At 40.6% G+C, this 72,089-nt stretch overlaps 3 protein-coding genes and 1 long non-coding RNA gene across 4 annotated transcripts; 2 read left to right on the top strand and 2 right to left on the bottom strand.

Annotated features, from left to right (window-relative positions):
- Positions 1-5,436: 5,436 nt before the first annotated feature.
- LOC114283475 (uncharacterized) lies at positions 5,437-10,352 on the bottom strand. Its single transcript, XM_028226287.2, has 10 exons — positions 10,100-10,352; positions 9,001-9,119; positions 8,796-8,916; positions 8,607-8,705; positions 8,179-8,472; positions 7,998-8,042; positions 6,417-6,488; positions 6,057-6,143; positions 5,831-5,902; positions 5,437-5,727 (listed from the first exon to the last, which is right to left on the bottom strand). Exons 1-10 carry the CDS (start codon positions 10,322-10,324, stop codon positions 5,689-5,691), a joined length of 1,173 nt encoding a protein of 390 aa, XP_028082088.2. The 5' UTR covers positions 10,325-10,352; the 3' UTR covers positions 5,437-5,688.
- Positions 10,353-11,321: 969 nt separating this feature from the next.
- Positions 11,322-14,217, bottom strand: LOC114283454 (LIM domain-containing protein WLIM2b). The gene is made up of 5 exons (XM_028226267.2): positions 13,948-14,217; positions 13,297-13,396; positions 12,534-12,556; positions 12,315-12,404; positions 11,322-11,695 (listed from the first exon to the last, which is right to left on the bottom strand). Exons 1-5 carry the CDS (start codon positions 14,080-14,082, stop codon positions 11,420-11,422), a joined length of 624 nt encoding a protein of 207 aa, XP_028082068.1. The 5' UTR covers positions 14,083-14,217; the 3' UTR covers positions 11,322-11,419.
- A 2,154-nt stretch (positions 14,218-16,371) lies between these two features.
- On the top strand, positions 16,372-17,145 carry LOC145802862 (uncharacterized). Its single transcript, XM_082895656.1, has 3 exons — positions 16,372-16,647; positions 16,756-16,989; positions 17,104-17,145. The coding sequence occupies exons 1-3, from the start codon at positions 16,372-16,374 to the stop codon at positions 17,143-17,145; spliced, it is 552 nt and encodes a 183-aa protein (XP_082751782.1).
- Positions 17,146-70,413: 53,268 nt separating this feature from the next.
- On the top strand, positions 70,414-71,801 carry LOC145803344 (uncharacterized). The gene is made up of 2 exons (XR_014345451.1): positions 70,414-71,278; positions 71,410-71,801. It is a non-coding gene; the product is annotated as an uncharacterized LOC145803344 (long non-coding RNA).
- Positions 71,802-72,089: the final 288 nt, after the last annotated feature.

Here is a 72,089-nt window from a genome sequence, read left to right on the forward strand (position 1 = left end):
AGTACAATTACATCTACTATGGAAATAAAAAAAAAACAAATCATGATTACATTATTAGCAGATTCATTCACAATATGAACAAAGTTGTATAGGTTTCTGAGACAAAAAAAATGAAAAAAAATTCAGCAAAGAATAACTGCTTCCCTTTTTGTTTCCTTCACTGAGATGTCTGTCAAGATCAAGGCTCCATCTCAAGGTAGCAACATAGATCACCATCCAACACGGCCAATTGGGAAAATGAAGACATATACACAAACCAAGAAGCAGTAGATAGCCAATCAAATCGATTCTTTTCTGGATCCACTTTAACTAAGAAATTTTTGTAAAAGCTAGAACCATGAAACACAAGAGACTTGAATTATATACTTGGAAACTACATTTGGTTGATATATTGATGCATTGTACCCACCCAAAAAAAATATATTGATGCATTGAATTTTATTTAAAGAATATTGAACGTATATAATCCTCATCAGCTATGTTTCATAGACTCAGGTATAGGTATCAGGTGTGTGAGTATGTCTGTCGGATTTACCTAGTTCTCATGTCCAAGACACAGGGACACAACAAAATATTTATATTTCTTAATTTACTTCTTTAATTTTCTTGGGTAAAATAGTGTATACAAAGTTTCATATAGCATCTAATGCATGGTATGAAGTTTTATAGAGAGTTATAACTTATATTTTAAACTCAAATTGCTAAACATGTTTGCCAAATGATTGTAGGACACATTCCACAATCTTAACCAAGTATTGAATGTCTGACATGATACTTCATACATTCAGAAGAGTCCGTGTAACATAACTCATCAGTTTGAGATTCAATAACACTTTCAAACTAGTTAAACGAATGAACATATGAAGAAAATGTAGATCATGATCAAGGATAAAGACACTGAAGTTTTTACTATGTAACAATGATAGAAAGTCAAGCCAAGTTTGGTAGGATTATGAGATTTTACCTATTGCACTCTGTTTCCTGATCGGGCAAGTAGCTTGTATTCATTCTCAAACATGGATGCCGTGTAAACCTGCCAAAAAATTGATTACCAGAAGTTAAAGTAGAGTCTGACAAGAAACAAGTTTCTTGGAAGCTAAACATAAGCATAAGATGAGCTATGTTATCTAGACTCGGATACAAAATGTCAAGTGCGGGTATGTGCATTGAATTCATCTCATTCTCACGGCAAGGGCACCACAAAAGGCTATTGTAGACATCCCCGAACGCTCCGGGAGGAACGAGCTCCCGTTCTGTTCATTTGGGGTCACTACAGCTCAGGACTATCAAATTGTCACGGTTCTTAATCTGAACCAAAGAGTCCAAATCTGGCAAATCGTTTTGAAAACAGATTTTTAGAAAGAAGTGCCAAACATGGACTGCTTTGCCAGATATAGAGTCGCCACCTAAATGTTTTTTTTAATGGGAAATTTAGGAAACCCTAACTCGGTGCCAAAGGCCACGTGTCCGTCATCACCAAAGTTGCCTCGGCTCGGGAGCTTGGGTACGATTGGGGAAGGTCACTTCGTGAGCACCCCCGCTCGCCCGATCAAAGATCGGTCTCTACTAACCATGATATCTATTTTTGAAAACTTTGTGTATCCTTATTCCGGTTATTAGCCTAGGTTACTATGTGATGCACACAGCATATAAGTATAAACTGGGTCGCCCGAATTGGAACAAAACATTTCATGCTTGTTTATTTGAAAGATGGTTTGCTACTCGCAAGTAGGCTTAAAATGCAGATTTTGCCACCCACAGGTGGGCTTAGAAAAGATGATTTTGCCACTATCTAGTGGGCTTAAAACAAACAGTTGATGATTTATTCCAATCCAAGTAACCCAACCTTCACCCACAGGCATTCAGGCAGTTATATCACATAAGCATATAGCCTCATGGTAAGCATGCTATTCATGACAGTCACTCACACGCATGCAAGGATGCTAAAGCATAAAACTTACCGAGTACTCCAAGCCAAAACAAAAACTCATTAGAAATCTATGCATGATCCTAATTATACAGAAGTGCCTAATGCAACACATGCAAGAATGCAAACTATAGCAGACTCGGCTATTCTAAACATAGCATATGGAATGCTACAACTAACATGTATTCAACTTGGAATTGAAATACAAATGCAGTTAGTATGATGCGCCGAGCCCGGTGCATGCAAAACAGATGAATGATGCAAACATGCTGTCATACTGTATGCTAATTTAAACATTCCCTAATCTAACCATCATAAGCAGGTAAATAAAAGGGAAGAAAGACATGGAGTTGGAAGACATACATCACACGCACGCACACTTATTACAATTATGCCCTCGCGCAGAGGGTCTGAATAAATATACAGTCCCGAATAAAAGAATAGTACAGTCCAAATAATACAGTCCAAATAATGTACAAATTCCTAATTAATTAACAAATTAACTAAGGAAAATAAATAAATTGGCATGCAAGCCAAAGACTGCCTTGATTCCATTCCGGATGATGAATGATGCATGCCCGGGTTGCCTTTGCACGGAAATCCATGACGATGCCCCAATTAGCCTCTGTTTACACCTTTTCTTGAAATACGTGCCAAGCTCCGAAAAGTTGTCGATTCTTCATTTTGCTGCAACAGAGAGCAGGAAAGGGGCATGGCAATGTATTTTCACAGATATATGCATGCCTCGATCCTCGTGCCACCAATCACGCATATCGATGCATGATGGCCGAGGGGTCGAAATGTGCAACTCAATATAGAATGAATGCACATGTAAACACAGCAAGAACCTAACTCCATCATGGATGATCTGGAGTGTCGGTGACTAGGAAATTGAGACACGTTCCGTCACTCGAAGTATGAAACGTGCCTCGTCTCCCGTGCCCGGGCTAACTTCTATCCCGAACACGATGCAATATGCATGACATGCATGAAATGCAACTAAGATACAATCCTAACATACACAATGTTATGGAATGGCATACACGCTGCACGAGGTAATACACAATTGAGCATGCACAATGCTATGGATGAAATGGCATACGCAATGCAATAATGGGCTTACACCAACATGAGAGAGCCTCAGCCACACTCACATAGGAGGCCATCAGATGAAAACAAGACAACTCGAAATGCGTGCACGCGTGCGTGCAAACCGAGGACCGATCCTCAGGCACCGAAATGCCACTCTAATGAGACATGGCAAAAACCAGAGGTAAAATGAGATGCAAAACAGCCCCGAAACCCGGTAAAATGAAACCCGATGCATGGAACGAGTCTCGAAACGTGAGTTTTGGCGCATGAAATGGCCTATAGCTATGCAATGCATGCATAATTTGAACATGAGATGAAAAGACAGAAGCAAGGCAGCCCCTAGACAAGCATTTTTACAGTTCAAAGAATGGACAAACAGCAAGCACAAATAGGGCAAAAATAGCACGCAAAAATGGCCCTAAATGCAAGATAAAGAGGCAACCCACAGCTGCCGACCCCAAACAGACTAGGGGCCTTCTACAATATTGAAGAGGGGCCAAACATATGATATTTTACAGTTGATGGCCAAGCCTAAATCAGTATACAAGTATGCTCAAAATGCCATGCAAGATAGGGCCCAAAAGAGGTCAAAACACAAAGTATACAAAACATTCATCAAACAGCCAAAGAGCCTCAATGAAACATGAATATGGGGTCAAAATAAGACTGTTTTCAGTTCTGTAAAATGACCAAAAACAGAAGCATAATAGGCTAATAGATCATGCAAAAATGGGGACCAAAGAGGGATATAATGACAAGTGGCACATGGAGGTCCCAAACAGTAATGAGCCCTTCTTCAATGTTGAAGAGGGGCTCAAAATAAGCCTATATACAGTTTACACCATGCTCCAAAACAGATCACACACAGGCCAAAAATACTATGCAAGATTACGGTATATAAGAAGGATAATGAAGCAAGTGTAAGATAGGGACCTCAAATGCCAAAATTCCCTTAATGAAACATGAAATAGAGCTCAAATAAAGGGTACTTTCAGTTTTGGTCGGAGCTCAAAACAGCAAGCAAAATAGCTAAACAAATGTTGCAAAATTAAGCTCAAAAAGAGGGAATTGGTACTCACCCTTGAAGACCAAACTTTGATAGCTTCTTGGCTTGAGTTTGTGGCTCCTTAGGCTTTGAAGAACAACCTCCAGCTGCTAGAATGAAGGAGGGAAGGGTGGGGCTTGGTGGTGTAGTGTAAAATGGTGTAGGGTTGGAAGTATGGAAGCTTGGAGATGGAGAGGGAGAGAGATCCAATGCAAAGGGCTTGAGGGAATTTTTTTCTAACCCTTTTTCCAGACCTGGCCAGCCAAGTTTATACACCAAAGAGGGGGAGAAATGGAGGGAAAAAGTGGGGGGAAAATAAGCCAAGTTTCCCCCCAAAAGGGTTGTCCCCCGAATACAGATTTTTAGGGGGAAAAAAGTGCATAGCTGTAATGTACATAACCTAAGGATTATGGCCGGCCACTTTTTGGAGCTTCAGGTGGCCGGCCGGCCACCTCCCCTAGCCGGCCGACCAAGGGTCAAAAGGGCCAAGTTGAATTAGTGGCCAGCCACTTCACATTGGTGTCCTCCCAGGTGCCCTTAACACAACCCTGTGGTTCAAAATTGTCAACTGTAAAACAGGAGAGAGAATAGACCACTTTTAGTAGGGGTTCAAAAGGGTCAAGCAACATTAATGGCCGGCCACCAACTTTTAGGGTCCTTCCATGTGTGTACATCACAAATATGTGATTAAAAGTTCAAGAAAATGGCCCAAGGGTGTTCAACATTGGCTTGGAAGCAAGAAAAACGGGCGTCGGAGGGCGCCAGAGGATATATAACTGGTTGCTGAAACAATTGCCGGCCTCCCACCCTTCTACGGCCTTCCCAGTGATGAAACAGAGGTACCTGCCAAAAATGAACGAAAACCGATGCAAAACGAATGTTCGGGGGCCAAAACGTGCAGTTCGGGGCCCCGAAAACTGCCTGTTAAGCACCGAAAGTGGCACTCGACCACGAAGTGGGTCTCTCAGACCTCAGTGTCCCTCAAAAGGGAGTAAATAAGATGCATGCTAAAAACCAAAACAAATGGAGGTGGTTTGGCGGTCCCGAACCGAGGCACATGGCCTGAGGGCTCCGAAAACCGGGAACCGGGCTCCGAATTTGGCAAAATGGCCTACAGCCACAAAATGTAGCCCACGGCCACTGAGAGATGGTCTACGGGACCTCTCCCTCCCCTCAGGAAAAAAAACAGAGAAAATCGAGTCTGGTTTGCAAACCGAGGCAAGGCACAGAAGAGGGTTCGGAAATCCGGAGGCAGGGCTCACGGCCGCGACTCTGAGACTTCTAAACGAGCATAATATGTAGTATCACCGAGTGCTCAACTGGTGACGTCTGAGTCTTAAGGTCGGTCAAAAATGGGGTGTCTACAGCTATATTTCATATTTCTTAAATATATCTTTTATTTTTTAAGAATAAAATGATGTTTACAAACTAAAATATACCATTTAATGTATGTACAAAATGAAAATTTTATGCATAGTTATATAATAAACTTGCCTATTTATACATACTTCTTGGGTGAATCTCCAACTAAGCATGTGAGATACATATCTTATACTCTTATCCAAACGTCAAGTGTCCAACATGGATACTATATAAATTTAGAAGAGTATCTAAGGAATCATGATCACCAAACAGCTTCCAAGGCCTCAATTAATGGATCTGGCTGCCACAGGAGAGGAAAAGCAAAATATTTAAAATAGTAAAAAAAAAACTTTCCCTAATCAGAAAATGATATTTAAGTGCAAACAAATTTTGGCATAGATTACCGTTGTTTCCTTTAATGACAGAAAAATGCGTTCAAGTGAAAAATCCAACCGGTGAACTTTTGCCTTCACAATCTGCAACCAAAAAGAGTTTCACAAGAACTTGAATATCATAGAACATAGCAATTAATATAGCGATATGATATATTATGATATAGAATTTCGATATATTTATCACAATTCTATTCTATATTATTCACAATTCTAATTGGTGAGTAAACTCAAATACCTTACCAACTCTGAAATATGATGCATGGTCCAGAGTGGCATCCCATGACACTTGTGTTGGGTGAATTAGTGCAGTTACCCCTTCTACCTACATTTGGGTATTTAGGTCAAATATTGAATCACAATAATCTGTTGACAGAGAGATAATCTCATGGTCTTGGCCCCATAACAAGGAGATATGGATCCATAAATAGAAAGATCATAACAGTCAAACAATCAGTACACCAATCCAAGAACCCCAATCATTTCCAAAATGTTTTGGGGTTCACAACTCATTTCGTGAAGTTGAGACCATGAAATCACAAGACTTCATTGGAAAGCATGTTTTTGAAGTAACATGGTCAGCAAGGTTTATGTTTACCTCAACAAAAATGCCAAAGTAAGTAATCTTCTTGATGTAACATTTCACGACGTCTCCAACACTAAGTTTAGCCTGCAATCACAGACAGCATGATAGCCTTAAGACTATAAATTAATTTGTCAATGGACATCTAGCTTCAACATACCCATGAATCAAATAATTGAAATACAAAAAGCCACCCTCATGCCAGAATTAAACAATACAATTTTAGAAAAGGCAATGCTTTAACATGATTTTTACACAAGGTTCTAAAAAGCGGTTGCGGTCGCCGTAACGGTAGCGGTGGCGCGATTGCGGTTGCTGGATGTAAAGGCCGTAGTGTAACGGTTGCGGTAACCAGAACTGCGAATTTTTTTATTTTTCGCACAATTTGAAAAAAACTTACCGATACACATATTTTTTTCCATGATCATATTTATTAGGTTCAAAATAGATATTGACAAATTTTTGTAAATTTTTAAGTATGATTCAATATATTTCATATTTTTAAATCACTATAAACTAAGTTTTTTTACATTTTATTTTAATAATCAATAACTTTATATTATACAAAAAATCAATCACTAAGTATTATACATAAGATAAACAATGACAAAAGTAAGAGAATAAATAAGAACCTAAATATATATATATATATACATATTTTAACCAAGCCAAATAGATAATGACCACACTTATTATTATTATTATTATTATTATCATTATTTTCAAACAATATTTAGATAGACACACACAAATAAAATGGTTGAGTGATAGCAGCTAAATAGAATAGCATAGGTCTTACAGTTTCAACAAATCAATAACATGTTTTTCATCTTCCCTCTTCTCTCTCTCTATCTGTTGCTCCTCCATCTTCTCACTTTATCTTCCCTCTTCTCTCCATCCCTCTTCCCCCATTTTCACCTTTTTTTGTGTGTGGTTTTTTTCGAAAGAAATAGTTCGGAACCGTTACGTAACAATGCGTAACAGGCCATTACAACTGTTACGGCACTATTACGACTTCTACGGTAGCCGTTACGGCCGACACACCTGTGAATCTCAATCACACTGCAAAAGTGGCCGTAACGGGTAGCGGTAACCACCACAACCGTTACGTAACGACGTTACGTAACGGTTGCAGCCGCTTTTTAAACCTTGTTTTTACATAAATCCAATCTATTTTAAATGACAAGACACACTTAATCCCAGGGCACAAAGAGTTCGACTAGTCATCCTGTAGGGACCATTCACATGATCCATCCCTGTAAACAAACTGCAAATAGTTCAAAAATCGATATGTTTAAATTGTATTTTAATAGGCATGCTATTTAGGAAGGTGAGATTCCATATTGATATTTCAACGCAAACAACATTCTTCCACGTAAAATCTTTAATTGTTTAGATAAAACTATTATAACTCTTGTTAATATTGTCCAATATATTGCTACCTGCCTAATTCTTTCTTCCATTCTTCACAAACAAACTTTAATCATTGTCCCATACCAAAACTATGCAATTAAGGCCTTGCCGTGATGGTATTTAAAGTGAAAGTAAGAGCCAGCAAGAAGCATCTATAAGTTTAAACTTTACAGAGTTTCTTACCATGACACTTTTCTTTTTCTCAACCATTTCTTCCTTTTCTTTTGGCTTCACAGAAAATATTAACCTTTTAGACTTTCTATCAGACGACGCAACATAAACTTTGATTTTCTGCAAACATAAGTGTTATCAACAACTTCATATAAAATCATAAAGATTCCAACATAAAATCAAGTCGTCAAACCTGACCAACAAAGGATGACAAGAATATGAGTTTCTCTTGGTCATAAATTTTAAGATCTTCCAGTTTCATATCAGGTAAAATGTCTACGTCGACTTTTAGATTAATTTCTGGGCCGAGGCTCGAATCAAGAGAAGTCTTGTTTGCAATCCTGTATTTTCCTACAACACCCAAATTTTGCTTGTACTCTGACGGGTCTAAGGCTTTCCCTCTCAACCATGATTCGAAACCTAAAAATTTCCACCTGGCTGGAAGATTACAGTATGGTAAAAATCCTATCAAAGAGCCAAAAGATACCTGTAAAATGATTGATTGAAATTCAGAAACAAAAATAGAAATAATAATATAATAAAATGGAAAATTAAATTGCAAGGAAAAGACAACGTGCATAGTAAAAACTAGTCGGACTTTTAAGTGTAATCAGTACTCACAACAAAGCCTCTGGTGCTAGAACTAATCAGTTTCACTTCTTCTCTTCCTCCTGTCCTAGCCAGATCTTCAACCATTGTCCAGTCATTGTCTTCATGTTCCTACATTTTAATATGGAACTCAGGATCCATCATATGATACTACTACTCAACCAAAACAAATATGGAGATTGAGTGCTAGATTAATCTAACCTTTATAGGTGATGTTGCAAGGAAATTCTCAAGCTCAACAACATTTCCGTAAATTTCTGGATTCACCAAAGCCATATCCTCTCTGCTAAAATTTGGCATTCCTTTCGCAGGTTGGTCTAATCTATAGCATAGAAAATTTATCAAACAACTAAAACTAGCAGTAGAAGATACCAAAATGTATGGATTATAGCGTGGCTTCCCTTACCTTTTTGGTTTTCCTTGCAGCAAAGCTTCCATAGAGAACTTGATATTAGAATCCACCAATTTTGTCTCCAAAGGTGCATTAGCGGCACTCCTTTTCTCAGAAGACCCTATATCAAGTGGCTGTAATCCTTGGAGGAAAAAAAAAGAAAAAAATGCACAACATTAAATTCCAAAGTTCCAACCACAGAAAATCTGTCAGTTCATTTGCTGTATGAGTGTAATCCTCAAGCCCAGAATCTCTGAATGGGGAAGCATTTCCAGTCTCCACAGATTCAACATAATTGCTTTCTTTCGTATTAACATTTTTGGTAGATATGTTCACACCTTTCAAACAAAATTTTTTTTTTTCCTGATACATAAGAAGTAACTTTATTAGAAGGAAAAAAAACGTCAAGACGATGCTAACAAATACAAAGCGCCAGCACCAGTGCCAGTGCCAGTGCCAGTGCCAAGGCCCTTGTGGCACTTTGGCAAGTAGCTGCACCTCAGGGTGCAGTGAGAAGAGGACAGGGTTCGAGATGATGGATCAGCAGCAGCCCCCTTTAAGTAGTACACTTCTGTACACTAATTTTACTAACAAGCTTAACAACTCTAACTTACTAAAATATCGACCCAAAAAAAAATACAAACCAGCACCACAATAGCTACATATCAAACAAACAAAGAATCAACAAAATCCAACAAGGAAAATAAATCCGGCTCTAACCTTCCTGTCACCCAACTAGACAACACAATTGACACTTATTCTTCACTCTTTTTTTCTTTTCTTTTTTTCATGTCTCACTGATTCTAATTAGGTGTTATGGATTTCTAACCTATCAAAAGTTTATGTTTTACTGAAAATTTTGAAAATTCAAAAATGTAACCTTTTTTGAACAAGGGTTTCTGTTTCCTCCAAATTTCCAAACAATTAATAATAACAACCACATAGACCATTTAAAATAAATAAATAAATAAAAACAGATAACAAACCAAAGCTGATACACAATATACATACATATACAAACACATCCAAACTAGTATTACAGACAAATAGAGAGAGAGAGAGAGAGAGAGAGAGAGAGAGAGAGAGAGAGAGAGAGAGAGAGAGAGAGCGGGACCTTGAACTCAATTTGGTCCCACGGGTCGAGCTTAGGGTTGTCTTTGGAGGCAAAAACTATAAATTTACTAGTAGGTTTTCGAGGGAATGATAAAGTTATAATTCTTCTTCCTCTTCTTCTTCTTGGCGGTGCATGGGACGGTATAAGGAATCGAATGCTGGACTGGCTGTTGGCGGCGGCGGCGGCGGCGGAGGCGGCGGAGAGAGCAAGAGCAAGAGCACCCATTTTGTGAGAAATCAGAATTAAAGTCAGCATTGGGAGAAGTAGTGGGGTTTGTAGGTAAAATTTATAAATTTTAATAATTAAAATGATAAAATTTGTAATAAAATTTTAAAATTACTATTGAATTTTACCTTTTTTTTTAAGTTAAAAATTAATAATTACTTTTTTTTTTCAAAAATAATCTCATAAATTAATGGAAAAAATACACTTCACTAGTACTATCACAAAATATTTATAGATTAATGAAAAAAATTATGAATTTAATTATTAAAATTTGTAAAATTTACTACTGAATTGAAAAAAAAAATCAAAAGGTATAGGAGATAGACCAATGTACATTAGATTAGTGTTGCCAAACATATTTAACTTTTTATTTTAAATCAAATGGATCATATTAATAACAAATATAACACTATACTTTTTTTTAAAAAATAAACTAAATTAAATAGGGATTTAGAGAGGCATAGAGCGCAACTCAAATTCGATATCCAAACTAGACATTAAATTTTTTAAGAAAAATGACAATCATGCCGCCTTTATGTCACAAATTTTGGATGACAAACTGATTACTTTGGCCAATTTTAGAAAGTGGGTTAAAAACCACTTCTTACCTTTTAATTCACTTCCCTCTCTTACAAAAAAGTCAAAAAAAAATTAAAAAATTAAAAAACAACTTTTAACCATCTTCCTAAAATATCCATCAATTTCTCTCTCTTTCATTTTTTTTTAAATGTTAGTTACATCTGTTCATTTTTTTCATACAAGTATTTTTACAACTCTTTCATCATGATAATTAATGAAAATTTTTGTTTTCATTGAATATTAAAATGACCCTTTAGCCTATAGTGATTGGTCATATTACAACATTGTAAAAAGATCAAAACTTCTATTTCCTATAGTTCTTGCATTTCAACCCAAAAAAAAAAAAAAAAAAACAAATGAACATCACAAATCAAAACCAAATTTGAGACCCACACGAAACATGAAGTTCCCTCTCATAATGTGGGTTTCGGATGAAGCGAGGGAATCCTTGACCGATCAAAAAGCACAGCTGACAGAGCATTTATCAGATAAACAAGAGAACCAATGTATGGAATTCTATGATTGCTGCTCTTGTGTCTGGTCTGAATTTGGTGTTTGGGGTTCTAATTCTGGGTTGGATTCATCTGCCGGTGCACCTGGTGTCACAATTTTCTTGACTGAAGCTGTCTTGGTGAGATGGCTATAACTACCCTTCTCTTTGAACAACTGAGCAAAGTGAGGCTTGCAATAGATGTATCCATCAAGAGCAGCATAGGATGAAGGGTTCAATTTGCAGCCTCCATGAGCACACTTGAAGCATAACTTGTGGTAAAATGCTCCCTCCACAGTCACCTGTTAATTACAATGTTGCTCAAAAATGATATTAAGGTCTCTCACTTTCTCAAGCTTGTACCTCAAAAGACTTGTCTAATTATAAACAATTATAAGTCAAGGTATCGCCAAAAAAAATTTGAGAATTTTTTTTCCTAAAGTCTTGCTGGTCAACCACTGCCTCATTGAAAAGTATTGACTGGTTGGGCAACCAGCACCGCTTTGGGAAAGTTTTCGTGAAGCCTAGCATTGCTATCACTTCACTTAGAGGGATTGATTACTTGTTCTAGTTATTACTCGTTTGGTAATAATTCATTTTTTTTAAAAAAAATTTTTGTAAAATTTTTAGAAATTGAAAACCAAAACTTGTTTGATATTTTGTTTTTGTTTTTAAGCAAATAGAATCAATTCTAAAATTGAAAACGAAAAAAATATATTTTCACTTGTTTTCAAAATAAGATTTCACTCAATCATCGATTCTCGCACCTCCAACCCCCAAGCCTTTCACTCTAACTGACCACTAGCAGCCCTCTGGCCAGCTCCGACAGCCATCTCCGGTGACATTTCAACCACCAGCAACAAAATATGATTACGATAAAATTATAAAAAGAGAGAGAGAGAAGGAAATGTGAATGCAGACCTTTTCCATGGGGTACACGGTTTTGTTACATGCACTGCATTTTTCTTGGGTGCCAGAGAAGAAAGAGGAGTTTTTGCTAGGGATCCTATTCTGTTAAAAACAAACACGTATTATATATATTATTTATTTATATATAACATAACATAGTCAACTCAATATGTGATTAAACCAAAAGGAACATGGATGAAATTGAGGGAGTGGGCAAAGAGTTTTGTGTACCAGTTTTTCATTTTGTGCCCCAGCTGATAATCCATAACAGAGAACAATCCATTACTAGGCAAATACAGAATGAAAACAAGATGATTTTATGTTCCGTTTGTTTTGATAGAAAATATTTTCTCACAATTTTAAAACTAATGATTGTATTTATAATGGTATTGATGTAGTGGTGGTGTTACTGTGGTGGTGGAGTGGTAGTTAAGGGTTGGCATTGGGCAGGGTTGGATGTCAAAATATGATACTCAAGTTTGTTCTCAAGTTAAATCCAACAAATTTTTTACGACGGGCTAGATTGCCATATAACCTAAAACTTAGGCCCAAACCCTGTCCAATAGACTTGACTCAGATGAGCTAACAGGCTACCTCTCAAGCTTACATTAGCTGGTCAAGTTCAAACTTATTTATTTATTTTTATTTTTGTCATATTGCATGCCAGACACACATATCAAACTTCAAACATTAAGCAAATGCCCAATCCAAAACTCATTCAAGTAGAGCTAACCAGCCGAGAGTATGTGCTTAGGTTGGGTTAAAGCTTGTTGGTTTAAGCAAGCCTTTAGGCCAAATGATGATCCTTATTGGTGGTCGTAGTGGAGGGGTGATAATAATGTGGTGGCGTTTGTAAGATTTTAGTTTGGAAAACTTTTTTTTGTTATACCAAGTGATAAAAAATATATAAAAATATGTTTAAAAAATTTATTTTCTATCTAAACAAACGGAAAGCGAATGCCAAAAATGTTAGAGAAGGATAAAGGAAACATACAAGATTGAGGTTTCTTAGAGAGACCGCTTTTCTCTTTAAAGAGTTGTTCATAGTGTGGTTTGCAGTACAAATCTCCATCTATGGTTGAGTAGCTACTCATCTGCAACACATAAACAACATTTCATTTTATGCATATTAATTTACAATAATTGAGATTCATGTATTCCTTGTTCTAAATTATTTTGCTTCCACTATGAACAAAAAGTTCAAGGATTTAGTTAAATTTGAAAAATAAAAAAATAAAACAATTCAACCCTAACAATTGTTTTTTAACTAATTTTTTTTGCCTTTTATAATAAAATTATTGCTAAAAAGTTTATGCATTTGATAAATGCTAAAAAGTTCACATAATTTTTTTAAAATTTATTTTTACTTTTATATCCTACAAGGTTAGAAGGTCCTTAAAAAGTGAAAGTGTAGAAAAAATTTCGCTAAAAACAGAAAAAATAAAAAAAACATGAATTGAGCCAAAAAGTTTGACCCCAGACTTTCGTCATTTATGTGATCAAGTTTGAAGATGTATTGCAATCTTATACCTCCATTTATCGCCATAAATACAGAGAAATCAAATCGTTCCATTTAATTTTAGCTAAATTTTTATAAATAAAAAATAAAATTAAAAAAAGAGGAAAAAATAATAAGAATGCATACCGCAAGAACACTATGGCAGTGACTGCATTTGAAGCAAGCCTTGTGATAAGGAATTCCATCAGCTTTCAACATCTCAATGAAATGAACAACTTTATCACAACCCTTGCATTTCTGCAAGGTCCCACTAAATGCCATTTTTCCAGTTAAATTCTTTGATTTCAAAGTCGATAGCTCATTGAAGAATCCCGGGGAGGAGAGAGAGAGAGAGAGATGGAATGAAACTCTCAAAAATTATTGTGTTTTGTTCACCTTCTTGTACTTGTCAGAGGTAGAGATTACACGCGGAGAATGAAAAAAGGTTAATGGGTGGAGAAGGTGAATTCGACAAGGTATTGAGGACAAGTGATCGAATATCCGATTATGTTGGAACAAATGGAGATTATTGTTCCATTTATAGGGTTAATTCAATGGAAAAACAGACCAAGTCTGTTGAAGATAGACGAGAGAAAATTAAGGGATATTTTTTTTAAGCTGGTTGTCCTAAAACAGAGTTTTTAGTCTACCTAGTAATATATTTGATGAAGTTTGATAAAAAAAGAAAAAAATAAAATAAGAGGATTATAATTTTGTCAACATGGAACAAAGTTCTATCTTGAGCATTTGGGAAATGAGATTACAATGCAAGTGCACTAATAAAGTTAGCTCAATTTCATGATTCAATTTTGGTTTTATTTTTATAGGATATTGTGGGACATTTTTGAGAATGACAGTACGTGACCAAGGTGATATCGAAGTGTCAGCCGAAGTGCCACGTGGGCTGATCCTGACGCCAAGGTGATCTCGGCTAGGCCGAGGTTATCTGCGGAGATATCGGAATCCGAGATGAGCGGATAAGGGATAAGAGTCCTAGAACAGAGGAGGATCTCAGTAGGGATAAAGATAAAACTCTTAGGGAGTTTATCCCTATCTAGCTGGGAATCCAAAATGAGCATTGAGCCTAAGTCCATTAAAGTTAGGCTTCTACGGGGATCAAGTCAGTGTTGGCTATAAAAACAGGTCACCCCCATGGGTCTCAAGTAGGTGTGATATACTATAAGCAGTAAGTTCTTTCTTGTAAGTTAAGCACAATTTGCTATTTTTTAGAGATATTTAATTACTGACTTGATCGTCGGAGTGCTCTCGGGTGGACGAACCACTGTCGGATTCTTATTTTTTCTGTGACATGTTGTTCGGGCTTAATCTATTATGCCGATGCTCTCCAGCTGAGTTCCCTATTTGGTTGCGTGGTCAGAAATCAACACCTACAATTTGGCGCTATCTGTGGGAAAGTAAGGAGAATAAATGGCCAATAACGGACAAAAAGAAAAGATCGGGGACGACATCCCTAATGGAAGTGGTAAGCATGCTGATCTAAACGTGGAGGAAGAAAACTATAACGAAGGAACACAGGATCAGAATCCCGGGGAGAAAGACGTTGGCCAAGAGGGAGACACACTAAGGGAACTTATGCCTTATACTAAGGGAACTTATGCCAGAGAACATCGACATGTTCAAGGGAAGAAACTTTGTTTTGATACGGTGAATGAAGAAAAGTCCAAAAGAAAGCATGAAGACACCAGGAGCAACGCACTAAAAAGGCTGAAATCCATTGACAGCCGAGCTCCTGGTCGGACTAAGGAGCATTTGAGGGACTACCTCTAGAGAAAGCAGCAGAATGCCGAGGTCACATCACCTATCAAACTGAGAACGCCATTCTCAGTAGAGTTGGATAGGTTTGAGGCCCCAAAAAGGTTTCATATGTCGAGGTTCCAAATATATGACGGTAAGTCCGATCTGAACTTTCACGTCGGCTTATATCTGAATTCAATGGCTTTGTATACCAGGAACAAACTGTTGCTATGCAAGGTGTTCCCCTCATCCTTTGGAGAAATTGCATCGGATTGGTTTCACAAGTTGTCGAAAGGAACTGTGAAGAGTTGGGAAGGCCTGGCCGAGATGTTTGTGACCAGGTTTGTCACGAACAAGTTACAACCATTAAGGGTAGACTCCCTGATGGCCTTAAAAATTGACGAAAGTGAGAGCCTCAAGGCTTATGCCAAAAGGTATTATGAGGTGTTCAATCGAATATCAAGATGCAACCAGGAGTTGGAGATCATGTCTTTTAAGAACGGCTTGGAGGATGACTGCATACTTCGGAAGTCGCTGGCAAAGACTCTGCCAAAAAGTATGGAGGAGCTCATGGCAAGGATCAAGAAATATGCTAGTGTAGAAGAGGATATGCCGAGAACAAAGGCCCCGAAGCAGGAAAAGAGAAATGGCTTGCCGAAGCGTGGCTGAGGAAATACTGGATTCAATAGGCAAGAAACAGGCCAGAGGGCTACACAAGAAGTCACCACTGTGTTCTGGATCCTGGTTTATAAATTTCTATAAAGGATCAGGAGCCAGCCGTATTATAGAGCGCTGGAGAGGATTCTAGGTTAATTTATGGGGAGAAATTTAGAGAAGCACTGTGCTTACCATAATGAAGATGGACACCTAACTCAGGGTTGCAGAGCCCTAAAGGCGCATTTGGAAGATCTGGTCAGACAAGGTCACTTAAGGGACCTAATAGATAAGGCCAGAACGAAGGAAGAGCATGCGAGACTTCCCCAAGCACCGGCAGCACCACCTTCACCACAACCACAGCAAGCAGAACCTCGGGTGATCAATGTAATCCACTTGAAGGTTAATGAGAATGATATACAAGGAGAAACCCAGAAGGTAAAACACTTACAGCAGGTGTGTCAGGTCCAGCAAAAAAGGCCTAGGACAAATGAGTACTAGGGACCAATGGTGTCCTTTACTGAAGAAGACCTAGACATGGTGCAGCATCCGCACAACGATACTCTAGTAGTGACCCTCAAGATTGGGGAATGCCAAGTAAGGCGCATTCTGATCGACCAAGGCAGCACTTGTGACATCATGTATGTCCGATGTTACAAGGAGCTGGGCATTCATCATGATGATTTGAAGAAGTCCAATAGCCTAATGGTCGGGTTCAATGGAACGCCGACATGGCCCCTAGGAGCAATTAATTTGGAGGTGCAGGCAGGCACCAGGAAGGTAAGCATAGAGTTTACAGTAATTGACACCCTTTCTCATTACAATGTTATCTTGGGAAGGCCATGGTTGCACGCAATGTGGGTTGTTCCCTCAACGCTACACCAACTGTTGCAGTACCCAACGGAGCATGGAATTGAGGAAGTTAGAGGGGATTAGTTGCAGGCAAAAAATTGCTCCATGGCAGCAATAAAATCCACTTGCAACGTGCAAGAGACAAAAACAGTAGAAATTGAAGACGAAGACATGGAAGTTATAGATGATGTCGGCAAAGAATCGGCCGAGAAGAGTAAAAAAGTCTTAAAGAAAATTCTGGTCCAAAAAGGGGATGAAGAGCGCTTCCGAGGATGTGAAAAGGGAGTTTGAAGCTTTCTTACGAGCCAACATAAAACCCCGAGGTCACGTGTCATATGCTCAATGTAGACAGGTCGGCTAAACTTGTCATCCAGCGAGCGAGGAGGCCGACATTGATACATGTTGAGGCAGTTAAGGAGGAAATGGATAAACTGCTGGAAGCCAAGGACATTCTCGAGGTGAACTACTCTACTTGGCTGTCTAACACTGTAGTGGTAAAAAAGAAGAACGGCAAGTAGAGGTTTTGTATTGATTTCACCAGCCAGAATAAGGCTTACCCCAAGGACAATTTTCCACTTCCCAAGATTGACCAGTTAGTAGATGCCGCTTTAGGGCATAGAATGATGAGCTTTCTGAATGCTTATTAGGGATACCACTAGATAGCAATGTATCTCCTTGATGAGAAAAAGACTACATTTATCACCCCGAAACGGCTGTGCTGCTACAGAGTGATGCATTTCGGACTGAAAAATGCAGGTGCAACCTACCAGAGGGTAGTGATCAAAATGTTTAGACATCTGATTGGAAAAACAGTAGAAATGTACATTGATGACATGGTCGTAAAGACCAAAAAACTTGAAAATCATCTGGCCAACTTGAAAGCAATCTTTGACATCTTGAGGACATATTGGCTCTGACTCAACGCTTCAAAATGCGCATTTGGAGTCAAGTCTAGTAAGTTCCTAGGATACTTGGTTACCAGAAGAGGCATTGAAGCAAGCCCAGATCAAATCAAGGCCATCATTGACTTGAAAAGCCCGACATCGACAAAACAAGTACAAATGTTGACTGGAAAAGCCGCAGCCCTGAACAGGTTTATAAGCAGAAGTTCGGATAAGTATAAACCATTTTTTAGTTTGTTAAAGAAGGCCATAGATTTTTTATGGACGGAAGAGTGCGAAGTCGCCTTAGCCGACTTGAAAAAGTACTTGACAACAGCTCCAGTTCTTTCAAATCCAGTACCTGAAAAGGAATTGTTCTTATACTTGGTAGTATCAGAGCACGCAGTGAGTGTTGTGGTAATCAGAGAAGAGAAGGGAGAACAAAGGGCAGTATACTATGTGAGTAAAACCCTAGCAAGCGCAGAGACTAGGTACTTACCCCTGAAAAAATTGACACTAGCCCTAATAATGACTTCGAAAAAAATGAATCACTACTTCCAAGCCCACAAGATCGTGATACTGACTGAGCATCCTTTGAAGTCCCTGTTGCAGCAGGGAGATCTAATAGGCAGGGTAGCCAGATGGGCAATAGTGTTAGGCCAATATAACCTGGAATTTAGGCCCAGAACAACAATTAAGGGCTAGGTTTTGGCCGACTTTGTGGCCGAGTTCACACCTGGTGTTATCCCACATCGGACTCTGGCGAGCCGAGGCTTGGGGTGCCCAGGAGAACAAGAAGAAACCCAACTGGGGCCAAAGAACCCCACTCAAGCAAAACAAAAGAAAAAAGAGAAACCAAAGCCCTGCGACATATACATCGGCGACTCCTTCCGCCTATCTGTTGATGGAAGTTCAAACTGTCAAGGAGCAAGGGCAGGAGTAGTGTTAGTATCGCCAGATGGGTGAATGTTAGAGCAATCAATTCGTTTGAGGTTCAAGGCCTTAAATAATGAACCAGAGTATGAGGCACTGATCGCAGGGTTGAAGTTAGCAGCAACAATGGAAGTCGATAAGGTGGTAGTCTTCTGTGACTTTCAATTTATTGCAAATCAAGCAACAAGTGAGTACGTAACTCGAGATGAAAGAATGATAGCCTATGTCAAAGAAGCTATTAGACTGTTAGCATTGTTCTAGGATTGCCAGTTACAACAAGTTAGCCGAGATGATAACAGTCATGCCGATGCCTTGGCTAACCTGGCGAGTGCAATGAAATCAAGAGAGGCAAGGACGATAATGGTTGATTATTTGTCAGGCCTAGTATGGAACCACTGATCATAGAGTACGAAGCAATATGTGTGGAGATGGGTCCAAGTGGGATGGATGCAATAGTGATGTTCCTCAGGGATGACAAGCTGCCAGACGACCGAAAAAAGGCATATAAAACCAGATTGAAGTCGGCTAGGTTCAGCGTAACAGCAGATGGCCATCTCTAGAGGAGATCCTTTACTGGGCCCATTTTAAAATGTGTGCATCTCTCCCAAGTTGAAGACTTATTACATGAAATACACGAAAGGGTATGTGGAAGCCATGTTGGGAGCTGACCACTTGCTCATAGGGCCATTACTTAGGTGTACTGGTGGCCCTACATGCAGAAGGATGCTAAAGCCTACATCAAAAAGTGCAAGAAATGTCAGAGGTTTGCACCTTTGATACATTAACGAGCAGCTGATTTAAACCCAATATCCAGCCCTTGGCCATTTGTCCAGTGAGGCATGGATCTTGTTGGATAACTACTCCAAGCAACTGGGCAAAGGAATTTTTTGCTGGTAGCAACTGATTACTTCCCAAAGTGGGTAGAAGCTGAACCCATTGCGAAGATTAGAGATATTAATGTAAAAAATTTCATATGGAAGAACATCATCACCAGGTTTGGGATCCCAAGGGCAATAATAACAGACAATGATACACAATTTGACAGTAAGCTAATCAAAAGCTTCTGTGCAAAGTACAAAATCAAAAACTACTACTCTACTCCAAGTTTCCCTCAGAGCAATAGTTAGGCAGAAACATCCAATAAAACTATCTTTGATGTGATCAAAAAGAGGTTGGAAGCAGCAAAGGAAAAATGGGTGGAAGAGTTGCCCAATGTACTCTGGGCATATCAGACTAAGCCGAGAAGATCAACTGGACAGTCTCCATTTGCCATGGCTTATGGCACTGAAGCAGTTATCCCATTAGAAGTCAGCATCCCTGGGATTAGAACACAAAGAGAAGAGAATGAGACTAATGAGGCATACCTGGCCTGAGATCTGGACTTGCTGGAGAAGAAAAGAGAGAGAGAGCAACAATTCGGCTGGGGGCATACCAACAACAACTTGCTAGGGCTTACAATAAAAAGATCAACCCAAGAGAGTTTAAGATTGGGGACCTCGTCCTAAAAAAGGCCGTCAGCAACAAGAAGGATCCCAGATAGGGAAAACTTGGCCCAAACTGAGAGGGGCCTTATAAAATCATCTCGGTTGCCAGCAATGGGGCATATCGGCTTGAAGACACTAAGGGCAAAGAGTTGCCAAAACCTTGGAACACTTGCAACTTGAAGTTTTTTTATCATTAGTTTTTTGTTTTCGAAGTTTATGTCATAATTTTATTAGCCGAAGTAATAAAAGCATGCCAGTTTGATTTTTACGATTTTAGAATTTATACGAGAGGACTGACCAGTCCTATGATGATGTTTCTGATTGAAGCATGACAAATAACTTAGACTTATTATATGACAGAGTTGAATTATGCTTGCATATAATAGAGTTGAACTAAATTGACGATGTTTCTAATTGAAGCATGACGAATAACTTAGACTTATTATATGGCAGAATTGAATTATACTTGCATATAATAGAGTTGAACTAAGTTGGCGATGTTTCTGAATGAAATATAACGAATAACTTAGACTTATTATATGACGGAGTTGAATTATACTTGTATATAATAGAGTTGAACTAAGTTGGCAATGTTTCTGAATGAAATATAACGAATAACTTAGACTTATTATATGACGGAGTTGAATTATACTTGTATATAATAGAGTTGAACTAAGTTGGCAATGTTTCTGAATGAAATATGACGAATAGCTTAGACTTATTATATGACAGAGTTAAATTATACTTGCATATAATAGAGTTGAACTAAGTTGAATTAGTTTAGGTTTGCCATGTCGGTAGGGTTAGACTTAGAGTGGAGCTAAGTGTGCTTTCATCAGGTTAACAGAGAAACCAAGGTTGAACACCTCGACTAGTCTTTGTTTGAATCTGACTCCGATGAAGGACTATAAACGCACAATGTGAACTTAAGTGGAACTTAGGTTCACATTAGGGGGCAGGGAGCAAGAATGATTAATAAACTTAAGAAGTTTGGGACATGTGTAGACACCCCATTTTTGACCGTTCTCAAGACTTGGACGTCGTCGTTTGAACACTCAATGATCATCCATGCTCGTGTTCGTTTTGAGTTCCCGAAGGTCTCAGCTGCGCGCATTGCCTTAGGATCTCTTAACTTGTTTGTTTTGTGCTTGGTTGTGGACTAAGGACTTGCGTTTTTGCTTCTGAGGGAAGAGGGTGGCTTGTTGGCCATCCTTGCAACCCATCGGCTAAGACATTGTGCCACCGGCCATGTTTTCTGGCCATTGGCCATAAGTGTTGACTGATCGGCACTCTTTTTGGTCGATCGGCCATATTTTTTAGCCGAGACCTTTTCATCTGCTTTTTGCAGATATTTTGTGCCAGCTGTGACAGTTGGTGAGCACAATTCTCATCCTTCATACACATTACATTCAAGACTCAAGCTTGTTCAACAAGCTTGAGAATTGAAATTCTATAAGAAGTGAGGCCCCTCTCCCTTTCCAGAGGTTCTGAAATCTTGAGATACAAGTTCTATATCTCTCTCTCTCTCTCTCTATATTTTACACCTCTCTCTCTTGATTTGCTCTTGTTTGTGCTCAAAAATGTAAATCCTTCACACTATTGCACACAAACACCTACTAGAACACCATCATTTTGTTGCTGAGGTACTGAGGAGTTGATTTTAGTGTTTTTGGGTTGGTTTGAACTCAGAAAAGCTGTTGGAGTTGTGTTCTTGAAGGTGTTCTTCAAGGGTGAGTCAACTACCTTTTGATCCCTTATTTTGGCTTAAGCTTTTAGACCTATTTGCATATTGTTTTAAGCTTAACTCTAAACTACAAAAAGTTCTGATTTTTCATTCTTGTAATGTTTGTTTAAGGTTACTTTTTGGTTGGGGGTGGTCTACCCCCTCATAGGCCTTGTTAGGCCTTATTTTGAGCCATCCTTTTTGGCCCTTGTTCTAGCCTTTGCATGACCTCTCTACCACTGAAATCCAAAGATTTTCAGTGGTGGAAAGGTGGTTTTGAAGTCTTGAATAGAAGAGGGACACCCCTCTCTCCTTGTGTCTTGATTGCTAGTATAAATGGCTCATAATAGTAGCATGTTTGCTTAGCTTGTTTTGGCTCCATTTCAGCAAGTATTTGGTGTTAGTTTGCCATGATATACCTCTGTTTTAAGTTGGTTTGATAGCATCTTGCATGCTTCACATACTTGTAGAGCAATCTTGCATGCTAGCATAACATGCATCTTGCATTTGGATCATCATTCTTGCATGTTTTGGTTCAACTCAAAGAAGCTTTTAGTCATGTTTTACCATGCTTAAGCTTTGTTTCATGTTGTTTTAGTCATGCATGCCCTGTTTTGTATAGCCTTGGTTCAATCTAACTTGTTAGCTTTGAGTGTCCAAGTCATTAGCATGCATTGCTTGGACCATTTTCATGATTTGGCATCATTTCATATGTGATTTCAGTCCATGTAGTGTAGTCATACACTTGCATTTGCCACCCGTTTGATGTCTTGAAGGTTTGGTGTTTTATGCCTTGAGAATGGATCATTGTGCATGCCTCCATGCTTAGGCCTTTGAGCTGCCATCTCAGTGGGTTTTTGGGCTTATTTTGACATGCCATAACTCTGATTTTTATTGGTTAAGTCATGCCATGTTTGGGTTTGATAGGTGTAGTGTAATACCCCTTGTTAGCCTTGCATGCCTCATGCTTTTTGGACTTTGGTTCTAGCTTGTGTTGGCTAGGTTCGAGCATGGTTTTGGTCTTGTATTGACCTGCCTTGGGAATATTTTGGTTGCCCTTGGCCCTTTGGGGCTTGCTTTGCATGGCCATGGTTTAAGTTCCTTTGCTAGTTTCAAGCTTTGAGCTCTCTTGCATGCCATACTTGCATTGTTTGGTTGATTTGGCATCATTTCGTGCATCATTTCAGAGCATGTAGTGTTGTCATACTTGCATGCTTTTCACTCTTTAAATGCTCTTGAGAGTTGTCCTCTTCATGCCTTAATTCTTGGGCCAATTGGCATGCATGCTTGTCTTGCATTTCATGTCATCAATTCATCATTTTGGCCACTGATTTGGGCATTGCTGAGGTCTGCCCATTTTGGTTTAAGTCCATCTTTGCATGTTGTTGCATGCTTGTCACATTGTATGTTGTTGCATACTTGCTAGTTTGCATGTTGTTGCATGCTAGTCCATCTTTGCATGTTGTTGCATGCTTATCCATCTTGCATGTTATTGCATACTTATTAGATTGCATGTTGTCACATGCTTGTTGTTGGCATTGTTGTTGCATGCTTATTACATTACATGTTTGCATTTTTTTGGTACATTGTATGTTTGCATGCTTAGGTTGCATTGTATTTTGCATGCTTGTTACATTTGCATTTGGCATGCTTATGTTGCATTGCATAGCATCTCCATGTTGCACACATTGCATTGTGTTTGGTTTGGGGTGTTAAGCCAAACATGAGGAACGAGGGGCGTTTCATACTTGAAGTGATGAAAGGCACCTTAATCCTCGGTCGCCGACCCTCTTGATCATGCATGATAGAGGTTAAGGCATTATGTGTTTTTGTGCATTTCATTCACATTAAATTGTGCAACTCGGCCTCTTTGGCCATCATGCATCGAAATGCGTGATTGATGGCTCGAGAGTCGAGCACTACACTCATTTGAGTCTCAAACATGATAAGGGGTGTAGTTGCACAACATTTTCTTGCAAATGTATTGCCATGCCTCTGTTTGTACTCTACTGCAGCAAAAGGAGCAGTCTGTAGGAAGAAATGGCCAATCGGCTATCTGGAGTGCCGATCGGCTAACAATTTTTGGCCGATAGCCTCAAAAGTGGTCGATGACCCTTTTCGCTTGGCCGATGGCCTCTCAACATGTCCATGAGGTGGTTTCGAAGCATCATAAATATTTGTACAGTTTTCAGAGGTGCAAAACAGTGCAAACAGAGGTAATATGAGGCATGGCAACGGATTTTCGAGCATGCATTTGTTCCTCTTCTCGAGGCCATTTTAACTGCTTTGTATAGTTAGTTAATTTGTAATAATTAGTTGTAGCTAATTTTCAATTTGGTTATGTAGTAATTAGTCTAATTAGATTATTAGATTAGTTAGAATAGCTTAGCGTAGCTAGCTTGTATTATTCATTCGGACCCTCCGTCGAGAGGGCAAATTTTGTAATAAGCATTCGTGCGTGTGATGCATGTCTTCCAACCCCCATTTCTTTCTCCCTTTTACTCAACCGCTTATGATGGTTAGTTTAGGGCATATTTCGATTAGCATCCTTATGTTTGCATGTTTGCATTCATTTATCTGTCTTGCATGCATCGGGCTCGGCGCATCATACTAACTGCATTGTATTTCAATTCCTACTTGAATACATGATTATCAAGTTGCATCTCATATGCCATTTTAGAATAGCCGAGCCTATTTCTAGTCGCATTTTGCATGTGTTGCATTAGGCATCTTAACATAGCTAGGATCATGCATCGATTACTAACTAGCTATTGTTTTGGCTCGGAGAACTAGGTAAGCTCTTATGCTTTAGCGTCTTGCATGTGTGTGAGTGATTGCCATGATAGCATGCTTGCCATGAAGCTAACTGCTTATATGATATAACTGCCTGAATGCCCGCGGGTGAAGGTTGGATTGCTTGAATTGGAACAATTCATTGAAATGCGAGTTTTAAGCCCACTTGAGAGTGGCAAAATCATGTTTTCTTAAGCCCATTCGAGGGTGGAAAATCTACATTTTAGCCTACATGCGAGTAGCACCTTCAAACCATTTTCAAACAAACATGAGATGTTTTGTTCCAACTTAGGCGATCTAATCTATAATTGTGTGTTGTGCGCATCACATAGTAATTCTAGGCTAATAACCAAAATAAGAACACATGTGTTTTCAAAAACAAAATATCATGCTTAGTAAAGGCCGATCTTTGATCGGGCGAGCGGGGGTGCTCATTGCATGACCTTCCCCTCTCATACCCAAGTTCCCGAGCCGAGGCAACTTTGGTGATGACGGACATGTGGTCTTAGGCACGAGTCAAGGTTTCCTAAATTTCCCCCAAAATAAAATATTTAGGTGGCAACTCTGTATCTGGCAAAGCAGTCCATGTTTGACATTTCTTTATTAAAATCAGTTTTGCAAAACGATTTGTCGGATTTGGACTCTTTGGTGATTTATCGGTCTCGCATTTCACTTTGTAAGATTAGATTTAGAACCGTGACATTGAGTCCGAACTGTAGTAGCTAATGAACAAAACGGATTTCGTGCCATTTCGCGCACAGAGCCGGGTCGTTCGGGTATGTCTACAATTTCTGGCGACTCTGCTGTGGATTTAGAGAACTTGACTCGAACTCATGATATCTTATTTTGACTACACTTATGTGTCTCTTTGCATTGCATTTGTATTGATGCAGCTAGGACATCGTGTTTGCCGTATGCTATTCCTGAATGGTTTGCCGAAGGCTTGCTTCGAGAAGCGCGCCATAAGGCTGACCGGTTGCGGGCTCTGCTACGATGGGAACACGAACCCTGATTTTTATCGGGCCACCCTTTTTGACCATTCGACTTAGTGCATATCGAAAACTGTAGTGACTATTCCAAACTAAGACAGGTTACTTACCCAATTATAGGTTGTTTGAAATCACTGTGTGCGTAGTGAAACCTTAGCTCCTAACAATAGGACAGGGAAACCCTACCCCAACATAGGGGTGTTTTGGCTCTCACTTGCTTACTATGTGCTTTTAGAGTTGGCCTCTATAGGAATGCACGTATCAGTTTGCAAGTCTAGGCATTAGGCCTGCGGGCATCAGTATTTGAGAATCAGTTTTACTTGCGGGTATCAGATTCAGATTTGGGGCAGTGATTTGGGAACAGTAATCAGTGGTTGAGAACAGTTCTTTCAGCTTGTGTTTGCCAACAGTGTGTTGTCTTTATTTAAGCTATTATGCTGTCCATTTTTCTATTCATTGTTTCCTTATTATGCTTTATTTATCTTTTTGCAAAGTAGTTTAGCACCATTGCATCCGACCAGACAGATATTCCCCGAGCACTCTGGGTTAGAGGTCGTAGACTTAATCGATCCAGGGATCTGATAGACGGACAAGCAGTGTTCCTTTCTTTACCCCTGGTTACCAGACGGAGGTCAAAAAGGCGCAGTGTATCGATACAACGATCGCCAGATCAGTGGTCTACCCCACCAGTGAACAGTCAGGCTAAGGTCTCAGTTTCTACTACAGGGACAGATATACCGGTTATTCAGCTAGATCAGCATAATATGGCAGGTATAGTGGAGATGATGCTTCAGCTCCAGGAGAGTATGAAAGCCATGCAACAGGATGCTGCCCGTCAAGCGGAATTTGTCGCACGCCAGGCCGAGGTTATGGCCCAACAAGCAGAGTTGATTGCTAGACTTCAACAATAACAAACACCACAGCAAGCCGAAGCATCTGCTTCGCACCAAGCTCCTCCCCCACCGAGAGTCCAATACTTGGGGAGACAGCTAACGTCCAGGACAATACGGACGATCCAACAGGGCCAGCTCCGCCCCCGATCCTACCCCAGCTATCCAAAGCACCTACCAACCTACTGGATACACCCTTTAAGTTCGAGGTGGACCCAACGACATTAAAAGTGAGCAAGCTTGAAAAGCTGTTCAAGAAGTCTCAAGGTGTGAAATCCATTCCGGATATTGAGAATGGGTATACTGACTCGGCCGTGACTTTGCCAGATCGGTTTAAAATACCGCACATAGACTGTTTCATCGGGTCTGGAGATCTTATGGTGCATTTGCGGCTGTTCTCGGATATACTAAGGCCGATGGGCCTCTCCAGATTGCAGAAGCTTTCCTTGTTTGGCCGGACCCTGTCGGGTGTAGCGGCTATTTGGTATGCAAAACTGGAGGACTCCGTTAAAAGGAACTGGGAGGAGATGGCTGAGGCCTTTGTAGGTCAATACTCCTATAATACACAGATCGAGGTCACAACTCGTGATCTCGAGACAACTAGGCAGGAGCCGAAGGAGAGCTTCTCCGATTTTGTGACCCGATGGAGGGCTAAAGCCTCGATGATGACCATCAAGTCTGTTGACAAGGACCAAATACGAATGGTTGTACGCAACCTCCAACCCAAGCTCATGCAAAAGATGATCATCCTCCCCCTCCCCACCTTTGCAGATCTACATGAGATAGGGGTGCAGATCGAGGACGCGATGAAACAGGGCCTCATTGATCAAGAGAGAGAGCAGCCCAAGAGGGTATTCAACCGTAGTACGAATGCAGGCACAAGCAGTGCTACAGCTGCCAGAGCTTCAAATATGAGTATAGTCATCACCACCACCACCCCAAGAACCCTTGCAGCTACCCCATTCACCGGTGCATCCGGAAGTAGCTCGCAAACAACCAAGTTTTCACCCCGAGGCCAAAAAACCTTCACCCCACTATACATGTCTTTGTCCAAGGCTTTTGGGGGTTTTGATCAGGAAAGGGCACTTGAAGCCCCAAGAGCCGCGGCCATTGCCAGAAAAACTTTCCCCTTCTTATAACCCGGCAAAGTACTGCGCTTTTCACCAACAGCATGGTCATGACACCGACTAGTGCTATAGATTGCGTCACGAGATCCAGGATCTCGTTGACAACAGGGTGATCGTGCCTCTGGTGAAACCGAATGTCACAACCAACCCTCTCCCACCATATAACCAAGCTCCACCTCCCAAACGCATCAATTTGATCCAAACTGGGGTTATGTCATACGACCCTAGTATATATATCACCCCTTCTCACCTACCCAAGTCGGAGGTGTTCATTCCTGACAGCACTGCCTTGTGCATGTTGGACATCTCCTAAACCCAACCAGAAACGGTGGTGGTGGCTATCGAAGATAAAAGTGGGTCGACTGTGGGGGCAGATCAGAATGATTATACAGAGCCTGAGGGGTCTGCGAGCTTCATGAACAACCTAAGCGGTTACATTACATCAACAGGTCAGGATAGGCCGAATGTGGAATTGCCAGTGGGGGCAGAGATTTGTGTAGTACGGGATGATGGACCTAATCAAGGGTTAGATGACCTAACGGATCTGGAAGAGGACATTGCTAACCTTCAGTTTTTCAACGAACAAGATCCGGGAGATGTGATAGTCAACTAGTTTGATTTGGATAGGTCAGCAGTGTCTACTGGGTGGCTTGACGACCAGCCAGATGTTGTTGAACAACCTCAGCTAGAACAGGGTCCGTCAGGGACGGGGACATCAACAGTGGCCGGAAGGGCTGGGAATCAGGATGCATCGCCGAAGAGCACCGGTGTTAAGAATTTTGCTCAGAGTACGGGCAGTTTGGGTACGGAAGATACTGAACAGTAGGCTGCACTAGAGCAGTTTGAGCAGGAAAGGATCGAAGATTCTGAGAGGGTCAGAAATGCCAAAGCCCCTATGGGGACAGAACGTGCTGTGTGCACAGGAACGGAGCGTGTTGTGAGCACAGGAACGCAAGGTGCTGCGAGCACAGGAATAGTTGTAACAGAGCCGGACAGGTGTCTGTCGGCTGCCGATGGCATGTGGTGGGAAGATGACGACTTATGTCTTGCCCACACCGATGAAGACTGGGGGCAAAGCCAGCCGGATGATACCTGGTATGTTGGCGAGGTTGACCACATGACTAGAAGTGGGCGGTATTTCAAGCCCCCACACTTAGATCAACCAAAGGCGTCCGGAAAGGACAAAGAGGCAGAGAAACAGAAAGATAAACTATTCAAGGAGGAGGCTGTACTGAATCAACTTCAAAAAATACAAGCAGACATCTCCATCTGGGGACTGCTCAGGGCCTCAAGAGTACACAAACAGGCTATCCTTTCTACAATGGACAAGGCCAAACTTTCAATAGATACCACACCTGAGCAGCTGGTAGGACTGGTCTTTCCGGGAGGAGTTTCCCCGACGTTGACCTTCACTGACAAGGAGCTGCCGCTTGAGGGCGCAAACCATAATAAACCTCTCTACATCTCTATCGAGTGTAGAGACAAATGGATATCGGTGGTTCTTGTCGACACAGGATCCGTCATTAACGTGTGCCCGTCGAGGACGGCATATGCAATCGGGTTGAAGCCCGCGAATTTTGTGCCAACTGCCTAGATGATAAGGGCGTACGACAATACCAGCAGAGAAGTGATGGGGACCGTGCAGATTCAGACTCAGGTTGGTCCAGGACAGCAGGATATTGACTTTCATGTCTTGGACGTTCCCGCAACCTTTAATCTACTCCTAGGGCGACCGTGGCTACACCAGGTGAAGACGGTCTTTTCCACCCTGCATCAGATGTTGAAATACCCCCATGGGAAGGGGGTGGCTATTATTTTTGGGAATTCGTCAATCCATCAGCCGCTAGAGGTGTCTACACCGGTTTTGGAAATCGAGCATGGCACGGAGAATGTGTTCTTATCAGGATTTACCCTAGCCGAGGCCCGGGTCGTACAGAATATTTTGGCTATTGATGAGGGGTTATATGTCAGTGCACAGTCTGTGTACCTCATGAACAAGCTTCAGCACATCCCTGGGATGGGACAAGGAAAAAGTGGCCGAAAGGCATTACAGTATCAGCCGAAGTGCCGCATAACCTGCATACCTTTGGTTTAGGTTATCTGCCTACCGAAGAGGACTGGGTGAGGAAAGGGAAAGAAATGGCCAGAAGAGCCAGAGCCAAGCAGGCGGGGAAGCATTTTGAGCTGATGCATCAGCCTATCCAGGGCACCCTGAACGGGCGCTTCGTCCGGGAGGGGGAAGACTTTCCATTCTGCGGCTTCCCAGAGCCAAGGCTAAACATAAAGAAGAGGCGCCTGCCAGGATTCGAAATATTCTTTGACTTGTAATTGTCCAATTGTCCAGGGATGATGTTGCCGAAAAGCAGACAGACCCATCAGCTGAGGCTGAGCAGTGTAAAGAAAAGGATTCCGAGAGCACCGAGATTGAAATGGGGGTAGGGCTGGCTTGTCTACTCTCAAATCCTCCGATCGTACAAGAGCGCTTGGGGGATAACTCAGTGTCCATGATCGGGAATGAAACGACTACGAGCCCATCTTCAAACATTCTGGATGCGTCCATTGCACCCTCCCTCGCCTGGCAATACGAGGAGGAATTCTTATCGAGCAGCACCAGGTCAGGTAGTGAGCCAGAATCTGATTCCACCGAGTCTGTAGAGTCGGAATCAGGTTCCAGCTCATCTAAGTCTGAGTCTGGTATTCCTGGGGGTGACAACTCGGATGCCACAGTTCTGTCTAGGTCGTCTTTTTCTTTTTCCTTTGAGTCTGTTGTAATAGAGGAATCAGGTGACTTGGAAGTGATTAATGAGAATGGAATGGCTGTGGCCTTTGAGTACTTTTCTGTGCCTTTGATTTACTGCATTAATTCAGACTTTCAAAATTTCGATGAAAGCGACGAGGAAGAAATTCCTCTGGTTTTGAAATATTTGCTAGATCAAGAGCAGGAGAGGTTTGTTAAACCGCTGGTTGATAAAATCACCCAAATTAATTTTGGTACTGAGAAGGACCTGCGTCTGGTCCAGATCGGGTCCACGTTGTCTTCGGAGGAGCGCGTGCGCTTAGTCGCTTTATTAAAAGATTTCAAAGATGCTTTCGCGTGGTCCTATGAAGACATGCATGGAATCGATCCTGAGATTGTACAGCACCAGATCCCTCTTGACCCGAGGCCCGACTTGTTAAGCAGAAACTCAGAAGGATTCGCCCGAACTGGGCTATCAAGATCAAAGAAGAGGTCACCAAGCAAATTGACGCAGGGTTCCTGCTGGTATCTGAATACCCAACTTGGTTGGCCAATATAGTTCCAGTGCCGAAGAAGGACAGTAGAATTCGGGTATGTGTGGACTTCAGGGATTTGAACAAAGCCAGTCCAAATGACGACTTTCCTCTGTCGCATATCGACAAATTAGTGGACTTCACTGCGGGGCATGCGTTGCTCTTATTCATGGATGGATTTTCAGGCTATAACCAGATATTGATGGCACCCGAAGACTGGGAGAAGGCTGTTTTTACCACCCCGTGGGGAACCTATTGTTATAGGGTGATGCCGTTTGGGCTGAAGAATGCTGGAGCTACATATCAACGGGCTGCGACCACGATATTGCACGACATGATCCATAAAGAGGTTGAGGTGTACGTGGACGACATGATTGTCAAGTCCAAGGAAAGAGAGGGCTACTACACCGCCTTGCAGAAATTCTTTCAACGAATCAGGGAATATCGGTTGCGGCTGAATCCTCAGAAGTGTACGTTTGGTGTTACAGAAGGGAAAATGTTGGGGTTCTTGATCACACAGAGAGGTATCGAGGTCGATCCTTCCAAAATCAAGGCCATCTTAGAAATGCCACCACCAAGGACTGAAAAAGAGGTGCGAGGCTTTTTGGGTAAAGTGCAATTCATAAGACGGTTTATTGTAAAATTAACCTTGACTTGTGAACCACTCTTTGGTCTCCTGAAGAAAGAAAAGAAGTTCCAATGGGACGGCCGATGCCAAGCTGCTTTTGAACAAATCAAGCAATATTTACAGAACACACTTGTGTTATCACCGTCTGAGCCAGGGAAACCGTTGATTCTGTACCTTCTAGTGACGAAAACTACAATGGGCTGCATGCTTGCACAGGAGTCTGAGGACAAGGTGGAGAGAGCTATCTACTACCTGAGCAAGAAAATGCTGGATTACGAGACCCGCTACACTCCGCTGGAGAAGGCTTGTATGGCCTTAGTATGGGTTACCAGGAAGCTGCGGCACTACCTGTTAGCTCACTTCGTAATACTAGTTTCGAGATTAGATCTCATCAAATATCTCTTCAAGAAACCGGCACTTACGGGTAGGCTAGCCCGTTGGTTGCTTCTACTTTCTGAATTTGATCTGAAGTACGTAACGCGCAAGTCAATAAAAGGGAGAGCGGTAGCGGAGTTCCTAGCCGATCACCCAGTGAAACGGGATGAAACAGTTGAGTATCTGTTTCCAGACGAGGCCATTCTGCATGTCGAAGAAGAGACTTGGACGATGTACTTTGACGGAGTGTCAAACCAATACGAGTATGGGATAGGGGTGTTGCTGATAGCACCCGACAATTCCCTCATACCTTTAGCATTCAAACTCCGGTTCAAAGTCTTGAACAATGAAGCAGAGTACGAGGCATGTATTGTTGGTTTAGAAGCCGCCCTAGAACTAGGGGCAAAATAGTTGGACGTCATCGGGGACTTGAACCTTGTTGTATCTCAATCTAAAGGAGATTGGAAAGTTAAAGAAAAAAAGATGAGAATCTATCATCAGACCTTGGACGTGCTGATTCCTCAGTTTGAGGAATTGAACTTCGCTCATCTGATAAGAGAGAACAACAGGTTCGCAGATTCATTAGCAACTCTATCTTCTATGATAGACATCCCTTTCGGAGTCCGGATGCGTCCAATCATCATCGAACAGAAATTTGTGCCGGCCTACGAGATGATTGCTGCCATAGATGAGGTACAAGATGAGAATCCCTGGTATTACAATGTCTAGAACTTCTTGGAAAAAGAGGTGTATCCACCAGGGGCAAATGCCAAAGATAAGAGGGCAATTCAAAGAATGGTTGCTCAGTTCATCGTCTGCGGAGGAAAACTGTACAAGAGAGGTCATCTCGGGATGCATAAGCTGTGTGTTGAGGCCGAAGAATCGAAGCGCTTGATGAAGGCCATCCATGGAGGAGAGTGCGGAGCGTACATGAACGGGGTGATGCTAGCCCGAAAAATTCTTAAGCAGGGTTACTACTGGTCCACCATGGAGGAGGATTGTATTGGCTTTATCCGACGATGCCACAAATGTCAGATCCATGCAAACCGCATGAACATTCCACCGTCAAAGCTGTACAACATGACTTCGCCATGGCCGTTTTCAGTCTGGAGGATTGATGTGATCGGGGCTATCACTCCGAATGGGTCTAATGGGCATGAGTTCATTCTGGTCACGATAGACTATTTTACAAAGTGGGTTGAGGCCCAATCTTATGCGATGTTGAAGGCATCGCATGTTGCAAAGTTCATCAGGAACAACATCATCTGTCGCTACGGGGTCCCGAACAAGGTTATTTCAGATAATGGTTCCCACTTCAAGAAGGAAGCGATCGACTTGTTGGACAAGTACAACGTGGCTTTTCATAAGTCATCTACATATCGGCCACAAACCAACGGAGTTGTTGAGGCCGCCAACAAGAACATCAAGCGTATTATGCAGAAGAGGGTGGAAACCTACCGAGACTGGCCAGATAAGCTGTCGTTTGCTCTGTGGGGCTACCGGACTTCAATTCGAACTTCTACTGAGGCGACTCCGTATTCCTTGGTCTATGGGATGGAGGTCGTTCTGCCTATCGAAATTGAGGTTCCGTCATTATGAGTATTGGCTGAGTGTTAGACAGCTGAGGCAGATTGACAACAACGCAGGTTTGAAGAACTCATGCTCTTTGGTGAAAGAATGCTGAAAGCACTGTATCATGTTCAGGGTTATCAATGACGAATTGCCAGGGCTTTTAACAAGAAGGTTAAGTCTAGGAATTTGAAAAAATGAGATTTAGTACTCGAAGGCAACCGAGCTCCTATCCACGACCCTAGGGGCAAGTTCAGACCCAATTAGACTGGTCCTTACATCATCAAGTCTATCTGGTCGGGTGGAGCTATTTTTCTGATGGACCTAGATGGCCTAGAGTTCTCCCAACTGATCAACATGGACAAGTTGAAGAAATACTTTCCCTGAGTGGCTGGTTAGGCCGAAAACCCGAAAGGGCGACCTAGGCAAAAATTAGAGCACAGAAAATTTGAAATTATAAAAACTGAACTCGCAAGGTTGAAAACCCAGAAAGGGCGGCCTTGGCAAAAGTTAGAGCGCAAAAGGAGAGTGTTAATACACGAGTGAACCCAAGCCGAACTACGTAAGGCTTGATTCCCATCTTTGGGATACATAGGCAACTTCATTCTGAAGTCCAGCCATAAACACTGCCCCGATCAACTTTGTCCATGTGATCATGTTTGGTCATCTTTGTCTATTCTGCATTCAAGATGCTCGGTTGTGATCTCCTTATAGTGCTATTCAAACTAGGGGCAACTTTCCAGTTACTGAAGATCTGGGTTGTACACCTCAGTGATAGATCTCAGGCATGTCCAGTTCTGATCCATATCGAAAATGGTTTTGAAAAGTTTTAATAAAAGTTGATTTTGCTCAAATTAATCTTTTTACAACTTAGACCATTTTAGGACCAAACAGAAAATTTTTAGTACCCACAACCTTCAATTACATTGATTTCAATACAGAGTTCTCCTACTCTTGAATACAAATTGAAGTTGCTTTTATTACATTCATAAAGAAAACTTGAAAGTACTAATTAAAGCAAATAAATTCAGGGCATAGTCAGGTGTTCCTGCGCCCCCTCCCAGAGCTTGTGGAAGCCTCTGATGCCAAAGTGGGCCCAATCTGCGCCTCCTCGTTAAGCCAAGCTATGCAATTATCAGAGAGGGTGCAACTGAAAATGGGAGCGAGGGCCAGAAGCTTTCTCGTCCTCCATGCTGCGGCATACCGAACTAGCTGTGTGCCTCGGACCGGAAATACAGTAGGGTATTCTGTCCCTTCTTTCGGGCAAATCTGATCATGTCCGAACTAGCACCGAAATTGGAAAGGAAAGTAAAAGACACAGTGTGTCAGGCCAATCAACTGGATCCCGGGCTAGCGGGTCATGTTGTAGCACATCGCCGGTAAATTAAGCCAGGGGCAGCGCCAAGCAATGTCTAGAGCAGACAAACTGCTCATCCAGTTGTACTACTATCCCTTATCTAGGGCATCGACTAGATGTCGCCGGAAGAAATAGCTGCGAGCTGAATATGCTAGGCATGAGTCCACAACCTTTAATTTATCCATCAACCATACCTGGGGAGGGATAAAAAATGAGAGATTAAAGAATAGAGAGGTGTACATTGAGAGGAAAAATGAGAAAAAGGTTTTAAGAGAAAAATCGAGCCTGAGGGCCAAGTGATGTGAGCAATATATGTGAGATGGGGTGGGAAACATTACCTGCAGTAGTAGTGGACTCCCCGCGAATCTAGTTGTCTCTCGGCGATAAAAAGCGTCCAAACCCATCAATGTCTCAGCTAGCGTCATGGCGATGCAACTCTTGCCCTCTTTTAAGCCCTCGACAACTTCAATCAAACGAGTGCTAAACCCTCCAGAGCCTGGGGCAAGTAAAAAATGAGACAGCATGCATAAGCAAAGCGCATGTCGCCGATAGCCCTGCCAATGATGATCGTCTCGGTCGCCGGCATCAGAAAACCGACGAATCAAGCTCGGAATGTCCAGCTCTCTGTCGTGAATCAATGACCGAGCGTCATGCAAAGTAAGGCCTCGCATCCGTCCTAAGGCTTGGACGTAGCCAAAGCGAAATTGAGGCAAGATTTCTTCATCGCGCTCGTATTCCATTAAAGCTTGGAAATTCTCGAAAGTGGGACACAACTCTTGTCCGCCAAAGCTAAAGACGTGTGTCACCGGATTCCAAAACCTTGCCGCGGCATGGAGGAATGGAAAACACAGCGAGGTGCGACTCAACGTGAATAGTGCATTTATGCCGAAGCCTCGGAAATTCAGCTTTTCCGAGCCATCCAAGTTGGCAATCCAATTTGTGAGATTTTGGACAAGAAATGCTTCAATTTGGTGCAAAAACTGAGCTGAAATGGAGAAAACTATGAAGTTGAGGCTTTTGTAGAAGATAAGGTGTTGAGTGGAAGATAGGTGGCAGCATTCTGGAGGTGCTTGCCATTTTTGGCCGATCGGCCAAAAAGAGTGCCGACCGACCATATTTTTTGGCGATCGGCTAGTAATGTTGGTCGATGGCCTCTCACTTTGGCCGATGGCCTTTCCTTTTGTTCTCTGAGCTGTGTATGTGTTGGAGATGTTGAGAACTTGTGATTGGCTCCACTTCCAATGCCTTTCGGTGATGATTTTGCGAAGTCGCACCTGTGTTACTGCAATTTGTTTATCGAGTTGTTGTACTTTTGTTTATCGAGTTGTATTTTGCATTCTTTAAGTCTTTGTTTTGCTTCTCGAGTTTGTATTTGCATTTGGTTAGCTTGTCAAATTCTTTGTTTTGCTTATCGAGTTGTTTTCTTGTTAGTTGGTTCACTACCTGATTAATTGCAATTCGAGTGTTTAGTTTTCAAAACAAAGTGCAAACTCATTTACATTGTTATGTAATGTGATGCGATGCGATGTGATGCGATGCATAGAATGTGCAAATGTCACACTTTTTCAACAAAAAAGAGTTGTTTCATTCCATTATATTTTATTTTGCAAAAGTACATAGTTTTGAAGAAAAATAAAACCTGTCTGAGGCAGTACAATGTGCAAAACTACTAGTAAAAAGAAAATAAAGCAAAAAAGGAAAAGCAGCAAAATGTCTGGATCGATGCCGGTAGCCTCAAGTGCAGGAGTCCATCCTGGTCCACTTCCTGGACGAAGATCCAGGATCTCCACCGTCAGAGTCTGAATCTGAGCCATTCCCTGCCTCATCCTAAGATGACTCTGCCTCTGCATCAGACTCATCATCATCTGGGGAAGGCTCCTGTGATCCACTCTCGGTACGAACACGCCTATATTTGCCTCAACTATGTATCGTCATCCCCTGTCTGACTCCCCCTGCAGCTCTAAGAGGCGCTGAAGGTCCTGCTGAAGTACCCCCTGTGGTCGGTATCTGGAATGGGGCCTGAAAAGGACAAATTGGCAGATGCATCAGTTATGCTATGCGAAGTCGAGTATGGTATCGAATACAGTGTATGAGTATAGTGTATGAATGTTGTGAGCAGTGTATGATTACAGTGTATCAGTGCCGTGAGTGGTATGTGAGTACAGTGTATCAAGCGTCGTATCGATAAGGTGATGCATTAGATCATGTATGGAACAGATTATGCAAAGTCTTGAGACCGAGGTTGAAAGAACTCACCGGGATGCCGTAGATGGTCAACAAGTCAATACTCCTCTGAAGCATCCCCATCACCGAGGCTATCAGCTCCAGTGACTGTCCATTGTACTCAATTGAAGCCTGTAAAAGTGTTGAAGTGATTAGTATTCTACGGGATATCAAATGAAATGAAATGACTGTACAGAATGCAAAGTATAGTACATGCCGGGGTCGAGCCGCGAACTTCGACAAGCTCATGATCAGCCGGAGGAAGAGCGATGGGTATGTGGTAAGTCTCCCCACCCTGTCCTTGGCATGTCATGGTGGTGGGCAGGGCTGGCCACTCAACTCTCCTCCGGGACCCACTCCTGTCACGGGCCTGAGTCACCCTCGGTACTCCTGTTCCTCCTGTTGGCGCAGCAGGCCTCTCCCTCTCGACTCGGCGAGCACTGGTCAGAGGCCGCATGAGATAAGCCTGGATGAACTCGGTGTAGTCGTCCTCGTCTCTGAAGAAGTCAGAGTCCCAGCTGATCGAGTAATCTATCATCTCCTCCAAGGTGTACATCTCAGTAACCCTCGTATGGGTAGGAGGTGGCCTCGGGACTATCTTCTCTGGTAGGCCGAGGGTCTGCCGCAAGAAGCGCTCTCCAAAATACCATGTCCGGTAGACCGGACCCTCTAGCAAAATCCAGAACCGAGCAGTCTCCCGAGCGTCTGCGTACTAGTCCCTTACCACATCCGGTAACACAGCCCAGGGCTGCCAGGTGATCTGCAAATGACAGGATATTCAATTTGTTATCCGCTGTTGAAAGTACAATGTAAAGTGAAGCTTAAATGAACTGTAATGTTTGAAATACCTCTGCGGCAGTAATGGTGTCGAAGTATCTACGAAAGAACAAGAAAGACTCTCGCGGCCTCCGCTCGCACCTCACATCGTATCGATGAGAATATAGAATCGTAGGGGGCATCTCTACATCTGGCACTGGGGCAAGCCTCAGAAAATAGGCATACACCCATAACTACAGAGTGTAATAGGGTAAGAATGAGTATGCTTATCAGTAAGGCAGTATGCAGATAAAGCAGAAATCAGAGAATGGTGTGTAATGTACAGCCAGTGTAAAGCAGATTGCGTATGTGCAGTGTGTGCAGTGTACAGCCAATGTAAAACAGATTGCGTGTGTGCAGTGTGTATAGTATACAGATAGTGTAAGGTAAAACTGTAAAACAGAAAAGGAAGGTGTACTTCCCAGGCTTGCCAATAGCCTCCGAGCAGATGTTCGCTGCGGCGAGATAAAGAACTCATGTATCCATAGAGCGTGGCCAAGCCTGCGCCACCCCAGTCGTAGGGACAAATCCCGGTCACGTCCACCAGTGCGCTCAACAGGTAGAGGGCAATTGTGTTCGCCCGGTTGGCGAAAATGGTGGTCCCCAGCAAAAACATAATGAAACCACGAGCGTATTGCTCTACCTCCTCACGGGTCGTAGGCACCTGTATCCAGAACTAGTCCTCGAACCAAGAATACCTCACGAACCCTGGCCGGGAGAGAGGTGGCCGAGCGCCGAGCAAGAATATCTAGGCAGCGTCCCACTCGCCCATGTCGGTGTCGAAGGGAATCGGATGACCCCCTACTCCAATGCCTGTGAGCGTGGAGAAGTCAAAGGGAGTCATTATCATCTCCCCTGCAGCGGAAAGGTGGAAGGAATCGGTGGTGTCCCACCACCTCTCCACCAATGCACCAAGAAGGGGCCTACTCGCAGTGAGGCGCGAGAGTCCCATGTAGAAAGTGCCAAAGTCGGCCTGATCGACGACATGGCGAACCACGTCGGGCAACTCCATATGCCAACCTCGGGCGATGGTGTTCCCATACCCCCAGAAGGCATGAGAATCTCCCTGTGTACAAAGACAAACCGATGCGAAGCAGTGTCAGAAATACAATATTTTGAATGCGGTCAGAATTGATGAAAATGCAGTGTGTGTGCATGTGTTCGAGTTTACGCAGATATCGTGTGTGAGTGTGCTTGGGGTGAACTAAGCATGTGATGTATCAGTGTGTCCGGGCTATTCAATTAAAGAACAATATTGGCTATCAAAGTTATATGCCCTACATTGCAGAAAGTAAAAGAAAGGAAGAGTAAACCTCGGCGGCACCGTAGGAAAGGTGTGACTCCAGCTCGCGTAGCAGGAGCTCCAATGGCGCGCCTCGTGTGTAGCTCCTGAACTGGCGGATGCTATCGGGAGGCAGTATGTGTATCGCCGACCGGTATGTCGCCAAGTCGAATGACCGAACGCTCAGCGGCAAGAGCTCGACCTCAAGGTCCGTATCTATCTCTAAGGGAGTCCCATCCCGTGGAATGTCGTCTACCATCTCAAGAAGAGTGCAAAAATGGCCGAGGGTGTGGAAAATGGGCAAGAATGCCTAAAGTCAACCAAAAGTCAACCCCAAGAGGTGAAAAATGGAGAAAAGGTCAGAGTGTGGAAAAAAGCACGAAGATCGGGGTAAACTTGGGGGAAACAAACCCCAAGTGGTGGAAATCGAGAATGTGGCACCAGAAACGTATTTCGTTCGGTTCAAAGTGTGTAAAACAACGAGGGCTTCGCGAATCGGAAGTTGCGGGAGGCTCGAAAATAAAGGAAAAGCTCGGATCTAAGGGCAGGAAATGACCTAGAGAGAGAGAGAGCAAGGATTTTCGGCAAGGGAGAAGTGAAATAATAGGGTTTGGAACCCTATATTTAAAGACCCGAAGCAAAATGTCAAAACTGTCCCGAAATTGCCATTTTTGGCCGATCGGCCAAATTGTTAGCCGATGGCTAAATATTTGGCCGATAAGCTCACTTGATGGCCGATGGCCTCCCCTTGTGGTCGATGCACCTCCAATGCCCTTGTTTGGGTCAGTTCTGTTGATTTGGTACCCTTATTTTTCAAGAAAGTGCAAGAAAACACACTTTTGAAGCTTAAGTGGCCTTCGTTTCGACCTCGAACCGTATCCTCCGTGTTTTGTACTCAATACGTACGAGGTGTATCCTTTTTGTATCCTTTTGTATATTGCGAAATTCGAGAATTGCTTTGTGTTACATTACAATGTTTTGTCATGTTTGTAATAAGCGCGCTTGTTATACTTTTTTTTTTTTGCTCTTGCATTGAGCATGCCTCGTCTTGCATTGAAGTTGCATCTTAACATCGTGAATAACATGCCTTTACCATGCTTCCGTTGAATATATGCCTCTCTCCGTTCTCGCATTGTTACACACATTGTATGCGTTGTCGCGCATGCTTTACTTACATGTGTTTATGCACCCTTTCGCATTGTTACACACATTGTATGCGTTGTCGCGCATGCTTTACTTACATGTGTTTATGCACCTTCTCGCATAGTTACACACATTGTATGCGTTGTTGCGCATGCTTTACTTATATGTGTTTATGCCTTTCTTGCTATACACATTGCTTGCGTTGTCGCGCATGCTTTACTTACATGTGTTTATGCCTTCCTTGCTTTACACATTGTATGCGTTGTCGCGCATGCTTTGCTTACATGTGTTTATGCCTTTCTCGCATTGTTATGTGTACATTTAGGTTGCATTGTCATGCATCCCCTTACTTGCATTGTTGCGCATACTTGTTGCATTGTTATACACCACCTTACTTGCGTTGTCGCGCACACTTGTTACATTGTCATGCACACCCTACTCGCGTTGTCACATGCATTTCGTCCGCATTGTTATACACCCACACATTGCTTGCGTTGTCGCGCATGCTTTACTTACATGTGTTCATGCCTTTCACGCATTGTTATGCGTACACTTAGGTTGCATTGTCATGCACCCCTCACTTGCGTTGTCACGCATAGTTTACTCGTATTATCATGTTTGTTTCAGGTGCATTGTTATGCACTCTTTATTTGCGTTGTCGCGCATGCCTTACTTGCATTGTTATACTCGTGTTTATCTCATATTGAAATGATATCTTGATCTAACGTTGAACATGTGTTTCTGCTATATTGTACCTGTTGAGTTTCTTTTTGTGCATGCAAGATATTGTATGTACGGTTCATTTGAAGATGGTGAAACCAGACGTGATTACATGTACGGTTCATTCAGGGTAGTTCCGGTTCAGTTTGGATGTACCCTTTCTCCACTTGCATGTTGCGTTTGGACGTACCCTTTCTTTACTCCCGTGCCGCGTTTGGACGTACCGGCACTGTTAAGTGCATTCCGCTTTCTTGCGTCCCCTTTCTCCACTCGCGTGCCGCGTTTGGACGTACCTGCACTGTTAAGTGCATCGCACTATCTTGCACAACCCTTTCTCCACTCGCGTGCCGCGTTTGGACGTACCCATGCTGTTAAGTGCATCGCGCTTTCTTGCGTCCCCTTTCTCCACTCACGTGCTGCGTTTGGACGTAAACTTTCTCCACTCGCGTGCCGCGTTTGGACGTACCCTTTCTCCACTCGCGTGCCACGTTTGGACGTTCTCGCATTGTTATGTGCATCGCGCTTTCTTGCGCAACCCTTCTCCACTCGCATTTCCATGCGTTTGGACGTATCTCTCTCCTCTCACGTTTGACACGCGTTTGGATGACTACGTCTTCTTGCACCATCCTTTTCTCTCATGCGTGTGCCACGCTGAGAGATGCCCTCTTTCCTCTCCTGCGTATGATACACTGAGAGATGTTGTGTTTGAGACTCCGGGTGTCCTCAGTAGTCGCTTTTAGTATTCTCCGCGTGAAACGCAGTGAGAATTGCATAATTTTCTTACATCCTTTCTGTTGGAATGTGTAGGACTATTCTTTCTTATTCACTTGCTTAAAATGTTGTATGTGTTTTGCATGAATACTTCATTACAGCTCTCCTTGCATAATCATAAGTTATGTTCGGCATTATGCATGTCATTTGCATCTTGCCCCTGCCTGCGGGCGCATCTCTTTGTTATCTTGTATGATTGTCAAAGTCTTCGGCTTGTCAAAAATGGGTCGCCTCTGGGCTTTGACATTCACTCCCGTTATCTTATGACTTTTGAGTTCTGTCAAAGAGGGACAACTGTAGACACCCTATTTTTGACCGTCCTCAAGACTTGGACGTCATTGTTTGAACACTCGATGATCATCCATGCTCGTGTTCGTTTTGAGTTCCCGAAGATCTCGGCTGCGCGCCTTGCCTTAGGATCTCTCAACTTGTCTGTTTTATGTTTGGTTGTGGACCAAGGACTTGTGTTTTTGCTTCTGAGGGAAGGGGGTGGCTTGTTGGCCATCCTTGCAACCCATCGGCTAAGGCATTGTGCCATCTGCCATGTTTTCTTGCCATCGGCCATGAGTGTTGGCCGATCAACACTCTTTTTGGTCGATCGGCCATATTTTTGAGCCTAGACCTTTTCGTCTGCTTTTTGTAGATATTTTGTGCCAGCCGTGACAGCTGGTGAGCACAACTCTCATCCTCCATACACGTGTATGGAGGGATTGCATTCAAGACTCAAGCTTGTTCAACAAGCTTGAGAATTGAAATTCTATAAGAAGGGAGGCCCCTCTCCCTTTCCAAAGGTTCTGAAATCTTGAGATACAAGTTATATATATATATATATATATATATATATATATCTCTCTCTATTTTACCTCTCTCTCTTGATTTGCTCTTGTTTGTGCTCAAAAGTGTAAATCTTTCACACTATTACACACAAACACCTACTAGAACACCATCCTTTTGTTGCTGAGGTGCTGAGGAGTTGATTTCAGTGTTTTTGGGTTGGTTTGAACTTAGAAAAGCTGCTGGAGTTGTGTTCTTGAAGGTATTCTTCAAGGGTGAGTCAACTACCTTTTGATCCCTTATTTTGACTTAAGCTTTTAAACCTATTTGTATATTGTTTTAAGCTTAACTCTAAACTACAAAAAGTTCTGATTTTTCATGCTTGTAATGTTTGTTTAAGGTCACTTTTTGGTTGGGGGTGGTCTACCCCCTCTTAGGCCTTGTTAGGCCTTGTTTTGAGCCATCCCTTTTGGCCCTTGTTCTAGCCTTTGCATGACCTCTATACCACTGAAATCCAAAGGATTTTCAGTGGTGGAAAGGTGGTTTTGGAGTCTTGAATAGGAGAGGGACACCCCTCTCTCCTTGTGTCTTGATTGCTAGTATAAATGGCTCATAATAGTAGCATGTTTGCTTAGCTTGTTTTGGCTCCATTTCAGCAAGTATGTGGTGTTAGTTTGCCATGATATACCTCTGTTTTAAGTTGGTTTGATAGCATCTTGCATGTAGTGTTGTCACACTTGCATGCTCTTCACTCCTTAAATGCTCTTGAGAGTTGTCCTCTTCATGCCTTAATTGTTGGGCCAATTGGCATGCATGCTTGTCTTGCATTTCATGTCATCAATTCATCATTTTAGCCATTGATTTGGGCATGGCTGAGGTCTACCCATTTTGGTTTAAGTCCATCTTTGCATGTTGTTGCATGCTTGTCACATTGCATGTTGTTGCATACTTGGTAGTTTGCATGTTGTTTCATGCTTATCCATCTTGCATGTTATTGCATACTTGTTAGATTGCATGTTGTCGCATGCTTGTTGTTGGCATTGTTGTTGCATGCTTATTACATTACGTGTTTGCATGTTGCTTATTACATTACATGTTTGCATTTTTTTGGTACATTGCATGTTTGCATGCTTAGGTTGCGTTGCATTTTTCATGCTTGTTACATTTGCATTTGGCATGCTTATGTTGCATTGCATAACATCTCCATGTTGCACGCATTGCATTGTGTTTGGTTTGGGGTGTTAAGCCAAACATGAGGAACGAGGGATGTTTCATACTTGAAGTGATGAAAGGTGCCTCAATCCTCGGTCGCCGACCCTCTTGATCATGCATGATAGAGATTAAGGCATCATGTGTTTTTGTGCATTTCGTTCACATTTAATTGTGCAACTCTGCCTTTTTGGCCATCATGCATCAAAATACGTGATTGATGGCTCGAGAGTCGAGCACTACACTCATTTGAGTCTCAAACATGATAAGGGGTGTAGCTGCACAACATTTTCTTGCAAATGTATTGTCATGCCTCTGTTTGTACTCTGCTGCAGCAAAAGGAGCAGTCTGTAGGAAGAAATGGCCGATCGGCTATTTGGAGTGCCGATCGGCTAACAATTTTTGGCCAATAGCCTCAAAAGTGGTCGATGACCCTTTTCCCTTGGCCGATGGCCATAACTCTTGGCCGATGGCCTCTCAACATGTCCATGAGGTGGTTCCGAAGCATCATAGATATTTGTACAGTTTTCAGAGGTGCAAAACAGTGCAAACAGAGGCAACATGAGGCATGGCAACGGATTTCAGAGTGAAGCTGACCGAGCATGCATTTGTCCCTCTTCTCGAGGCCGTTTTAACTGCTTTGTATAGTTAGTTAATTTGTGATAATTAGTTGTGGCTAATTTTCAATTTGGTTATGTAATAATTAGTCTAATTATATTATTAGATTAGTTAGAATAGGTTAGCGTAGCTAGCTTGTATTATTCATTCGGACCCTCCATCGAGAGGGCAAATTTTGTAATAAGCGTGCGTGTGTGTGATGCATGTCTTCCAACCCCCATTTCTTTCTCCCTTTTACTTAACCGCTTACGATGGTTAGTTTAGGGCATATTTCGATTAGTATCCTTATGTTTGCATGTTTGCATTCATTCATCTATCTTGCATACACCAGGCTCGGCGGATTATACTAACTGCATTGTATTTCAATTCCTACTTGAATACATGATTATCAAGTTGCATCTCATATGCCATTTTAGAATAGCCAAGCCTATTTCTAGTCGCATTTTGCATGTGTTGCATTAGGCATCTTAACATAGCTAGGATCATGCATTGATTACTAATTAGCTATTGTTTTGGCTCGGAGTACTAAGTAAGCTCTTATGTTTTAACATCTTACATGTGTGTTAGTGATTGCCATGATATCATGCTTACCATGAGGCTAACTGTTTATATGATATAACTGCCTGAATGCCTATGGGTGAAGGTTGGATTGCTTAAATTGGAACAATTCATTGAAATGCGAGTTTTAAGCCCACTTGATAGTGGCAAAATCATGTTTTCTTAAGCCCGCTTGAGGGTGGCAAATCCACGTCTTAGCGTACTTGCGAGTAGCACCTTCAAACCATTTTCAAACAAACATGAGATGTTTTGTTCCAACTTAAGTGATCTAGTCTATAATTGTGTGTTATGCGCATTACATAGTAATTCTAGGCTAATAACTGGAATAAGAACACATATGTTTTCAAAAATAAAATATCATGCTTAGTAAATGCCGATCTTTGATCGGGCGAGCGGGGTGCTCATGGCATGACCTTCCCCTATCGTACCTGAGTTCCCGAGCCGAGACAACTTTGGTGATGACGGACACGTGGCCTTAGGCACGAGTCAGGGTTTCCTAAATTTCTTCCAAAATAAAATATTTAGGTGGCGACTCTGTATTTGGAAAAGCAGTCCATGTTTGACACTTCTTTATTAAAATCAGTTTTGCAAAACGATTTGCCGGATTTGGACTCTTTGGTGATTTATCAGTCTTGCATTGCACTTTGCAAGATTAGATTCAGAACCGTGACATTGAGTCCGAACTATAGTAGCTAATGAACAAAACAGATTTCGCACCATTTCGCGCGTGGAGCCGGATCGTTCGGGCACGTCTACAACATGTTGGAAATTTTTTAGAAGCATTTACAAGTTAGGGTCGACTTAACACTTGTTAAAATCTCAAAAAAGGTTACAAGTTAAAGTTAGCCGAGATGACCAACTAGGTTGCCAAGCTTGGAAAGGTTGGAAGGGTGAAGTCATGATAGAAGACAGCAAATGGAAGTAAAGAAGCAATACTTGACTAAATAAGTTTAAAGAAACAAACACTTGTAAAAATATTTCAAAATAATTTTAAGTGTTAGCCAAGGTTTTCCAAGTGTTGACCGAAACAAACAGTCAAAGTTTGTATTTGAGGTACCCCATCCCGAGGTGATTACACAATTAAGTTGTGCTTTGAAGAAATGCAGAAAATATTCTAAGCATAAAAACATGCATAGAAGAAAAACAGTAAACATACATGAAGAGAAGCGTTCAACACTTAGAAGGAAATATAAGACTTGCATTCATAAGATAAAACTTTGTTCACAGGCAAAAAAGCACTTCGGCTTGGCAAAAAGACAACTTGTTCAGATACAAAAGAAGACATATCGGTCAAATTGAAGCTTAAGATTGTTCAAACAAAATGAAGGCACAATTGAAAGAAGAAAAGTTTAGAGTAAAAGAAAAGAAAATTCTAAGTGTTGGAGACATGGGCACTGGTTTCAGATTGCTCAACCTCGGTTGTTGGCGTTGTGCCGACCTTGGTTGGCAAGGTGGCTTCCTTCTCAGCCGCTATCTTGGCATCAATTTCCAGTAAGATTTGGTCCAAGCTCTTCTTGGCAACCTGGATCTTGACCTCAGAAGTTGTTTGTTTGGGAGAGGAAGCCTTGGAAGCCAAGTTTTCCTTCTCATCATGAGTCAAGTCTAGGACTTGATCATTCAGTGTTGGAGACTTGGCCCCAGTAGTAACCCCCTCCTCCTCTTCAGTATCCTTTGCGTCGATTTCCTCTTCGTCTGCTTCCCTGTCTGACTCTTTGGAAGTCGAAGGGAAAAACACTTAGAGTTTGTTGATATCTCGGAGGTCAGAGTCCATAAGGGCTGTAGTCCAACCGAGATAGAAGCCTCGGTTACAAGCTTGGTTGACTTGATCTTTGTACGCGTCATGGACTGCGACTTGCCCCTCTGAGAATGCCTTCTCGTTGGTCACCTTGATCTCAACTTCCTTCGCGACCAGCACTTCTTGGAGCTCTACCTTGACCTCGGCATCCTTGATCTCAGATCTTAACACTTCGGCTACAGCCTCGGCCACCTCAACTTTTTCCTTGGCCTAGTCTTGGGCCCGTCTGGTTGCCTTAGCCTGATCAAGCAGAACCTTGATTTTGGCCTTGGCATTGTTTAGAGAAGAAAGAAAGCTAGTAGCTTCCTTGGTTTTGTGTACTGACTCTTCTTTGAAAGCCTCGGCTTTCGTGGCGAAAGAATGGGCGTGTTGGATAGCCTACAAGGAAATAAACAAATAAATTAGTATGAAGAACTTAAAATACAAGCCAAAAAAGTACCAAGTGTTGGGTACTTACCAAGACGGAATGTTATCATCAGAGCAAAATTTTCATATTCACTGATCTCGGCTATACGATTGAGATCAGCTGGAAGGAGCACGACTGTGGAGAGAGCGGCGCCGACCTCGATATTGTCGATGGTGCTGTCCCCAACCTTTATTGGCCGATTCCCAATCATAATGGCTGGGGTCCAGGGTTCATCGCCTTTAAATGCACCCGAGGTTGTTACAGCATCGGACCTTGACTTCTTTGACCGAGCGGTATTAGTTGGATCGGCCTTAGTAGGCCTCTTCTCAGTAGCAGAGGCTATTTTCTCGATGTCGGTGAGCTGTGAGATTGGTACTATATCTTCCAATTCGACTTGGGTGGCAAAGGCTTTTGCCTTAGCCCTCTTTACCCTTTTTTGTTTTGGTTTTTGTTGAGATTCAGATGGCGAAGAAGAGGTGACAGTGACCACTCCTGGTAAGTTGGCCAAGAGGTTCTCAACAACTGCCTTTCGGCCCATGTCTTCGGTTGTAGCAGACCGAAATGAATTGCTGGCAAGGCTGTTGGTGGGTTTACTGAATCATAAGCCGACGCCTCCGAGTCTTGACGTTTACGGCTATGAGTCCTGCTTGCTGGTACGTTTGCTGGGGCACGACGTCGAATTCGGCACTGGGGTGTCGGGATAAGTTGTAGGACAGAGGTTGATGGCAGCTCAACTGGATCTGAGGAGGAGGCCTGGTTTGGCCTAGGTGATGAAGAGGTTGGATGAGTTGGGGCAGAATAAGGAGCCTTGTTTCGACGGGAAACGTTGGGCAGTGCTGACTTGTAGGTCGGAATGTAATCAAGCAGTAGCGGGGCCTTGCATTTTTCAACTGGAAAATCTTGTAGCTTTTTTAGATCCTTGCTGGGGAAGAAAGTTTGTCGGAAATCCTTTGTCGGCTAGAGAAGAGCTGTAAAAGAAAACAAGAAGAAAAAACATTCAGGAAGAGATATATGAGTTGACAAGTCCTAAACAGCAAAAGAATTAACAGGATGACTCAGTTCTTACCATCACCCTCTTTAAACACCGATCGGCGCAGAGGGAAGAGATGAAGATCATCATCAAGAACAAAGTCCCGGTTGCTCGAGACGATGAGGTAATCATCTCATGCACCCTTATTGGAGTCTGGGAGGTCGGCTATGATTTGTATGCAGTGGATCTGGGTTTTAGGTAGTAAATGTAGCCTTTTTCAGACTTTAGGCCACACATGATATAACAATACTGAATGTTGGCTAAAGTGGTCCTGGCCTTTTCTCGGCATGTCAGTTCGATTATACCATTGATAACCCTATATGAGTTGATGGCAAGTTGCTTGGGGTTAAGTTTGTAATAGTGAAGGACCTCATGGAAAATAGCGTCTAAGGGGAACCGAAGTCCATACTCTATAAAGGCAACTACGGGGAAGGGCATGGAGTCTTCGTCGGGCATGATGGAATCCTCCTCCCCAGCTAACCTAAGCTAGACATCGGCTGAGATAGAAAATTCTCTCCTGAAGTGCTCAAGTTTTTTTGGGGTATCTACCCTTCACCTGAACATACCCATTATTTCGGCTAAAGTGATGGATATATGTTTGAATACCTCGGCTAAAACCTAAACTGGAACTGGGGCGAGGATTTTTGAAGATCTAAGGGGAATTTGTTTCAATTTTCCTAAAAAATGTGATTTCTATCAAATCCAAAACCCAAGTCTATACGGAAACAAGAATCAAAAGTAAGAATCTGGAAACAAGTCAAAGAAAAACAGAAAAGAACATGATTCAGAATCAAGAAAGCAACATTTTTCAAGAAACACTGAGTAGGTGTGTGCGGATGTGCAAAAGCTAAGAACAGTGGCAAAATTGTTAAAACTTCAAATTTATGAACACTACGTACGTGTGTGCGAGAATCACGAATAGTATGAATAGACACAAGGATATATTGAACAGCACGAATCACAGACAAACACGAGATTCAAAATACAGCGAGGATTCAAGAACAAAAATTGATTTGCAATGGCAGCGAACAACATGTAAACAGGTAACCGATTTGAAACAAATCAAAGGAATAATGAAAGATTGAACTTAAAGAGGAAAGAAATTGTGAACTTACCAAATGAAATGAGCACCGATATAGGGATCGCTGGAGTCAGGCGGCCGTAGACACCTCATTTTCGACTGCCATTAAGACTTGGGCTCCACTGATTGATCACTCGGTGATGAAAGTTGTGCTATACAAATGTTCAATTTCTTCAACAATGAGGGCTTCTAAATCCTAACCTTATACCCCATTTTGGACCAAAACATTTTTTGACCAAAACTATTTTAGACCTTAAAACCCTTTCTTTCAAAATATTTTTGAAAATGTTTCTACGATGTTCCAAGGCTCGCATTTCGTTAAAAATTGTACTTTTCGGTAAACCGAGTAAGGACAAAGTGGAAATAAATGAAAGAGAGGTGAAATATTTGGAAAAAATCTTTGAAACATCTTATTAAGAGGTTTGGAGTTAAAGAAAATAAAAGGGAAAGGAAGAAACCTAGTTGGGAAGAGGTTAAGCATCAAACCGATAAGAGAGAACTGTGCAGCCTTTACTAAAATAGACATATCTCTTTGTACACTTATAATTTAGATGTGAGGCTACCACCATTGGAAAGTAGACTTCCGGGGCTTCAATTTAGATTCAAGAATGACGTAAAATCGAGTCCGGATAAGGGAGATATGCCCATTTGAAGTCGGGCCTGGAAGCATGGCCGGCAGGTGGCCGGCAAGCCACCATTTTTTGCCTGTCGGCCACCAGTGTAAAAACCAGATATTTTCTCCAGCTATTTCCACACTATTCTAGCTGTCTTTTTTCAGATATTTTCAAGATAGACACATAGTTTTCTATATATAGAGGACCTCCCTCTCATCTTTCAAGGTTAGAAACATTTTATGAGTGAGAAAAATTTTGGAAACATCCTCTCTCTCTACAATTCTCTCTCTCTCTTTTGCAACTTGCATAGCTTTTGCTCAAACACTCTAAACCAAACCTAAAGAACTTCTTGCTTGGATGATTTGAGCTTGAATTTGAGCTCTTGAAGCACTTGAGAGTGTGAAATTGGTGGCTTTTGACTTAAGGGTTCATTCATCTTCAAGAGGTATACCTTCTCTTACTTTTGTACCATCTTTACACCACTTGTTTTCCATATTTTCTTTCTATTTTTAAGCTCTTTAAAACCTATTTTTATGGGCTGAAACTTGTGGTTTAAGGCTATTAAAGGTAGAGGAGTTAGCCACCATTCTTTACACCTTGTTTCCTAAGCCTTTACACTTGTGTTTCTCATTCTTTCATCAACTTCTTTTGAGCTTTTTACCACTGGTTTTTAGAGGTTTTCAAAGGCTAAAAAAGTGATTTTGAAGTCCCAAAAATGGAGGAGTTAGCCACCCCTCCTTTAGCTTGTTTACTAACTTAAATTGCCATGTCTTAGCTTATTATTTTAACTATGTTTGTCATCATTCTAGAACATTTTTGTACTATTTTTGGGCTGTTTAAACTCTATATATTTTGGCTGAAACTTGTGGTTTAAGGTCAATAAGGGTTGATGGGTGGTTCACCCTTCTTTACACCTTACTTTCAAGGCCTTTGCCCTTGTGTTTCCCACCCTTTTACTATCTTTTTCTAAGCTTTTAAAAACTATTTTTTAGAGTTATTTCAGTGGCTAAAAACATATTTTGAAATCCAAAAATGGAAGGGGTAACCTCCCATCCTTATGTTTTATTTACTAGCTTAACATGCTCCATGTTTTAACTTATTTTTCTAGCTTTTGTTAGTTTAATTCCAGCACGTTTTAGGGTTGTTTCAGACCTATTTTAAGATTGTTTTTATATGTTTGTTGTGTATGTTTGTAATGTAATAGTCCTCACAAGCTTGGTGTTTTAGGCCTTTAGACATCACTTGTTTGAGTTGATTGCATTATTTTAGTGTTTTTCACACTTAATTCTAGCACTAATCATTTCTGCAACCTCCCCCTTTCTTGGCTTTTAATTTTGTTTTGAGAGTTGTTTCAAGCCTTTTGTTCTCTTAAGCATGAGATTGAGGTTGTTTCATCTCTTTCATGACATCTCTTTTAGGGGTTCCATTAGAGGACTTAAATTCATTATTGGACTTAATTGGATTAAAGAATGTTGGTAAAGTAAAATGAGTAACTAAAACTTGGGATTAAAAGTGTGCAAGATAAAAACTTGGTGTGTTCAATAGGACGTTAATTGAACACAAGGAAGCTTGGGCCATTTCATACTTGTTAGTGATGAAATAATCCAAGTCTCCAAGGTCAACTTATTCCCTTGATCTTTCATGAAATGAAGGAGGTTTGTGTCTTGTTTTTTTGCATTTATTGAGCTTGCACATCTTGAGTTGTAAGCCATCACGCAATGAAATTGCTTGAGTTGGTAGTTTGTGCCTTAAGTTCATAATTCCTTGGATTTGTTCATGAAAAGTAGAGGTGAGTTATGCAAACAACCCTTGAAAATACCTTGTATATGCTCTATTTGTCATCTGTTGTAGCAAGATGAACCAGTGCATTAGTGGCCGGCAGGCCACTATTCATGGCCGGGAAGTGGCCAGCAACATTCACCTGTGGTCGGCTGGCCACTGATACAAATCTCAGCAGAGTATTGGTAAGGTGGAGCAAAATTGTTCTGGAAATGTTCAATTATGCAAACAATGGCTTTCGGGAGCCAAACGATGGTCTTTTCGAGTGGAGATCGAGCATGCACATACACACCCTTCGTTTCCCGAGATAGAGTAGCTAATTAGCTTAGTTTAGTTACTTAGTTTAATTATCAGTTGCAATTGTTTTGTAATTATTTAATTAGCTTAATTAGTTGTAGCTAATTAGTTAGTGATGCAATATTTGATTAACTTAGCCTAGTTAAATTCTTAATTAATCAGCTTAGATAGTTAGTTAATTATTCATTCAAGTTTTATAATAATTAGCTTAATTAGCTTAGCTTAGTTAGCTAGTTAGTTTAATTCATTCGGACTTTCCTTCGTGAGAGCAAAATGTAATAATGTGTATGTTTTCCAACCCCACATCTTTCTCCCTTTTATTTAAATGCTTTTGATGGTTAGATTAGGAGCATCACGTTTTAATTAGCATATCACATGTTTGCATCCATTTATTTGTATTACATGCACCGAGGCTCGACGCATCATTCTAACTGCATTGTCATTTCAATACTTTGTTGAAAACGTGCTTAGACTGCATGTCTTAAAGTGAGTCATATGCCACATTAGTAGCCAAGCCTAGTAATTGCATATCGCATGTGTTGCATTAGTCATAATTGTATAGTTAGGAATCATGCATTTTTTTAACTAGTTCCTTTTTTTGCTTGGAGTATTAGGTGAGTTTTTAATGTTTTAGCATATTTGCATGAGTCTGAGTGATTGCCATATCTAGCATGCTTGTCATAAGGCTAAGTGCTTACTTGTTAAACTTCTTGAATGTCTGTGGATGAAGGCTTGTTATTTGAATTGGAATAATTCAATGAATGTACTTTTAAGCACACTATGTTTAGTGGCAAATTTGCAAACTTTAACCCCACTTGAGGTGGCAAAATCAAACCTTTTTCGTAAAACAAACATGAAATTGAGTTGTTCCAATTTGGGCAAACTAGTCTATACTTGTAATGCTAGCCTAACAATCGGAACAAGAGCACATAATGTTGATAAAAATCATATAACCGATCTTTGATCGGGCGAGCGGGGGTGCTCAATTCATGACCTTCCCCTCTCGTACCTAAGTTCTCGAGCCGATGCAACTTTGGTGATGATGGACACGTGGCCTTTGGCGCGAGTCATGGGTTTCTTAAATTTCCCCAAAAATAAAATATTTAGGTGGTGACTCTGTATCTGGCAAAGCAGTCCAATTGTGACACTTTTGATTCAAAATCAATTTTCCAAATGATTTGTCGGATTTAGACTCTTTGGTGTTTATCAATTTTACATTACACTTGTGAGATTAGATTCAGAACCGTTGGAGTCCAAACTGTAGAGATTTCTTTCAAACCTTCCGAAAGGGGGCGTGAAAAATGTGAACTACAACGGCGTGAATGGCTAGAAACAAATGATGAAAAGATCGCCGGAGAAGGTAATCAGAGCAAGTGCAGAGCTTTGAAGGTATGAAAATGGCAGAATCTAGAGAGCGAAAATTTGAGCACAAGAGAAAGAAATCAAATTTTGCTAAAGTGAAGAGGCAAAGAAAGAGAGAAAGAGTTTTGTTAAAACTCGAAAAGACGGAACCATAATGAAATGCCTTGGACAACGTGCTTGTCAGGCGGCGTGTGCAGTAGCGACGCGACCTGATAACGCATGTCAGGTACGAACTAATGAGAAAGGGACGCGTGGAGGAAACAGTTGAGTAAACTATGCGTGACAGCTCATGCACAGTCAAAACCCTTGGAGTTCTTGATTAATGAAGCAAAAACCTCAACTAGAGGAGCAATCTCAGTTGACATGTTTGAAGAACTTGATTCTGGGTTCCTGATCCTTGATAAAGATGGGCAATTAAGTCTTAGGAACTTAAAACTGATGAGTTATGACTTCGGTAGTAGGGAAGAATGAATTTTAGCCGACATGGTGTATAAGCAAGCAGTGTGGGTTCCATCACCTTAGGTTGCCGAGGTAATAGAACCTAGGGGGCAGTTATGGGGACATATTTTGAGAATGACAGCACGTGGCCAAGGTAACCCCAGAGCGTCAGTTGAGGTGCCACGTGGCCTGGCCTTGACGCCGAGGTGATCTCGGCTAGGCCAAGGTTATCTGCAGAGATATCGAAATCCGAGATGAGCGGATAAGGGACAAGAGTCCTAGAACAGGGGAGGATCTTAGTAAGGATAAAGATATAACTCTTAGGGAGTTTATTTCTATCTAGCTGAGAGTCCAAGATGAGCATTGAGCTTGAGTCCATTAAAGTTAGGCTTCTACAGGGATCAGGTCAGTGTTGGCTATAAAAACAGGCCACCCCCGTGGGTCTCAGGTAGGTGTGATATACTGTGAGCAGTAAGTTTTTTCTTGTGAGTTAAGCATATTTGATTGCTGACTTGATCGTCGGAGTGCCCCCGAGTGGACGAACCACCGCCGGATTCTTATATTTCTGTAACAGGTTTTTCGGGCTTAATCTATTCTGCCGGTGCTTTCCAGCTAAGTTCTCCGTTTGGTTGCGTGGTCAAAAATCAACACCCACAGATATGATATCAGTTTTCAATTTAAAATGTATTTTATAATAAGATTAAAATCATATATTTTACCAATTAATAAAAACCCATTTAAGTACGCAACATAAACATAATCTCTTCACATATTAAGAACTTTTGGTCTAAATATATTATCTTATATGATTTTTTTTTTTATTGAACAATTATCATATGAGAAGTTGAGAGGTCAAATCTTGCCAAAGAATGCGAACCTAAAAAGTTCTCCATCCTTCTCTTTTGGCTACCCAAGCCAATACGGAAAATTTTAAGGTTTAAAGAAGTAAAATTTGTCAATTCTAATTAAATTTGGATAATTTGGACATGAATTTTCACAATCCAATCAACACAAATAAATCAAATTGTATTGTTAGTATATAGATTACATACAATAAATATTGAATATTATAAATTACAGATCATTTTATAACCGTTTAAATGAAATCATATTGATATATTCTATTCGTTGGTGCACACACCTCAAACTAAGTTATTTATTTATTTTTTAATATTTTTATCATGGTTCATGTTTATATTTTTTGAAATTTTTTCATTTTTTATTTTAAAAATTCAATATATTAGTTAGAGTCAATAAAAGATAATTTTTTCCTGTTTGAATTTAGCAACTCGAGCAATGACTAAATTATTTGAGTTAAACACAAGTCGGGCTTGGACAAAAATTTCATGCCCAATCTTGGGTTTGGGAAAATCTAGAATAGACCATTCACTTGTTTGAATTGCAACCCTACTCAAACGCTTTATGATTATGTTTATCTAGCCATCAGTCTTTCTTTTTTGTGCGTTGCCAATCAATAAGAGATTAATTATAAATTTGATAATTATTATATTAAATTGGACAATTATAATCTAATAAAATATATCTACAAGCCTAACATCCACTATAAAAAACACACACCTAGCCCAACCCAATAATTACCACAATCATTTGAGAATTTACTATTTTAATCGATTTTTTTAACTTTTTACAAAAAAAAATGTATAAAAAAATAAAAAGAAAACTTAATTTTTTGGTAGTGATTTTCTGAGGTTTTTAGTTATAGGGATAATTACATTTTACCCCCTGTGGTTTCACATGTTTTCGCATTACCTCCCTGACGTTGATAAATGTACTTATAAACTTCCTGTGGTTTTGACTGAAGTGCAAAAGTGATAGAATCTAGTAGACTTAACAGTGCATGGGGCAAACGCACCAGAAATTTTTAATAGTGATTTTCTGAGGTTTTTAGTTGTAGGGATAATTACATTTTACCCTCTGACGTTGATAAATGCACTCATAAACTTCCTATGGTTTTAACTAGAGTGCAAAAGTGACGGAATTTGGTAGACTTAACAATGCGTGGGGCAAACGCCCTAGAGAAGCATGTTTGCACTGAAATTAAAGATTTTGACACCAAATTTAAAGTTTTGAGTGACCAATTTACCCTTCCACATTCCTTTCCAAACCCTAATCCTCTTTCTCTCTCTGTCCTCTCCGTCACTACTCTGTCCACCTCCGTCCTCTTTCCATTTTTCCAAACCCTCTCTCTCTCTCTCTTCATCTGTATCTATACAATACATACATAGTTTCTCAATCAAAACCCTAATGCTATGTTTGGTTGAGGGATTTGAGGAGGGATTTGGAAAGAGAAATAGAAAAGGTAGGTGAAATGTGAAAAAAACATGCCTACATTTCACATAGTTTCACATACCTTTTCCTTTTCCCTTTCCAAATCCCTTCCCAAATCCCCTAACCAAACACACCGTAACAGTTCATTATAGTCTTCCATAGAAACGACAATCACTTCTGTTCCGGCATCGATCTCAAAGCCCTAAGCTCAAGTACTTCCCAATACAATGACTATGCCCACACCACCGAGCCTCTGTTCTCTCTCATCATTCCCACCTACAAGCCCTGCCCCTCTCTGCCTCCCCACCGCATCAATCTCATCTATAAACACAATACAAGGCGCTTTTGATTTCTCATTCTCAAACAAATTTCTAACTCTCGACGCACCCACACCCACACCCACAAATAATTCCATAAACTTTGACGTTGTACACGAAAAAAATGGCACTCCAGTGTTGGAGTGTGACAACTAAGATGCATTTGTTCTTAACTTGCTTGTTCATATCTTGAACGTATTGGATTTGAACTAGTTTCAGTCGATTTTTGGTTGTTTTGTTGCATAGATTTGAACTGGGTATTGAAATTTCAATTATGTTTTGGTTGGTTTGGGCATAGATTTCAACTACATTTTCACTGTTTGGCACGTAGATTTGAACTCAGTATTGAAATTTCAAGTTTTTTTTTTTGTTGAAGTGGGCATAGATTTGAACTCGGTATTGAAAAATCAAGTATGTTTCTGTTGTTTTGGTAATAGATTTGAAATGGGTATTGAAATTTCAAGTGTTTTTGTTTCTGGGTAGTTCGTTGTTTTTAATTTTTTGGGTGTTTTGAGATAAAAGTAGAGTTGGGCATGTAGTGATGAAGACAAGGCTATGGTAGCAGCGGTTTTGGGTAGTCGAGCTTTCAATTACTTGATATCGAGCTCAGTCTCGGCTGAATGCTCATTGATGATGGTGGGGAGTGATAATTTTCTTTTGGATCTGGTGGACCACCTCAACACCGCCAATTTCAGTTCGAATTATACATTTTTCTGGCAAATTTCATATATATATATATAGAGAGAGGGGGGGTTTTATGGGTTGGATGTATTTCATATCTATATAATATATATATACATACATAAAGAGAGAGTTCAAGTGTGAGAAAAATTGAAGTAAAATGACTTTCATAAGAAAATTAAAAAAAAAATAAAGGTATTTTAATCTTTTCAATAATTTCGTTACGTCCCGTCACTTTTGTATTTCAATTAAAACCACAGGGAATGTGAAAATGCGTGAAATAATATGGGATAAAATGTAATTATCCCTTAGTTATATGAGCCCTTCCCAAATAGCCAACAACCACTCAATACAACTCTAAAAATAAAAAATAAAAAATCAACTAGTTTCAAAATCTTCTCTGTCAATTTTCTTAGACCAAACCTTTTCATAAAATTTGAACCTACAATCTTACGCTACAAAATAATATTATATGAATCCTAGGGTAGTGCCCTCATTTTTTAAAAAGTATTTTATATAACTGATAAGTCACGTGATTAAAATGTACCATTCTATTCATTAATTAAAATGTGATTAAAATAAGATCTAAAGCCTCGTTGGACAACTCACCATTTTAACCTAAAAGTCAAAAAGTTATAAAACAACTAAAAAGTCAAAAATCTATACAAAAAATTAAAAATTCATTTTTCTCTACTTTTTTGCATATTTTTTCGTAAAAAACTAAGAGTCATTACAAACATAATAATTTTTTTACCTCATATTTTAACTAAAAAATTACTAAAATAGTTTGATCCCAAACAAGGCCCAGGGTTCCAATTATGGCCCGGCCTGGCCCAAGCGGGTCTCGCGATCTCCCTTTTTTTTTAGCGAGCCAGACCAGTCCATGGGCCGAAAAGTGGGGCTAGGCCCAAGCTCAGGCCCACTCAGAATAGGGCGTAGGGCCAGGCCCACGGGTCCAGACTTGAGCCGCGGCCTAGACCTAGGCGGGCCTTTTTTTTATTGAAAAATTAACGATAAATACATTATCTATGTAGATTATTTATTAGGGATAAAAAATATAAGAAAAATTATACTAAAGTATTTTAGTTAAGATTAATGAAATGTTTGGTTATGTTTCATGTATGGTGGTATTTAAATTTAAGGGCAAACTTCACTTTACCCCCTTGTGATTTGGGCCATGTGCGGATTATCCTCATGACATTCGGATATCACCACATAACATCCATGTGATTGATGGACTAAAACGCACACTAATTTCTGTTAACAGAAGTTGTAAATTGACAATTATACCCTCATATATATTATTTCAGGGAAACCTAATTCTATTTCTCTCCATCTTCATCTTCTTCTTCTCTCTCTCCATTTCAACTTTATATGTGTACATACATATACATATATATACATATACAATCTCATCTTCATATTTTTCTTGATTATGCGTATACATATATATATATATATATATACATATATACATATCAAACCCAGTTCGAATGCAAAGCCCCTGTCCGAATGAATAGAAATTTTGAGATTGAAGTCGGAGAAATTCATAGATCACTGAGGTGTTTTACTTCATAAATTCATAGATCACTGAGGTGTTTTTCTTCATAAATTCATAGATCACTAAGGTATCACTGAGGTATTTGGTGAAATTCAAAGTCCCTGTTCGTCTCAAGTATTTTACTTGAAGCAACCATGCCCAGTTCATAGTATCGTGTTAATTCCTTCTATGTTGACCTAGTTTTCTAGGCTATCATACAAGCTAAGCTACCCTTTGGGGCATGAAATGGATTGAATTAAACCGTGTCACATATCAAAAGGAGTTGAACCTAATGGTGCTGGAACTGACCCTTGTAGGATAATATAATGCAAGTAAAATTCAAGAAGAATTTAGATCATGGCTTGATTTAGGTATATATATTCCTAAAATCTGTTAAGACGCTTAAGATAAAACTATATTAAAAGAAAAGTTCACCACCATGGGCATCCATAGATTCAACCTCCTACTGTCAAACCTTGACATCCGCAACCCATCCTACCCAAACGTCCTCCGATCCTACATCTGTAACCGTTGCTTCAACATCTCCTCCACCCCCAAACCCCTCCTCATCATCACTACTATTTAGGCTTGTTCCGGTGTCAAAAACTGTGACAGTTTTTCGGGTTGAGAAAGGATTGGATCACAACGCAACAGAGCTTGTTCATCGATGGCAATTCGTTTAAGATAAGATCGATAATGGGTTGTTTATGAGGCTTCTGATTCAACCAATTAGTAGTAGAACACAAAAGGGTGTGAAAACGAGTCGAGTAACATTCATTTCATTGTTTCTGGGTAATTCAAATCAACTCATGACAGTGATGAACGGAGACTTTCCTGAACTGGGTTTGCAAAAACAGAACGGTATGGAAATGAGTTGGATTCAATCTATGCTTTACTGGGCAAATTTCCAACCAAACCAATCCCTAAAAAGAAAAAAGAAAAAAAACCTGCAGATCTATAGAATGTTTTTGATAGAAATTAATTTGTTTAAATTAATTTAGGTTTTTGTTTTGGGTTGTAATTTTAGAGAGAGAATGAAAAAGACCCATGGCATTCCTTTGCAAATTTAAAGATGTTCTAGGGATATTTTGGTCATAAAATGTGACTTACTCTATGTATGGGCGTTTGAACTACACAGCCCGTTAACTTGGATGGAAAAGTAAACGGTACGTTTTAATCCACCAACCACAAGGGGGTTATGTAGTAATTAGGGGTGAGCAGCGGATATACCGATCCGTCAAAATCGACCGAACTGAATCGATCCGTCGCATTTTGGACGGATGCGTGATGACGAGCGAATGGTTGCGGATTGATTTTCTCCAATCCGCCAATTTGGCGGACGGATGGCGGATTTGAGGTTCCTTTAACCGCAACCGAACCGCCAAACCGCGAACACCCTTAGTAATTTATAAGACTTTGTGTTTTCAATTTGTTTAAATATTTTGTTTGTGTTTTCAATTGAAAAAGAGTTCAAATATTTTGTTAAAAAAAAAAATTCAACTCGAATATATTTTTTGAATTGAAAAAAATAAACGTATTATTTATCTTTATTTTTTGGTTTTTAAATCTAACTCTAAAAGTAATAAATAGAAAATATAATATATGCTTTTTTTTTCAAAAACATATATAAATGTAACAATACAGAGACATACAATCTTTACTATTGCTCTGTTCATGGTTTTGATGGTTTGAATTGTTTTTATATTTTAAGAACCATAGGTTGTAATACTCTATGTGGATGAGGCATGCTGTGATTGTAATATATGGATAAGGTATGCAGTGATTGTGATAATCTGAAGTTTTAAACTTTCTTTTTTTGGATGAGGCATGCAGTAATTGTAATACTTTTTTAAGTCATTGACTGTAATACTTTTTTTTTTTTTTAGGAAGTGCACAAGTTGAACTATGTTGAAAATTTATAAAATTTCAAACTGCCAAACCGATTCGCATCCATCTGCCACACCGCCAAACCGCTCAATCCGCATCTGCCGGATTGGCGGACGGATGCGGATTGATTTTCTCCAATCTGCCAATCTAGCAGGTGGATGGCAGATTGGAGGTTCTGTGGCCGCAACCGACCCGCGCCCACCCCTAGTAGTAATATCTGAATGTCAGGGGTAATTCGTACATGGCTCAAACCACAAGGGGAGTCACGACCCAAACCCGCCCCTATGGGTTTAGCACCGTAACCGGCCAGTAATCCGTGATTACCGAAGGCCTACCTAACAGTAATGACAGTAATACAGAGTAGAGGGGCTAGCGGAAGCCAAAACAGTAAATAAAAGGCGTCCAATGAGCTGTGACAGTCTAAATGCAAAAAGACTTTTATGAACAAGTCACATTAGTAACCAAAACACATTTACATATCAGATATACATACATACAAGTTAAGGATTCAATCCCTATGCCATAAATGTATAGTAGGAGTCTATAACATCTATTACAAAACAGAAACAGAAGGGTGAATCCGAACACCCCAAAACAGTCGTAGCTTGCACAGACTTGGAACCTCGAGGCGAGGTACAAAGGTTGGCTTGACAAAACAAGAGTTAACCAGACGCTCCTAGCTCCAGTCTGGTGCCTGGGCACCTACATATATATATATATATATAAACAGTGAACTAAAGCCTAGTGAATAACAATTATGTAAAGAGGTTAAGAATGAATGTCCTTTCAGTAATTAAACAATCATATCAGTCACTTAGAAACCATAGCAGTTATATGTGGTGCATCACATAGCAAAACAGTACAGTAGGTCTTAACAAACCGAACAGTCAGTTGATGGCCATCATAACAGTAACAGTAGTGGTTCCAAACATGGGAACCGACAGAGATATCTATGACAGTAGCAGTAACAATACAGTAACAGTAAATTGCTATGGATATCACGGATACAGTTTACAAGTAGGACAAACATTCATTCATTAAACAATAACGGTTCAGTAAGTAGAACAGTTGATCATTCAGAAAATAATCATAATTGAACATATCTTTACAATATTGTTACTCACAGAGTACTGGGCTATAAGCAGCTAGTAGGCGTCCTCGGGTGCCAACCTTACACAGTTACAGAACGAAAACACACTAAGTTACACACTCGGGAATTAACAACATAGTCCCTATCTTGACTCGGTGTGGTTCGACATCAACTTCCTCATTAAGATGCCTTAAACATGGCCTAGGAATGCCTAGGATGGAAAAAGGATGCAAAGATGCACTTTAAAACGCTTTTCAAAATTTGCTGAACAGGGTCCACGCTCGAGTGTGGCTTCTACGCTCGAGCGGACATGCAGACAAAGGAGCTCCGCTCGAGCGTGACTTCTTACGCTCGAGCAGACTACAAACTTCATGAAAAGTACTGGATGCATGCAATTCACGCTCGACAGACGCTCGACCCCCCGCTCGAGCGTGAGACTCATGTCCTCACTCGAGCGTGAACTTTTTTGCTCGAGCGGACTGTAAAACACATGAACTTCTGGGCATATGCATTTCACGCTCGAGCGTAGGTGCATGTACTCAGAGTGCACGCTCGAGCGTGAAGTCCTATGCTCGAGCGTGGGTCCAAAATCTAGAATTTCCAGATTGAACCTCAAGCATGAATTCAACTTTTAAAGCTTCAAATTCGATCCCCTTGGGCTAATTTTCTGGAAAAATCTTGGAAACTCATAGTGTAATATGTCTTTGAAGATCAAGTTGTAAAATCAAGCCCAAAGGTAAGCCAATTGAACACAAATTCAAAGGAAACTTGAAGGACGATGCAAAAATCAAACATGCATGAGTTCTCATGAACTCTAGTGCTCTAAAACTTAATCAAATGCAAGATTAAGCTCAAAACTATGGTGAATTCATGCACTATAACATAAACATGAACATGCATGTGGAAATTCATGAAGAACAACCGCAAAGTTCAAGAATATGTACATGCATGCATGGATTAAGCCTCAATTCAACACTTTAAACCAATACTTGACTCTAACCTCCCTTAATCCCATGAACCATGCAAGAATAACTCAAATGTACAAATGAGAGGATGAAGTCTCTACCTTAGGTCTTGAATTCAAAGTATATAAGCTCAATTTTGCAAATTCTCCTCAAATCTTCTAAGTCTCCAAGCTAAACTCTTGATGAACTCAATTTCTTCTACTCTCTCTCTCTCCCTCGGTTTATTCTAAGAAAGTGGCTGAAAAAAATGATGTATAAAGGTGCCAAACAATGTTGTAGAAAATGGCTACTCAATGGCAATTTGGTAATAACACAATCTAATGTAATTTAACATTATTCAATCTAATTTAATCATTCCAAATCGAATTTTAATTAAACCTACCATAAAATCACATAAATTCTAATTAGCATAAAACACTAATCAGTTTCTGATTCGGCCGTCGATAAGGCCTTCAACTTGCAATTCGAAATTAAAACATAAACAGATTCATTCAGAAATCAAACAGATAGAAATGCATGTAAAGTAATATACTCGTACAATCAATTCAGGATTTCATTCTAATCAATTACTTATCATGCTCAATCACAGATTAGCACTAATAAGAGGTGAGGATTGTCACGGTCTTCCCTCCTTAAAAAGAGTTTGGTCCTCCAAACTCAAATTACCTTCAATCTGGAAGAACACTGGATCTAGGGGGAACAGTTCAGGATATCTCTTCAACATATCATCTTCTCTTTCCCAAGTGGCATAAGTGCCACTGTGATTTTGCCAATCTACTTTCACTAACGGAATTTCTTTGTTTCTCAATTTCTTGATTTGTCGGTTTACAACCTGAATAGGCCGTTCTTCATAAGTGTAGTCATCACTTAGCACTACACGGGTAAGCTCGATAACATGGAAGGGATCCCGAAGATAATCCCTCAACATTGAAATATGGAAGACATTATGCATATACTTCATTTCAGGAGGAAGCGCTACTTGATACGCCACCGGATTAATCTTCTCAATGATTTCATACGATTCGACATATCTCGGCGCTAGCTTACCCTTGACTCCAAAACGAGTCTACCCTTTCATTGGTGTCACTTTAACAAAAACATGATCACCTACTTCATATTCCCTGTCTCACCTTCGGACATCCGCATAACTTTTCTGTCAGCTTTGTGCGGTTTTCAATCTCTGTTGAATTAGTTTCACTTTTTCGGTAGTCTCATGTACAATTTCGGGCCCAAGCAAAGGCCCATCTCCAACTTCTGCCCAGCAAATAGGAGATCGGTATTTTCTGTCATACAAAGCCTCGAAAGGCGCCATACCAATGCTCGAGTGAAAGTTGTTATTGTAGGCAAATTCGGCTAAAGGTAAATGGCTTTCCCAATTTCCTTAGAAATCAAGAACACACATTCGCAGTAAATCTTCCAGAGTCTGGATGGTTTTTTCTGACTGGCCATCTGTCTGAGGATGGTATGCACTACTCAGTCTCAGTTCAGTACCCAATGCTGTCTGTACGCTTTGCCAAAATCTCGATGTAAACTTCGAGTCCCTATTAGAAACAATAGACACAGGCACTCCATGCAATCTAACAATCTCATCAATATAAATTATAGCCAATTTGTCTGCATTGTAAATTGTTTTGACAGGTAAGAAGTCAGCAGATTTAGTCAATCTATCAATAATAACCCAAATTGAGTTCATACCTTTACTGGAGTGAGGTAAACCAACAATGAAATCTATAGTGATATGTTCCCCTTTCCACTCCCGTATTGGTAAGGGCTGCAGTAAGCCTGCGGGTCGTTGATGTTTAGCTTTAACTTGTTGGCAATGAAGACATTTCGATACAAAGTCAGTAATCTCTTTCTTCATTCCCGGCCACCAGAAATTCAGTTTCAAGTCTTGGTACATTTTCGTATTTCTTAGATGGATAGATAGTTTCGAATTTTAGCCCTCTTGTAGAATTCGTCTTTTCAGTTCAGAATCATTCGGTACACACAACCTTCCCTGAAATTTCAACACATTGTTCTCAAATTTAAAGTCCGGCCTCGATTTGGATTCCCGTTCATCAATGACCTTTTTCAAAAAGTCATCCTGTTGTTGCTTCTCTTTAATCTCCTCAATAAGTGCCGGTTGAGCAGAAATAGTAGCCAATGTCCCACCTTGTTCACGCAAAACAATCTCAACTTCGAGTTTTTCAAGATCACATAGTAGTTCTTTCTGTCCTGTGAGTAAACAGACTAAATTCCCAATTGATTTCCGACTAAGTGCATCGGCAACGGTGTTAGCTTTCCCCAGTTGGTACAAAATTTGCAAGTCATAGTCTTTTATCAGTTCTAACCATCTCCGCTGCCTCATGTTCAATTCTTTCTGTGTGAAGAAATATTTCAAGGTCTTGTGATCTGTATACACTTCACGTGTTGCCTCATAAAGGTAGTGACGCCAGATTTTCAATGCAAATACCACTGCGACAAGTTCTAAGTCATGGGTCAGGTAGTTCTTTTCATGTGGTCTCAGTTGTCGGGAAGCATATGCAATAAGTTTACCATTTTGCATCAATACACATCCCAAACCCTTATAAGAAGCATCACTAAATATGGTAAATTCATCCGTACCTGAGGGTAGGGTAAAAATCAGTGCAGTCACAAGTCGAGTCTTTAACTCTAGAAAAGCTGATTCTCTCTGGTCAGTCCAGTCAAATGATATCCCTTTTTGAGTCAACTGAGTCAACGGTAGGGCAATTTTGGAGAAGTCCTTCACAAATCTTCTGTAGTATCCGGCTAAGCCTAAGAAACTTCGGATTTCAGTAACATTAGACGGTCTAGGCCAATTCACTACTGCTTCAATTTTCTACGGATCAACTGAAATGCCATCCTTACTGATCACATGTCCCAAAAACATTACATTGTCTAGCCAAAATTCACACTTCGTTAGTTTTGCATACAGTTTCCGTTCTCTTAAGGTTTGTAAGGCAATGTTCAAATGATGTTCATGCTCTTCCGTGCTTTTCGAATAAATCAAAATGTTCTCTATGAAAACAACTACAAATTCATCGAGGAATGGTTTGAAAATTCTATTCATAAGGTCCATAAATGCAGCAGGTGCATTAGTAACTCCGAAAGGCATAACAAGGAATTCATAATGTCCATACCTCGTTCGAAAGGCAGTCTTTTCAATGTCCTTTGGTTTGACTTTCAGCTGGTGGTATCCGGATCTAAGGCCAATTTTGGAGAAAACCTGGGCACCTTACAACTGGTCAAACAAATCGTTAATACAAGGCAATGGATATTTGTTTTTCACTGTTACTTTATTCAGTTCACGGTAGTCAATGCAGAGTCTCAGTGAGCCGTCTTTCTTTTTCACAAACAAAACTGGAGCGCCCCATGGCAAAGTACTAGGCCTGATGAACTTCTTATCCAACAGTTCTTGTAGCTAAATTTTTAATTCTTTCAGTTCGGTAGGTGTCATTTTGTACGGAGCTTTGAAAACTGGCTGTGTACCCGGAATCACATCAATGGTGAACTCAATGTCCCTGTCAATCAAATCCCCTGGCAAACCATCTGGAAAAACATCTGGGAATTCTCTAACTATAGGAATACTGTCCACATTAGCTTTAGCATCAATAGGTACAGTTAATATACAACATAGATACCATTTACACCCCTTTTTAATTAGTTTAAAAGCTTTCATAGACGAAATCAGATATGGGCGAGGCACTACACCAACTCCGTTAAATACAAATTCAGGCAATCCAGGTGGATGGAAAATAACTTGTTTTGTCACACAGTCTATGGTAGCATGATATTTTGTTAACCAGTCCATTCCCAATATCACATCGAAATGATCGATATTCAAAGGCAGTAAATCAATATACAAATGCACATCCCCAACAATAATTTCACATACAGGATACATGTAAGCACAAGTCATGGATCCCCCAACAGGTGAAGATACAACTAACAAATAATTCATGGGTTCCAATGGTCTATTTAGTTTTCACGAAAAAGCATGCGAGACATATGAATGTGTAGACCCCGAATCAATCAGAACATAACCGTTTTGGGTACAGATTAAGAATATACCTGACACAACGGTCTCGGTATTCTGCACATCTCCTGGTACAAGTGCGAAGACTCAGCCTTGCCTTAGAGGCTCCTTTTCGGTAGCTTTGGGGTTGGGTTTTAGTGGGACAGTTGATGCTGCGGCACTAGCAGCAGCTTTACTATTGCCTTGGGAAGTGGAAGGGCAATCTTTGACCATGTGGCCCACCTTGACACACCTATAACAAGCACTAGAAATTTTATAACAAACCCCTTTGTGCCTTTTTCCACATTTGGAGCAGGGTGGTATGGAACCACTTCCCTGACTAGAATTGTTTGTTGACCCTGTGTTCTGCTTTTTATTCAATGAACTGTTCCGGCCTTTCTTAAACTTAAAGCCCCGTCTCTTACCATGTCATTCAGTCGCTGGTGTTTCGGTCTGTTTTAATGCCTCGATGTTCGACTCAGCTATTATCGCCAGGTCAAGAACATCCACATATTTCAGTAACTTCAGCACATTGATTCTGTCAAGTATCTCTACATTAAGGCTGCCTTCAAACTTCCTGACCTTTTTGTAATCAGTGTCCACCATGTGTGGCGCGTATCTGGCGAGTTCAGTAAACTTTGATTCATACTCTACCACTGACATAGTACCTTGTTTCAACTGTTCAAACTTAGTCACTTTGCGATCCCTGACACACTGAAGAATGTATTTTTCAAAGAAGGCTTCTTTAAATTGAGCCCAAGTCAAAGTAGTATTGGTGTCACAAACAAGCATCCACCATCTTCTGGCCTCTTCTTGTAATGTAAAGGTAGCCAGCAATACCTTGTGTGCTTCGGAACACGGAAACACTTCAAATAATTTATCTGTTTCTAGAACCCATGCTTCGACCTTTAATGGTTCAAGGCCTCCCTGGAAGGATGGTGGTTTCATTTTACTAAACTTCTGTGTCAAAGCAATTATATCATCATTAACATTTTGCTCCGGTTGAACTGGAGGAGGTGAGGGCTGTTGGCTCTGTTGTAACCTCAAGGCCTCAATCAACAGTTCAACCGTTCTTTCTAATCTTGCCATCCTTGCCTCAGATGATTCGGATTCATCAGCATTTCGCGCATTGTCCATTTCAGTATAGACAATATGGTAATAATAAACATAGGCAGTTACATACTTAAACACATTAGCACATTAGCACATATATTCATGTCATGGCCACACACACTTTCTCATGCTCATGCAATGTCCTAATTACTTTTCTAGGGCATCCTGTAGCTTATTTGGACATGTGTGTGCAGTATAACTCGTGGTTTGATATCGCTCTGATACCACTCTGTCACGACCCAAACCCGCCCCTATGGGTTTAGCACCATAACTGGCCAGTAATCCGTGATTACCGAAGGCCTACCTAACAGTAATGACAACAGTATAGAGTAGAGGGGCTGGCAGAAGCCAAAACAGTAAATAAAAGGTGTCCAATGAGCTGTGACAGTCTGAATACAAAAATACTTTTATGAACAAGTCACATTTGTAACCAAAACACATTTACATATCAGATATACATACATACAAGTTAGGGATTCAATCCCTATGCCATAACTGTACAGTAGGAGTCTATAACATCTATTACAAAACAGAAACAGAAGGGTGAATCCGAACACCCCAAAACTGGCGTAGCTTGCACAGACTTGGAACCTCGAGGCGAGGTACAAAGGTTGGCTTGACAAAACAAGAGTTAACCCGACGCTCCTAGCTCCGGTCTAGTGCCTGGGCACCTACATATATATATATATATATATATATAAACAGTGAGCTAAAGCCTAGTGAATAACAGTTATGGAAAGAGGTTAAGAATGAATGTCCTTTCAGTAATTAAACAGTCATATCAGTCACTTAGAAACCATAGCAGTTATATGTTGTGCATCCCATAGCAAAACAGTACAGTAGGTCTTAACAGACCGAACAGTCAGTTGATGGCCATCATAACAGTAACAGTAGTGGTTCCAAACATAGGAACTGAAAGAGATCTCTGTGACAGTAGCAGTAACAGTAAATTGCTATGGATGCCACGGATACAGTTCACAAGTAGGACAAACATTCATTCATTAAATAATAATGGTTCAGTAAGTAGAACAGTTGATCATTCAGAAAATAATCGTAATTGAACATATCTTTACAACATTATTACTCACAGAGCACTGGGCTATAAGCAGCTAGTAGGCGTCCTCGGGTGCCAACCCTACACAGTTACAAAATGAACACACAATAAGTTACACACTCGGGAATCAACAACTTAGTCCCTTTCTTGACTCGGTGTGGTTCTACATCAACATCCTCATTAAGATGCCTTAAATATGGCCTAGGAATGCCTAGGATGGAAAGAGGATATAAAGATGCACTTTAAAACACTTTTCAAAATTTGCTGAAATAGGGGTCCACGCTCGAGCGTGGCTTCTACACTCGAGCAGACATGCAGACAAAGGAGCCCCGCTCGAGAGTGACTTCTTATGCTCGACTTGAGCGGATTGAAAACTTCATAAAAAGTACTGGATGCATGCAATTCACACTCGAAGGACGCTCGACCCCCGCTCGAGCGTGAGACTCAGGTCCTCGCTCGAGCGTGAACTTTCTCGCTCGAGCGGACTGTAAAACACATGAACTTCTGGGCATATGCATTTCATGCTCAAGCGTAGATGCATGTACTCAGAGTGCACGCTCGAGCGTGAAGTCCTACGCTCGAGCGTGGGTCCAAAATCTGGAATTTCCAAATTGAACCTTGTATGAGAGGGTTCAAGAACGTCGTTGAAAAATTTGAAGATCCTTGAAGAACAACTTCGAATTCTCTAGAAGATGATGAGAGGCTTAGATTCTTCAATAGTCTCAACTCAAGAACACAAGAGTAAAGGAGATGATGGAGATAAGAGATTGGGTGAAGAAGAATGCAAAATGGCTAGAGAGAAAATAATGGCAAGGCTCTCTCATGGATCTCCCACTTTCACTCTCAAGGTTGATAATGGAGAAGGGAAATTAGTTCTTTCTAGGGGTGGGCATAGGGTTATCCGACCCGCCCTACCCTACCCTACCCTACCCGCAGACTTTTGGGCGGTTTCGCAAATACGTTAGGGTCGGGTGTGGTTTGGATTATGGCTGAATTTCGGGTTGCGGGCGGGTTGCTGGTTTGAACCGCACCCGCCCAACCCGCCCGCTTACACAGATTTTTTTATTTTTTTTTATATGTAAAATATGAACAGTTGAATTAGATCTGTTTATTTTCTAAATGTTTTAGTTGGAGCCATATGTAATGAGATCTGTTTATAGATCTGTTTATGTTGGATATGTAATTAGATCTGTTTATATTGGACTTTGTAGCTTGCCCTGATGATCTAATTAGATCTGTTTTTTATTTGATATTCTGGTTGCCCTAATTAGATCTATTTTTTATTTGATATTTTGAGGAATCTGATAAGGCATATATGAGTTGTTTGAGTTGTTTGAGGCATCCTCTTGTTTGACTCTGAATGTTTAGTTGTTGGGTTTGATCTGGCAATTGAAAACTTGTCTTTTGTTGTATATCCTTTTCTTTTTTTCAAATGGGAAGAGATATTGTGTTGATGTCAATTATTAGGAACTTTATAAGGTTCTTTTTTTTATGGATCAAGCAGCTCTTTGGAGAAGGGTTCTTAATGTTTTGTCTGCAATAATGAGCTTCTTTTTTCTTTTTTTTGTTGACGTCTTTGATATAAAGGAATTGGGGTGCTATTTTACTTTATTTGAATCTAGTTGTATAGTAATTTGTAAGTACCAGACATCAATGGCAAGACCATATTGTTAGTATTACGAAGTCTAATCCTAGTGGTTTTTCTTCTTAACTTATCAATAAAAAACAATAATAGCTGAATCTTTTGGAAGAAGTATCTGTGAATTCTCAAAATGTCACTGATGTTTTTGCATGCTTTTGGTATGAAAACCGTTAATACAATGCTACATAGGATTTAATAAGACAAGTGTAATTATTCTGCTTCTTTGATGGTATCCTCATCAATGTATCTTTTCATTTTGATTTCGTGTCTTGCTCTGCTTCTTTGACTGCATGTCATCTTTAAAATGCAAATATAAAATGGTAAGGCATAAAGGGACACCCAAGAGAGCAAGTGGAACTTTAGAAAATTTTATTTTGTGATTTACCTGTGTTTGCTTCTGAACTGTGATAGATTATACTTCCCATACATTTCAGTTGTATGTAAGATGGCAAAGGCCAACTTCCCATTACAGTCAAAAAAAGAAAAGGATATACAACAAAAGACAAGTTTTGTTTGAGAATTTATTTATCTATATTTTTATTTGTATTATTCATTTTCTAATGTAAGTTTTATTAATCTTCTCTTGTTGACTTCTAATTAGGTACTTTGGAGTCAAGCTCATCTTCAACTTCAACCTCAACCTATAATGTTGATGCTATAATTGATGTCTAATATCCATTTGGTCATTGGTAATTTTTTCATATACTCAACACATTTTCTTACTATATTGAGATGCAATATATAGACATTTGTTTATCTTTTCATTTCTTACTATAATTGAAGATTAAAGTTTATATTTTTTCAATATGTTTTTGTGTAGGGTTCATCAATCAAATGCATGGAATTAGAATTGGAATTGGAATTGGAATTTGTGAAAGTTGAATTGGATGTGATTCATGAAGATGAAATTTGATATCTTAGAAATGTTTTAATTTTATTTCATGGGTTTGTATTGAATGAAGTTTGACAACAATTTTTTTTTTTATTTACGTTTTGGTTTTGGATGAATGTAAGTTAATGAATTTTTATTTTTTTTGCATTTTGGATGAATGTAAGTTAATGAAGAATTTTTTTTTTTTTTTTGGAGGGGGGGTAGGAATGATGAATGTTGAATTTTCAATGTACGATTTTTTTATTTGGGTTATGAATGACGAATGTAGGATGAATGCAAGTTAGTGATGAATGTAGATTTTGTTTAGGTTACGAATTGAATTTTTTGTGTTTTTTATTTTATAAGTTTTAATTCATTAATTATTAATGTTGGGGCATTCTAAAAAATATAAGGAAAAAGGTCCAAAATAAAGATTGACAAAATAGGAAAAAAAAAAGGTTTAAAAATAAATTTTTGAAAAAAAAGTTCAATCCGCAAACCGCCCGCAACCGCCCGCACATCCGCAAACCCTATCCGCACAAACCGCAAACCGCATTGCGGGCGGTTGCGGGTTGACTTTTTCCCAAACCGCATAGATGCGGGCGGGTCCAAACCGAACTGCAAACCAT

This window comes from Camellia sinensis, chromosome 11, assembly GCF_055761805.1.
Source record: "Camellia sinensis isolate YWXY chromosome 11, ASM5576180v1, whole genome shotgun sequence".
NCBI classification, from domain to species: domain Eukaryota; kingdom Viridiplantae; phylum Streptophyta; class Magnoliopsida; order Ericales; family Theaceae; genus Camellia; species Camellia sinensis.

What these genes read in the sequence shown, in the direction of transcription:
- LOC114283475 (XM_028226287.2), bottom strand. Translation starts at nt 10,324, where the DNA reads ATGGGTGCTCTTGCTCTTGCTCTCTCCGCCGCCTCCGCCGCCGCCGCC. An exon ending in TGTCATCCTTTGTTGGTCAG is followed by an intron (nt 8,043 to 8,178) that starts GTTTGACGACTT and finishes TTTTCTGTGAAG; the next exon opens with CCAAAAGAAAAGGAAGAAAT. An exon ending in CATATTTCAGAGTTGGTAAG is followed by an intron (nt 5,903 to 6,056) that starts GTATTTGAGTTT and finishes TTTTGGTTGCAG; the next exon opens with ATTGTGAAGGCAAAAGTTCA.
- LOC114283454 (XM_028226267.2), bottom strand. Translation starts at nt 14,082, where the DNA reads ATGGCATTTAGTGGGACCTTGCAGAAATGCAAGGGTTGTGATAAAGTT. An exon ending in ACTGCCATAGTGTTCTTGCG is followed by an intron (nt 13,397 to 13,947) that starts GTATGCATTCTT and finishes TATGTGTTGCAG; the next exon opens with ATGAGTAGCTACTCAACCAT. An exon ending in CTCTAAGAAACCTCAATCTT is followed by an intron (nt 12,557 to 13,296) that starts GTATGTTTCCTT and finishes ATGGATTATCAG; the next exon opens with CTGGGGCACAAAATGAAAAA.
- LOC145802862 (XM_082895656.1), top strand. Translation starts at nt 16,372, where the DNA reads ATGGGGAGAAATTTAGAGAAGCACTGTGCTTACCATAATGAAGATGGA. An exon ending in TACAAGGAGAAACCCAGAAG is followed by an intron (nt 16,648 to 16,755) that starts GTAAAACACTTA and finishes GACATGGTGCAG; the next exon opens with CATCCGCACAACGATACTCT. An exon ending in TGCAGGCAGGCACCAGGAAG is followed by an intron (nt 16,990 to 17,103) that starts GTAAGCATAGAG and finishes CAACTGTTGCAG; the next exon opens with TACCCAACGGAGCATGGAAT.